Source organism: Polypterus senegalus, chromosome 3 (genome assembly GCF_016835505.1).
Source record: "Polypterus senegalus isolate Bchr_013 chromosome 3, ASM1683550v1, whole genome shotgun sequence".
NCBI lineage: Eukaryota > Metazoa > Chordata > Cladistia > Polypteriformes > Polypteridae > Polypterus > Polypterus senegalus.
Window position 1 is genome coordinate 273,349,519 of NC_053156.1, and position 72,089 is coordinate 273,421,607.

General features: G+C 40.3%; 1 protein-coding gene across 1 annotated transcript; it reads right to left on the minus strand.

Moving 5' to 3' along the window:
- Positions 1 to 3,070: 3,070 nt before the first annotated feature.
- LOC120526685 (olfactory receptor class A-like protein 1) lies at positions 3,071 to 4,027 on the minus strand. Its single transcript, XM_039749842.1, has one exon. The coding sequence runs from the start codon at positions 4,025 to 4,027 to the stop codon at positions 3,071 to 3,073; it is 957 nt and encodes a 318-aa protein (XP_039605776.1).
- Between the last annotated feature and the right edge of the window lie 68,062 nt (positions 4,028 to 72,089).

Here is a 72,089-nt window from a genome sequence, read left to right on the forward strand (position 1 = left end):
TTGCCTTAATTCTTTGATCACACAATACTCCTGATATCTTCTACTAATTGTTCCATCCACACTGCACTCTAAGGGTTATGTCTGAATCTAGTTTTCCATTTTGGGCTACCACTGACCCTAGATATTTAAATGTATTCACTCTTTTCAATAGCTCTCTCTGCAGGGTAACTTCTGAATCCCGATCACCATTAAACCTCATATATTCTGTCTTCTTCCTATTTATCTTCCCTCCTCTATCTTCCAACGCTCTTCTCAATTCTTCTAACTTCCTCTCCACTCCTCTTTTCTGCTTCTACACAACACAAGGTCATCAGCAAAAAGCCTGAAACGGGGGGATTGGTCTTTAATCCCATGACTCAACACATCCATAACCTGATCAAAGAAGAAGACCCCTTGTGCAGATCTTGTCTGTTCAGGCAAGTCAGAAACAAAACATTAAAAAGTAAAGCAGGCACATGATGGACATACCATGTGATCCCTGGAGTATAATATATGAGAAGACATTATTTTTTTTTTTTTTTGCTGTTGTCATTTTTTCCACATTTGGATCATTTGTAGTTTTGACTCACTCATGGCCAGACAATGAATATGAGGTGGGAGTTTGAACAAGAAATCCTTTACTTTATACTCCAGCACCTCAAGCGTTAGGCCATTCTATTTTCAAAATGAACATAATCTAGGAAAAAGTAAGAATGGAACAATCGTCTTAACATTTCTTATTATATACAAGTTATACTGTGAGTGATTGGTGGGAATTGCACAAACCTCCTTATGGGTCACAGCAGTGCTCCTCGAGTTCAGTTCAGGAGGTCCCAGCCAGCTCCAACCTTAATTAATGCAAGCTGTCACTTCCCAGTTTGTTTTTTGGTATCAGTCCAGAAATGACAAACTAGCTGTACTAAATATTTACAGAGAAAATCAAGAAGTTTTGTGTAAAAAATCATTCTTTCCGTGTTTTAATATTTTGTTCTTTTTAATTCCTCTGGTTATTTAAGCTATTGTTTAGTATAGCAGCCCCTTGGCATTCTGTGTTATTTGCATTTATGTCTGTTTTGCTTGTCATTAATATTTAGAATACAATACCAAAGAAAGTGACAAAACAGAATTAAACATTGAGAGGTACAGCAAAAAATACATTTTCTTATAAATGTAAATCTCACATAGCTATACATTTCAGAGTGCAAAATGAGAAGGACAAAGCAGAAAATTAAATAATGACATCATTTAAAGGTAAAAAAGACTCACTGATTGTGAAAATGGTTGGATCAAAAACCAGCATCCATATATTGGCACCAGGACTGAGTCTGGCAGCCACCGGTTTACAGTTTAACATCTTTGCCGCTAAGGGGCCACATTATGTAAAAAAAATCCTTTTATCCAATTTCTAAACCAGTTCAGGGTGTAGTGATGCACAACCAGACAGTATTGATGTGCCAAGGGAACCAATCTTGTACTGAGCACCAAGGCACACTCCTGTACCTGGTCATTTTACAGTCTGCAATCTGCTTTGGTTTTCAGATGTTAAGTTGCAGACAATTCCCTTTGTTTCTCAAAGTTCACCACCTGACCCCCTAACTCTGTCTCAGTAAGCCTGATAAGTGCAGAATCACCTGAGAATAACTGCAACTGGCATAACCTGGTGTTACATTTATAGTCCAAGGTATACAGGGTTAATAGAAAGAGGTCAGAGGACTGTGCCTTATGGTTCTCCAATGCTGCTTACATCCATATCAGAGATACAGACCTTAAGCCTCACAAGCTGCAGACTAGTAGACATATTGTCCATTACCCAGGATTCCATAGGCTCATCAACTTGCAGATTACCTCTCAACAGGAATGGCTGGATGGTATTGAATGCACTGGAGAAATGCCAAAATATAATCTTCAGCGCTGCCATCTTTGTCCAGATGGGAATAAGCCTTGTGGTGCAGAAAGATAATTGCATCCTCCACTCCAGTCTTTTTCTGATAGGTAGATAGATGTGGATCCAAGTGGTCTTTCATAAGGGGTCTTTTATAGTCCTGAACCAAACTTTTCAAAGTTTTCATGATGTGGAGTATAAGGACCAACAATACAGAATGTTTTTTGCAGCAGTGGCACTTTCTGGAGCCTCAGTGACAGACTGAACAGGTAGCAGAGGACACCACAAAGGTGGTCAGCAAAGCCTTAAGAACTTGAGAACTGACTCCATCTGGTCCTACGGCTTTTCCTGTATGTAGCCTCCTCAGTTGGCTACTTCTTGTCCAAACTCCTCCTTAGAGATGTCCTCAGTGGGCTACATACTTGCTTTGTGTCATTTTTCTTTGTCTACTGTTATAGGCCAAGATTTGGACATCAGCACTGGTAATATTTCATCACTGTGCTTTGTTTTAAGAACACACCATTCCTCATTCTTTTTCATTTTTTAATCAGCTGTATTGATTTCCGTTCTTTGGATTACACTGACTGTTACAAATTTATTTAATTATACATCCACTTTTAACATAATGGGGCAGTGAATCACATTGCCAGAGCAGCAGTTGTATTTGTGGTGCTAAAATGGCCTGAATTCTTCCTAGATGATTTAGTTTGTTAAATGCTTTGCAATAATGGCTGCTACAAAAGGTGCTCTATAAAATGAACACCACTGCTTTGATTTCCACCCTGCCGTTCCCATTTGTCTTTGATTTTTTTCCTTAGCATAGAGCAAGTTACAAATCCATTTTTCTATGACCCATTACCTTTAACAAGATCTAAACGTGAATAGGTGCACCAGTCCATTACAGAGCAACATTTGAAATAAGCACATCTTATTGTAAATTGAAATGTAGACTTCCTCTTATTTTATTTTTGTCAATTGTTGTAATGAAAATTGTCATTTTAAAGTTCTCTGGTTGCTCTACAAAGAATATTATCCTTGGATCAATATGTTCATTGTCCCAAATGTGTTGGGTTCCAGCAGTAAATTGTAACAGGACATGTTCAACAGCTCTACATACCTCTTTAAAGCGAGCATCTTCAGACATGAGGGGGCTTCATCACTACTGTATGCTTCCTACTTTGTTTAGTACAAGACAGTTAAGGATGTCGGCTATAAGCTAGAAGAGCTGGTATCTGTGGAAGGTGGGAGCTTCTTAAGCCTGCTTATTTTCAGCTTTGCCTTCACTTTGGGGTTGGTGACGATGACCACAACTGGACACACAGATGTGTAGAGAATGGAAAAGAAAACTCGGATGTCAGAAATAAGGGGTGCCACTCTAACAATGGTCAGGGAATAGAGCCAAATGGCATTGTCCACCCCAAAGAAGACAGTGTAAAGGATAACCAAAGTGACCACTGCACGGGAGGCCTTACTCTCTGCCCTTGATCCTGAGTTTCCGTGGTCTGAGCTTCGGAGGCTCTTCACTCTTTTACCATGCCGGTAGAGAAGAATCAGGATATAACCGCTCATGCCTGCCATTGTTGCTATGAAGGCAAAGTCCTTGAAAAAATGAGACAAGCCAATAGAAATGAAGGCAGTATAATCTGGATATATGACATAACAAAACTCATGATTGAAACTGAAGGGAGGAATTGTGTTATTAAAGGGTTTTGATGAGGAGTAAAGAATTGGATGGACGCTGGTTATGAAGCAAAACACATAGAGGCTAATAAAAATGTGCCACAGGTACTTCGGAATATAAAGTTTTAGTGAGTTAAGCTTGGATGTGGCAGGTGAGACGAGCACAGCTTGGTAGGTGCTCAGTAAACAAGTGAGCTTTATCGAAAGGCCGCGGAAAACACGGAAGCCGTAGACAAACAGTTTACAGCCGAAATCATCAAATAAGTTCTGGCAGCCAAACGCCGTCAGCATCTGCGGGAAACTGCGGGTAACAGCTGACATCAAGTTGGCAAAAGCCAGGTGGCACAGGATGATGTCTGCTGGCGTAAGCTTGGCCTCAGTGAGCCGAGTGTGCAGGAAAGCGCAGCAGATAAACAGATTGGATGGGATGCTGATGACCGTTAGCACAAGGAAACCTGTAGCCTTGACAATTGCCCTGGTGTCCATGAAGACTTCCTCTGCCAAGAATTGTCTGGAAATGAGAAGCTGTGTTCAGTTACAAAGAAAAAGACCTCATTAGTATCACATGGTCAGTTTTTGTTTTTATTTAATGAGCAAAATGTTAAGGAATAAACTGATCAGAAGAGTGTTTGCTTTGCATTTTTATTAAGCAAATATAATCAATATATCTAGCAATAAATGAAATTTTAATTGGCATATGGACATATGGCAGGTTTTTATAATGCTTAGTGATCATCTGGTATGGAACTGACATCTGTTCAAGCTTGTAGAAGCCATTTAAAATGAGGAGAAGCAGCTTTACCATTTTAATTTAGTAAGCAGACGTCTGAGTGTAGAAAGTGTATTTTTATGAGTCACGTCATGTCATTTTCTAACCCGCTTAATACAGACTAGGTCCGCAAGTGTGCGGGTTCCAGTGGTTTCTGCCAGTTCTGAACTGATAGCAGTTCTGGAAATTGCTCTGATTTTGAAGGGAAGCAAGCTTCATATACTCCTTGTCTGAGTAATCCCAGAGACTATTGCTTACACGGGACACGTCTATACAGTTGCCCGAATGATGCTTAGGACTAACACTTTTAGCACTGTTTTTACAGCCCAAGTAACGCTCGGGTCCAACTCAAAAGAGGTTAATGGAGGAAAACAGAGACTTGGTCATGGACAGGAAAAAAAGGTTGAATACCAGAGGTCAAAAATTCTAGTGAATAAAACCAAAAATATAATCTAAAAATCTAAAGTCAAGAAACAAAGTGCTAAGTCAGAGCCGACGGTGTAATCAGGGAGCCTTTTAAGAAAGCTAGTGGTCTAAGATACTGTATATCCAAAAGCTAGGATAGCATTGCTACTGTGTTGCCATCGTAAATAGAGTGCCCGTGATTATGTCATGTGACACCACATGGTTGATCATGTGACCAGAAACAGGCATTGTTATAAACAGTGCGGCCATGGTCAGACGAAACAAGTGGAAATTGGTGGTGCCCACAATCAAAGCCCACTGAAAAATCTTTTGGGATGACCTAATTTTAATATTGATAAAGATATTACAGTAGAAAAAGGCATGAATGTACAAGTTCACAAACCAAAATGTTGTTTCAACCTCATGACACTTTCAAGCAAGATGTCCATTGTAACATCACAAAACGGGTTCCTTGATCACACCCATCATGACAGATAGCTAGAGCCCCAAAGTGTCATGACGTTGTGAAAATTTTAGATCACAGAAGTTAATGGAAAGTCACATTTTAAAGCACATGAAAAACAAACAAACAAACAAACAAATATAATGATAATAATAGAATAAAGTATGCATTCAAAGAGTTAATTCATTTGAGGGGTGGCATGGTGTAGCAGTGGGTAGCGCTGCTGCCTTGCAGTTAGGAGACCCGGGTTCGCTTCCCTGCGTGGAGTTTGCATGTTCTCCCCGTGTCTGCGTGGGCTTCCTTCTGCAGTCCAAAGACATGCAGGTTAGGTGCATTGGCGATCCTAAAATTGTCCCTAGTGTGTGTGCCCTGTGGTGGGCTGGCGCCCTGCCCGGGGTTTGTTTCCTGCCTTGTGCTCTGTGTTGGCTGGGATTTGCTCCAGCAGACCCCCGTGACCCTGTAATTAGGATATAGCGGGATGGAAGGATGGAACTCATTTGAGAGTTCCACCATTACTTTTTCTTATTTTACATTTGCTAATTTGTTCATTATATTTAATTTATATTACTGTGTTCTTTAATATTGTGTGTTAGCTACATCACTGGACACTTTCTTCATCGAGTTCATTGCTGAAGACACAGCTGTAATTGTTCAGCTTGTTTGTCAATACGCCAGCGGGTGATGCCACGATCACCATCTTATTTAACTAGGCAGCTCCACATCAGGAGCTCATCTTAACTTTGTGTAAATAATTGGAAACTGTTCACAGGATACCTCAAACCTGCCTAACTCTGTCAGCTCCATCCCATTCATTTTGGAATGCCAGTACACACTAACAATAAAGCTAATGTTCTGTTCTATTAAAATGACATGACTCTATTGTATATGCCTGTTCAAATGTCAGCATCTCAGCTGACAGGCACTGTTTGTTTGTTTCCCATTCGATCTCCTGTTTTTATACCAACGGGACAGTCAGACGTCTCAAATCCTCAGCCTACCAACGTTTCAAAGAACCCTCACATGTAATTCTAACTTGTAATAGGTCACACATTCGTATGAATGACAGTAAGAATGGCTCATGCTACTGTGGTGGGATGTACTCTACCCTCTTCAGAACTACCATCTCTTCTTTTTTATCAGAAGATACATTTTATCCCAGAAAAAAGAGCAGAGGCTTAATTTTGTAATGCATACAGGATTATTGCTGGAATATGTGGCCATCTATTGACAGGAAACTCTCATTTTCAATGCCTGCCTGCCATCTTGTCAGTTTGAGAGTTTAAATTCATATAGAAGTGATAGCTGGTCTTCCCCCTATAACATCACCGAGATCCTCCACCTATCAGCCTTTTCTTGTTGCTCTGAAGGAAATCAATCACTTGTTATGCAGCCGAGAAACCTGTGTAGGCTGCCAGTCCACGCGGGACTGTAGTTGATTAAAGTGAATGACTTTGAACAAGTCAAATAACTTTTGATAAATAACTTGATATTTTCCCCTTAAAATGTCATTTTTTTAATTATTTAATTTTATTTCAAGAAAGTAATATTGTGTACAATCAAGCAAATTTGCAAAATCAGTCTTGAGAAATAAAAAATCCAGAACATTAAAAAAAGAGAAAACACAGAATAAACAAAACCTAACAGAACAAGAATTCAACCCCACCAAAAAAGCTGTACTTTAATTAATTCAGTTCCATGAAAATGCGATTGCTCTGTTGTATGAGACGGTTAAAATGTCAGCTGCACAGTCAACATGCATTATGTGCTTATTGTACTGTGCGAAGGAAAAGCATTTCCCCCTTATATAACAGACAGATAGATAGATAGGTAGATAGATAGATAGATAGATAGATAGATAGATAGATAGATAGATAATTATAGTATAGTAGGCAGGATAACAGATAGATAGATAGATAGATAGATAGATAGATAGATAGATAGATAGATAGATAGATAGATAGATAGATAGATAGATAGATAGATAGATAGATAGATAGATAGAAATGAAAGGCACTATATAACAGATAGATAGATAGATAGATAGATAGATAGATAGATAGATAGATAGATAGATAGATAGATAGATAGATAGATAGATAGATAGATAGATAGATAGATAGATAATATATTTGTCTCCAAGAGGAAAAATTTAAATTCAAGAAACATAAAATTATAACAAACTGTAACCCCCTAAAGAGCTGCTGTCTCACAGTTAGGGGACCAGGCTTCGCTTCCCAGGTCCTCCCTGCATGGAGTTAGCATGTTCTCCCCGTGTCTGCGTGGGTTTCCTCCTGGTGCTCTGATTTCCTACCACAGTCCAAAGACATGCAGGTTAAGTGCATTGGCGATTCTAAATTGTCCCTAGTGTTTGCTTGGTGTGTTGGTGGGTGTGTGTGTGCCCTGCGGTGGGCTGGCGCCCTGCCTGGGGTTTGTTACCTGCCTTGCACCCTGTGTTGGCTGGGTTTGGCTCCAGCAGACCTCCATGACCCTGTAGTTCGGATATAGCATGTTGGATAATGGATGGATAGATAAGCCCGTAAACACAGCTAAGATATTATAGCTTGGATAATAAAAGTAACATATTGTAATTAGAAAATAACACCAAGGAAAAAGAAATTCATGTTGCAGGCATTAGCAGTGTCTTAAACCTCACTGCATCACACAGGCGCGGAATCTAAACACATGCGTATGTAATAGTAATATTCATCATTGTTGTAGTATTGTCATGTATACAAAGTACAGTTAAATTTTCATTAGCATGCCTGGACAGCATGAAACAAGTCATCAGTCCATGCTGCCATGACAGTGATAGATCGACGTCTTAATTCAATAACAGTGGTCTGGTTTTATGGCTTTACCTCACTGAAATCCAAAGTTTGGTTTTATTTCTTTTTTTAACATCACACTTGATGAACTTTGGGACAGGTAATGATGAGTGAAACAGCATTTTGAAACAGTATTTTGTATTTGTGAAATTGCCCATAAAATTATCTTTACATGTGATTTCACAATTGCAAAATGTAAAATTCACTAATTCAAAATTTCATTTAAGGGCTATTCCCCACCCAAAACCGCTCTGTCTTTGCTTGTGCCTCATAAATGGCTACCCTTCAGTTATCACTCTGAAGTTTGACAGCTCCTTCAGTGTGGCTTCATGCAATGTCATCGCACTTCCTGCCTGTCTCATATAACCCATTCAGGGGCAGAGGTAACAACATGTGTTAACACCATCTGCCCTCATTTTCCCATGAGCCAACCGCTGGTAGCCACACCCCCAGGCAATGGAGTTTAGCAGCGGCTATATGCTTGCAGGTATTTGCTGTCCAGGTAGTCCCATAATAAACTGTGCCATGCTTCTGCATGCGGAGAAAGTGTTGCAGATCAGAAGAAAATCAATGTGCTATTGGTGCTGATTTTGCTTGTGACAAACGCATTTTGTTCTCCAAAATGTCTTGCAAAGCGAAACTCAAAGTTTCACTGCAAATTAAGCATTTGTTTTCACTAGTGTTCTTGAAAATGGGTAAATTCAGTGAACAGTTTTGAGCAAAGTATTGGGCACATCCAAAATAAAAGGATGTGATTCTTGAACAGTTTATATGACATACAGCTTTACCCAAAGACTCCTACATGTTTCGGTTGTTTGTGTATTTTTTCTATGACTGCATCAAGTGACTTACTCAGAGTAGGTTTGCAAGTGAAAAGGCATCCATGTAATTTATGGTTCAACACACTAAGTGAATGACCTTCCTGCTTTAAAAGCAAACAACAGCAACAGCTTTGTAACCTCCATTATTCCTGATTGAACTGAACAGGAAAAAAAAATGCTATAAAAATCTAAACTATGTGATTGAAAAGTAATTTCCCATCTGCTGCCAACCTGCTCCATAGCAGCTAATTATATATTTGAGTTCCAGTAGTGCAGCAATTCACAACCAGGATAACAACCATAATAGAAGAGAAAATAACTCAATGAAATAGCACAATGCGGCTTACCTTTGACTGCCAATTCTAAAATAAGGAATTCAATTCCAAAAAAAGCACCACAGTAGCTTGACGTTCCCAGTGCTTCTCCTATGTTGTGAACATCTTGAATGGTCCACTGCTGTTGTGTACCTCTACAGTAGTTATAGACTCATCGTCTCCAGAGGGGATTGTGTGAGCAAGGGTGGTATCATTGTTATACCCTAAGGAAGATGTGCACAGAGACAGCACGAGAGGCAGGTCAGACACCAATGCAGGTTCTCCCTGTTATCCTCTAGATTAACCACACTGTATTTCCTCTTAGTAGAAGCTTTTAGAGGGAATCCATTAGTCTGCATTAACTAAATGTTTCAATTTAAAATATTCATAATTATTATTATTATTTAAAAATTCTATCAATTTCTATATTCCTTTTAATCCTATATATAGGAATTTAGAAGGCTCAAGCCTATCCTGGCTACACTGGGCTCAAAGAAGTAACCAACCCAATGTACCAGTCCATCCTAGGGTACACTCACATACATACTGCATATGTATTACATTTGGGGAAGAAAAAAAAAAAAACCTTTCTTAGTTTAACTCAGGTAGGGTGCACAATGTTAACTTCAAGCTTTCAGTGTTTAAGTATTTGACCTTTTAATTGGCACAATGGTTAGGCAGCTGGGCTTGAATCCAGAATGTTGTGCCCATGGTGATTTTCTATTGCATACCATAAACATGCTCTTGGCATAAAGAAGCTTCTCTTTCACTGACTTCTGCTCTCTAGGTTAGCGTGGTCCAAATGGGTGGCAACTTCTAGCATCATTGTTGTTTAAATAGCTCCCAGGAAGGAAGAGATGGGTCCTCTGAAAACACACCAAAACTGATGTTACAGCCCATCCCAGGGCACGTCCTTTGTTCTGTGAAGAGGATAGAAGAGATAGTTAGTGATCACTTTTTGTGGTAGGTGTACTGAAAAATATGCATTTTGCAACTGATGTAGAAAGTGCTTTGGCCCACCTGTAGGCTGTGTAAAGAAGCCATTTTCTGTGGGGACTGTAGAAGCTCTTCTTAATTTAGGCTACCCTTCCATTCATTTTGTCATCCTCTTTACTTCAAAGTCATGATGAGCTAACCTGACATCATCTGGTGCAAGGCAAGAAACAAACCAAAATGGAATGTCAACTATGCTTAGGCACAAAGGGCACTGAAAACTTTCTTCAGAATATATAAGACTAGCCAATCCGCGGCGTACCATACACCGCATAATCAGGCCAGTTTTTTAATAATTTTTAAGCACAGGGAGAAAATTTAACATTTCCAAAATCGGTAATGTAATAAATCAGCAAGAAAAGCAACATTGTAACAATGCACGGAACGAACCAACACACAATCGTCTCAGCGGTGAGCGAGGTGGGAGGGGTGTGTACAAAGTGCAGGAGCATCTAAGAAGATGCATGTTTGTCGCGGATGCGAATTGCTGTATGTAGCGTGTACAACACTTTGCTATGCTGCACGCGGTCGTGTGTCGTAACCGAAAACTCGTTTTTTAAAGACTGCTCACTTCATTGTGTTTTAACCTCAGTTGTAAAGGAACGTTTTAATGATCCCATGGGATACCCCTCGCAAACAGTTTTACACGCTGCATATGGCGATTCACCTCCGCGAGAAACATGCCTCTATTAACAGTCAACGTGTGGGAGGGGGGTGTGTACAAAGGGTAGGGACGAAAACAGTGGGAGCGTATGAGTCGCACTTAGTGGCAATTCCACGGTTTGCAGCCGAATGGGGTTCAACGGCTTACCCACGCCTAGACACATGCTCAATCTCATGCATAATTATTTATTGAATGGTAAACACTTCTGGAAAGACACAGTTGTCTAAAACAGGTTAGTGTGAGAATACAACAGTAAGTGAATGAAAAGATGGAACTCTGGAGAGAGCAAAATACAACACAATAGTGAACCCGCGGCATAACAAACGGCGCATAATTATTTATTGATGGTTGAACACTTCTGGAAAGACACAGAGACACCCCTCGCAAACTGTTTTACATGCCGCATACAGCGATTCACATCTGCAACAAACAAACTGTTTTACACACTGCATACAGCGAATCACATCCGCGACATGATTTTTCCTAGATGGTCCTGTGGCGTCCACCCTCGCACTCGAAGCATACACACTGCCTGCTCATGTGCCCGGTCGCAAGAGAAACTCACGGAGAGCCGCCCACCAGCTGCCTGTGTGTGTGCCTCTGTCTGTCTCTGGTGCGGCTTTCTCTTGCGCTGCCTCTGTGTGAACCGGTCAGGCACAGAGAAGGTCAGCTGCTGACAGAGCGTCTCGACTGTTGCAGGGCCTGCATTGGTGAAGCAGTTGAGACAGTAATGAAACAGAGACAGAGGCACAGGGTTTTTAAAGACTGATTCCTTCATTGTGCTTTAACCTCAGTTTTAAAGGATTGTTTTAAGGATCCCATGGGATACCCCTCGCAAACCGTTTCACACACTGCATATGGCGATTCACCTCCGTGAGAAACATGCCTCTATGAACAGTCAACGTAGCTCGGAGGTACATGACATTAACCTGACCTGCACTGCATGCGGCCTCTACGACAGACGAACATAAATGACGCCATTTTTTCTGTGTCGTCGCGTCCGAGTTGGTGGGCGTGGCCCTGCGAGTTGTTGTCGTATCCAATGGTCTTGGAGTTGGTGGGCGTGGCTCCTTCCTGTGTGCGCCATAGGTGTCTCACTTGTCGGCGGCTTAGTGAATCCACACCCCTTCCGGCGTGCTTTTCATGGTTGTCTTGCCTTAGTGAATTATATATAGATAGATAGATAGATAGATAGATACTTTATTAATCCCAAGGGGAAATTCACATAATCCAGCAGCAGTATACTGATACAAAGAAACAATATTAAATTAAATACTAATAAAAATGAAAAGAATTAAAATAAAATTAATGTTAGCATTTACTCCCCCGGGTGGAATTGAAGAGTCGCATAGTGTGGGGGAGGAACGATCTCCTCAGTCTGTCAGTGGAACAGGACAGTGACAAAAGTCTGTCACTGAAGCTACTCCTCTGCCTGGAGATGACACTGTTAAGTGGATGCAGTGGATTCTTCATGATTGACAGGAGTTTGCTTAGTGCCCGTTGCTCTGCCACAGATGTTAAACTGTCCAACTTTAATCCTACAATGGAGCCTGCCTTCTTAACAAGTTTGTCCAGGCGTGAGGCGTCTTTCATCTTTATGCTGCCACCCCAGCACACCACCGCGTAGAAGAGGGTACTCGCCACAACCGTCTGGTAGAACATCTGCAGCATCTTACTGCAGATGTTGAAGGATGCCAACCTTCTCAGAAAGTATAGTCTGCTCTGAGCTTTCTTACATAGAGCATCAGTATTGCCAGTCCAGTCCAATTTGTCATCCAACTGCACTCCCAGATATTTAAAGGTCTGCACCCTCTGCACACAGTCACCTCTGATGATCACAGGGTCCATATATATAGATGATGTTTTGTATTTTTTTAATAGTTCTGCCATAGGCTATAAAGGCGTAACATAACATTTTCAAATCTTCTTTGTACAAAATGGGGATGTGGGGAAAGCAGCATTCTGTGAAAGGTAGGAACCAACTCTGGAAGGGCTGTCAATACAGTCACACACACGTGTCCATGGAAGGCAGTCAATGGGCTTAACTAAGAGTAAAACGTTGGATCAGGGGTTGACAAAGCACACAAATTTCTTTTTTTCCTCCTCTGCAGATCACCAGAAGGAAATACCTCTTAAACCCCAACTGAGTTCCACTTCCATCTCCAGACCACGCCATCCTGTTCCCCATTGGACCCTACTCTTCCTTCTCACCGCCTATAAAGGCAGCCACTTGCTTTCCCCAGTCGGTCCCATCTTGGACTCAGTCATTTCAGACTACTCAATGCTCCTCTTGTTTTTGAGACAGTGTTAATAATTTACAGGGTGGAACCCCAAACCTTTTCCTTTTCTGTTGTGCTCTTTTACAGTACATCAGGCTGCCTCTCACACACACCCTCCAGTGTGCCTGGATAGAATCTGCAGTTTATCTAAATTGCATGTATTTGTGACATGGCAATTAAACTCTATTTAGTGTTGTCTGCTATCTCCCATCATTGCATAGTATAATAAAAAATGGGCAGCAAACAGAAAAAAAGTTTGGGGATGGCCACCCCACATACTGCAAAATCAGCAAAATAAAGAAAACACAGCTCTACAATATGGAGTTCAAAACCAAACTAATAGGATGAATCTGGGCAATAAATATGTCTGATTAGAGGAAAAAGTAGAGTTAGCGTTGCCGGAACAGGAACTGATGTGGCAGGTAGATTGGGTCTAGGAACCGGAAGTGACATCATCAAATGATGCCGGAAGTGACGTCATCAGTGGTTGGAGCTGTGGTTATGTCACCGAGAGGCACAGTCTTCGGCTGGTCTGCAGAATGACAAGAGGAGAAAGGATCAGATGACAGCACCAATCCCCTGGTCTGGCTGAGAATTAAAACTATTTGAGCCTGTAAACCATTTCCCATGCACAAGTGTGTCACACGTCCCCACTGCCCCAGCCCAGATCTGTCGGGTCAGGCAGCCTGAACTGAGAGGTTGTGAACCTGAGAAAGAGCATCAGCGCTGGTCTGTAGAGAACCCCAAGAATAAAGGACAGAAAGCTTATAAGGTTGTAGGTCCAAAAACCAAAGAGTGATGTGCAGGTTGGACTCCTGAGAAATAACATTATTTGAGCCTGTAAGCTGTTTGCCATGCGCACGTCTGTGACAGTAGCAAGCATCACCAAACTACAATGACATTTCAGAGGGACTAAAACGACTAACACTGTTAGCATTATGGTGGTCCATATTGTCATGAATAGCTGGCTCATAAAAACAAAAATATTTATAAACATGGTGTCTGGTGTTGACAGGGAGACAACAGAAAATTGAATGAAGAGTGTGTGGTACCTCTCGCTGGTGCCATGATCAGCAACTACACTTCCCATAAAAAGTACTCACCACCTTGGAAGTTTTAACATTTTGTGCAATCTAAAACCAGATCACAGTGGATTTATTTTGGCATTTTTAACACTGATCAACAAAGACTCTTCAATGTCAAAGTGATAACAGATCTCTACAAAGTGTTATAAATGAATTATAAATTGTCACAAGAATGACAAAAAGACATTGCGAAGGTTTGGGACAGCCACCCGTATAATATTTCCTGGCTGCAAAAATGATTAGCATGAGCAGACATGTTCACATAACTGAGTCCAAAACAGAACTGATATACTGGAAGTAAGATGGCGGCTTTAAAGGCCAGTAAAGGAAGTGATGTCATCAGGTCCAGAACCTGAAGTGGCATCATTGGCTGCCCCAGAAACAGGCAGGATTTCCCGAGAATGGTCTGCAAGGGATTGAGAGAGAGAATTAGTACACTTTGCCACCCCATGGCCCGACATGGAATTACATCTATTCAAGCCCTTTAGTTGTCTCCCAAACACACGTGTGTGACAAAATATAACAGCCATGACAGCGTTGAGTCTGTGTGCCCATCTCTCTCTATCAGCTTTGCACAATTGGGCACTGACAGTTTGCCCAATCTTTTTGTAAAGCTGCTTGAGCTCTGTTATGCTGCATGGAGATTGTGAGTGAATAGCCTCTTTTCAAGTCCAGGGCACAATTCTCTATCCATCCATCCATCCTTCCTCTTCCGCTTATCCGAGGTCGAGTCGCGGGGGCAGCAGCTTGAGCAGAGATGCCCAGACTTCCCTCTCCCCGGCCACTTCTTCTAACTCTTCCGGCAGAATCCCAAGGCGTTCCCAGGCTAACTGGGAGACATAGTCCCTCCAGCGTGTCCTTGGTCTTCCCCGGGGCCTCCTCCCGGTTGGACTTGCCTGGAACACCTCGTCAGGGAGGCGTCCAGGAGGCATCCTGATCAGATGCCCAAGCCACATCATCTGCCTCCTCTCGATGCGAAGGAGCAGCGGCTCTACTCTGAGCCCCTCACAGATGACTGAGCTCCTCACCCTATCTTTAAGGGAAAGCCCAGGCACCCTGTGCAGGAAACTCATTTCAGCCGCTTGTATTCGTGATCTCGTTCTTTCGGTCACTACCCATAGCTCATGACCATAGGTAATGGTAGGAACGTAGATCGACTGGTAAATTGAGAGCTATGCCTTATGGCTCAGCTCCTTTTTCACCACGACAGACCCATGCAGAGCCCGCATCACTGCGGATACTGCACCGATCTTCCTGTCGATCTCACAGTCCATTCTTCCCTCACTCGTGAACAAGACCCCGAGATACTTGAACTCCTCCACTTGGGGCAGGATCTCTCCCACAATCCTGAGAGGGTACTCCACCCTTTTCGGGCTGAGGACCATGGCCTCAGATTTGGAGGTGCTGATTCTCATCCCAGCCGCTTCACACTCAGCTGCGAACCGATCCAGAGAGAGCTGAAGATCATGGCCTGATGAAGCAAAAAGGACAACATCATCTGCAAAAAGCAGTGACCCAATCCTGAGTCCACCAAACCGGACCCCTTCAACATGCTGGCTGCGGCTAGAAATTCTGTCCATAAAAGTTCTGAACAGAATTGGTGACAAAGGGCAGCCCTGGCAGAGTCCAACTATCACTGGAATTGGGCTTGACTTACTGCCAGCAATGCGGACCAAGCTCTGACACCGGTTGTACAGGGACCGAACAGCTCTTATCAGGGGGTCCGGTACCCCATACTCCCGGAGCACCCCCCACACGATTCCCCGAGGGACACGGTCAAACGCCTTTTCCAAGTCCATAAAACACATGTATACTGGTTGGGCAAATTCCCTTGCACTCTCCAGGATTCTGCTAAGGGTGTAGAGCTGGTCCACTGTTCCACGACCAGGACAAAAACCACACTGTTCCTCCTGAATCCGAAGTTCGACTATCTGACGGACCCTCCTCTCCAGAACCCCCGAATAGACACTTCCAGGGAGCCTGAGGAGTGTGATCCCTCTGTAGTTGGAACACACCCTCCGGTCCCCCTTTTTAAAGAGGGGGACCACCACCCCGGTCTGCCAATCCAGAGGCACTGTCCCGATGTCCATGCGATGTTGCAGAGGCGTGTCAACCAAGACAGTCCTACAACATCCAGAGCCTTGAGGAACTCGGGCGTATCTCATCCACCCCCGGGGCCCTGCCACCAAGGAGTTTTTTGACCACCTCGGTGACTTCAGTCCCAGAGATGGGAGAGACCACCTCAGAGTCCCCAGGCTCTGCTTCCTCATTGGAAGGCATGTTAGTGGGATTGAGGAGGTCTTCGAAGTACTCTCCCACCGACCACAGCGTCCGAGTCGAGGTCAGCAGCGCACCATCCCTACCATATACGGTGTTGACACTGCACTGCTTCCCCCTCCTGAGATGCCAGATGGTGGACCAGAATCTCCTCGAAGCCGTCCGAAAGTCGTTCTCCATGGCCTCCCCAAACTCCTCCCATGCCCGAGTTTTTGCCTCAGCAACCACCGAAGCTGTTATCTGTTTGGCCTGCCGGTACCTATCAGCTGCCTCCAGAGACCCACAGGACATAAAGGTCCTATAGGACTCCTTCTTCAGCTTGACGGCTTTCCTCACCACCGGTGTCCACCAATGGGTTCGGGGATTGCTGCCACGACAGGCACCGACCACCTTACAGCCACAGCTCCGGTCAGCCGCCTCAACAATAGAGGCACAGAACATAGCCCATTCGGACTCAATGTCCCCCACCTCCCACGTGGTTGAAGTTCTGCCGGAGGTGGGAGTTGAAGCTACTTCTGACAGGGGACTCTGCCAGCCGTTCCCAGCAGACCCTCACAACACGTTTGGGCCTACCAGGTCTGACCGGCATCTTCCCCCACCATCGAAGCCAACTCACCACCAGGTGGTGATCAGTTGACAGCTCCGCCCCTCTCTTCACCCGAGTGTCCAAGACATATGGCGAAAGTCCAGCGACCGACCACAAAGTCGATCATCGACCTGAGGCCTAGGGTGTCCTGGTGCCAAGTGCACATATGAACACCCCTATGCTTCAACATGGTGTTCGTTATGGACAATCCGTGAAGAGCACAGAAGTCCAATAACAAAACACTGCTTGGGTTCAGATTGGGGGGGGGGCATTCATCCCAATCACGCCCTTCTTGTTCTCACTGTCATTGCCGTGAGCATTGAAGTCTCCCAGCAAACAAGGGAATCCCAGAAGGTATGCCCTCTAGCACCCCCTCCAGAGACTCCAAAAAGGGTGGATACTCCAAACTGCTGTTCGGCACATACGCACAAACAACAGTCAGGACCCTTCCCCCCACCTGAAGGCGGAGGGAGGCCACCCTCTCGTCCACCGGGGTAAACCCCAATGCACAGGCTCCAAGTCGGGGGGCAATAAGTATGCCCACACCTGCTCGGCGCCTCTCACCGGGGGCAACTCCAGAGTGTTAAAGAGTCCAGCCCCTCTCAAGGAGATTGGTTCCAGAGTCCAAGCTGTGAGTCGAGGTGAGTCCGACTATATCTAGCCAGAACCTCTCGACATCATGCACTAGCTCAGGCTTCTTCCCCTTCAGAGAGGTGACATTCCACGTCCCAAGAGCCAGTTTCTGTAGCCGAGGATCAGACTGCCAAGGTCCCCGCCTTCAGCCACCACCCCACTCACACTGCACCCGACCTCCTTGGCCCCTCCCATACTGTAGGTGGTGTACCCACGGGAAGGATGACCCACGTTACCTCTTCGGGCTATGTCCAGCCGAGCCCCATGGGTGCAGGCCCGGCCACCAGGTGCTTGCCATCGAGCCCCACCTCCAGGCCTGGCTCCAGGGAAAACTTCGTCCAAAGTTTTTGTTCATCATTGGAAGTTTGTTGAACTGCTCTTTGTCTCATCCCTCACCTAGGACCAGTTTGCCTTGGGTGGCCCTACCAGGGGCATAAAGCCCCGGACAACAGAGCTCCTACGATCATTGAGACACGCAAACCCCTCCACCACGATAAGGCGACGGTTCAAGGGGGGTGGGGGATGGGAGTGGGTTTTGAGCACAATTCTAAATTGTTGATATCTGAACCCTGACTCGGTCACTCCAGGACATTCAGACTGTTGTTTTTAATCCATTACTATGTAGCTTTGGCTTTATGCTTGGGGCTGCTGTTTTCCTGAAAAACAAATCTGCTCCCAATGTAAAGGCTTTTTTTTTGCAGACTGCATCAGGTTTTCCTCCAGGATTTATTTCACCCTTGACTCTCAGTATCCTTCCAGGGCCTGCTACAGAGTAGAGGTTTACCACCACCATGCCTCATGGTGGGGATGGTGTGTTTTTCATAATATGCACTGGTCAAACATGCGATTTCAGGGTCTCTCTTGAGCCTTCTGGCAAACTTTAGTGGAGACGGGAAGAGCATTTTTTTTTTAACATTGACCTTCTCTTTGCCGTAGTTTTCTGTACAGTCTCTCCAGCCCAACTCACCGTAGAATGTAACTCCTTCAGTATTATCAGAGGTCTCTTGTGGCCTCCCTCACTTGTCTTCTTCTTGCCTGATCACTCAGTTTTTTAGACGGCCAGTCCTGGGCAGATTTACAGCTGTGCCATACTCTTTCCATTTCTTAATGATTGACTTAACTGGATTTAATGGGATATTCAGTGATTTGGATATTTTCTTGATTTGTTATTTTAACCTTTACATTGTAAAAAAAAAGTGTGATACAAGTGAGTAGCTCCCTTATAAAAATGATCTAATTAAGCCATTTTATAACTTGTCTTGCTTTCTAACCATATTTTTTCCATTCTTCTTCACCCATCTTTTTTATTATTCCAAACCAGTGAGTTTATTTGATTACTGTCTACCGAGACCAATTAGAGGCTCATGGGGACATCACGCCTTTTGTGAACCTAAACACTGAGCTGCCAGCCTAACGTTTTGTTTTTTTTTCAGTTAGGAGCTTCAGTTCTTATAAAGGGATGGCACATTACCTGAGCACTGAACTCATTTTGTGAAATAAGTATAAAGTGACACCAAAGAACATTTAAGTCAACTTCATTGCTAGCTGAAATGACCCCCCATGTTCAGCAAAATGGCTTTAATCCCATGAAATGTAATTGTACTTCATCTTACAACAAAGGGTTCATTTGTTAGCTTAATGGCCATCATGGTCATTTCAACTCTTCTGGATTGAACCCCTTTAAAAAGCAAATGGGAGAGTATATTTTTCTGTGTGTTCCAAAAAGCATGCTTTTCATTTTATTGTGGTTTTAAAAATAAAAGGAAATGTGAAATTAGTTATACACTGAGTTCTGTGATATCTCTGTCAAGTGGAATGTATTTAATACCTCTACACTTTAATGTAATCAGTGCACATATTGGGCAGTCCGGTGATGTGTGAAGAATCGGCGTGTCAAGAACCAGAGCCTAACATATCCAGGTTCATGTCAAGGGTCTCGTATATTCTGTTATAGAGAAATAAAGACATTCACCCTATAGCCAGCCTGAGAGGCCTTTTTGGTAACTCTGTTCCTTAGGTGTGTTCTCCCCAAGTGCATATTGGGTTGTGTAGACTTTCTCTCACACTTCAGCTCCTGCTTCTACAAATACAGAAAGTGGAAGGATCCCCAGATTATCAGTAGAGCATCCAAAAAATTGACATTTTTTAACTTCCTGCTAATTATTATTTAGAAGCAATGTGAGTTTTGACCATTTCAGTGCTAGATAAAATGTCTTTGTGGGTGGTATACTTGGTGACAGCAATAAAATTTATACACTATGACTGGTGGTCATTTATGTTCTTCCTGTCAGACGTAGTCTGGAACAAGATTGGGAAACACAAAATTATGTTTGCCCCACGTGCCAAGAAATTTGTAATTTTAACTAATTTCATTTGTAATACTAGAATTACCAGAACCTACAAAAAAACTCGTAGATCTGTCCCAATTTAAAACACTTCGCACCTCTCCATCAGCGTCTTTTGTCCTTTAAATGTGTTGATAAGCAGCAAACAGCCTACTATCACATCCCCCCACCCTGCACAGTTTTCTCAGCTCAAGTCTGTTTGCCTGCGTGTCAATTACTTAGAGTTGTATAGATTGAGAAGTCAAGCAAAATGACACCTTTTATAAATACTATATCTTTATTTGGAACACTTGCATTTTATGTGTGTTCCGTGTCTACAACGATTTATGTAAACACATCGTTAAAACAGAAACTTTTTCATGTTTTAGTAATAACTGACAAAATGTAGACATGAAGTTTATAATGTGTGAAGCCAGAATTCTTTCACAATGTACAAAAATAACAGAACAAATGCGGTTCCATTCAAAAATATAACTGCAGAAAAAGAAGCTGCGTTAGGGTGCGGAATTGACACACATTTGCTACGACAGCTTCGGTGGCGCAACTGTATCAACTGTTGACTGATAATCAAAGCTTCACGTGTTCGATCCCTGACGAGTCCTTTTTGAGAAGTGAGCTGCTCGTATTCTTACTATTTTAGAATAAAAACATACATTTGATTCCAGTCTGTAACAGCCGGTGTAATTTATGATCCTTGTAAAGGTTAGCTTTGTTTTTTTTTTTATTCAGTTTTATTCACTCAGCTGCATTCACGATCCCAACTCCAAACAACCCTGCCACATTTGACACTGCTGTTTTCACATAGACGCGCTATAACAGAGGTAAACTCAAATCATGACGACGTTTCTACATCGGATCAAAAATGCACCTTTGCCATTGCTGTACTTTGTATATGTACATGGGAAGCTCTGCACTCCACTTGTGACTGTAGGAAGTTAGTAAATAAATAAAGATAAGTGGGTAAACATCATTTGATCTGGTTCTTACATACAAAGGACGGTGCATGTGCCCAAAACATTAGCATTTATATGTTACTTACATAAAAGCTTTGATTACTAGTCAACAGTTGATACTGTTGCACCACTGAAGCTGTCATAGTAAATGTGTGTCAATGTCACACCCTAATGCGACTTCTTTTTCTGCAGTTATATTTTTGAATGGAAACGCATTTGTTGTGTTATATTTGTACCTTTTGTGAAAGTGTTTCTTTGATATTTGGAATTCAAGCTTCACACATTATACATTTCATGTCTCCATTTTGTCAATTATTACTAAAACATGAAAAACGTTTCTGTTTTAACGATGTGTTTACATAGATCATTGTAGACACGGAACACACATGAAATGTACGAAGCATTTTAAGGTGGGACGGATCTACGAGTTGTTTTGTAGGTCTGGTAATTCTAGTGTTAAACAGGGCCCTGTGGTTTAAAAAACATGGTTTAATGTTCTTTATACCCTATTAATTTTAAAAATGTTGTGATATGGTTACGCAGAGTGATTGCATCACAATTGAATATTTTCTGTTTTGTTTGACTAATAGAGCCCTAGGTAATATTTCCACATGAAAGGCCACATTTACAGAGATTTATTCAGACATCTTTGATGTTTGTCCTCATATATGGTGACTACAAAGGTTTGAGCTGACATAATCAAACCAGTAAATAATGCAGAAATTGAAGTAACTAAATGAGAAAAGCAGAAAGGACAAACACACAGTAGCACTACAGGCTGGAAATGCTACTGGAAGGAGATCACCAGACACCTGGAGCACTTCCAGATGTTCTGTAAAAGGAATCGAATGCCATTAATCCGGGAGCCAGAGTCGGGGGGAAGGGGGACGAAGCTTGTGGGGAGAAGTGGAGGTGGACTGAGAGATAGAGAAAAAAGAGAAAAAGCAAGATGAGGGACTGTGTTGTGCAGGTCGGAAATGAGGGAAAGCATTTCCCATGAGAAACAAATGAAAAAGTGTATGCTGAACTTGTGTCTTGCGTCTATCTGTGTTGGTTTTGGGTGGCTGGAGCGCCCCCCTGGGGGGACCACAATGTCTACATTATGAAGTAAATCATTACATTTCTTGTAAACACCCCCAGGTGGGATGGCTTAGACTAATTCAGACTTGTTCATTTTTTCAAAGCAAATGTCATTAAATCAGAACTTCACAATTGACTTGGTACCATTGCCTAAGCTAGGTTTTCTGTTCATGAACCATTTTTTAATTGTGATCAGTTTATTTCTGAATTTTGAAGCTGTTACATAGCATGTCTATGTTGTGAGTTATTTTCTTTCATAATGTATTATATAATTATTGTTATATTTCATCATTTTCTACAATTTACTTACTGCCATTGAAGTTTTGAATGGTCGAGAATTTCTTTACATTAGTAATTGTTTATGCTAACTAAATAGCCATCTGTTTGATTGTCATAAAATTATATTATACTACCTTTTCCATCATGTTCATTCTTCACAGACATCTCTGTTAGTTGGTTTGAAACTTTGGCTACAACCTGGTGATAATTAAGCGTGCCTAACATCTGTCACACACTTGCGATTGGGAGGCAGCTAAAGGGTCTGAATAATAGTAGTACCACGCTAGAAGAGGAGGTGACGAGCTGCACTGACTTTCTCTCTCAATCCTCTGCAGACCATCCATGGGAAATCCCGCTCACTTCTGGTGCCCATGATGATGTCACTTTCGGTAGTGGCGCCATTGATGATGTCACTTCCAGTTCCAACAACATCACTTCTGGTTTCGCATTGGTGATGCCGTCACTTCTGGTCCCAATGCCTTCACTTCTGTTTCAGTCACCATTGACGTCACTTCTTGTCTGGGCCTTTAAAGCCACCATATTCTCATCCTACAATCAGTTCTGTTTTGGACTCTGTTCTATAAACAGCTCAACCATTTACCCATTTACAACCAGGGCATAATATATGGGTGGCTGCCCTAAACTTTTTTTGATGTCTCTGGCTAGTTTGTATGACACGTCATTTATACGATGGAATAAAAGGGTTGACGTTTTGTCCTGTCACTACCCTTGATTGCAGATACTTTAAAGGACTTTGGTTTTTTGTTTATTTTCCTATACACTTTTCTGGTTAAAGAATATTTTTTGGCTACATTATTTTTGATTTGTGGTTTACATATTGGGATTAGACAATGGTTCTTTGAATTCCTGGTTATGACCTTGCTTTGTTTATTGACTATGTCTCCATTTCCATTCCTTTATGCTGGTCACTATTCAACATAACACTCCAGCCCTTTGCTTATTATTGTTGGTGGTGCCGAACTAGCAAGGTGTTGTGGCCACCAGACAAGAGCACCCATTGATCAGGTGAGGCCAGTTATCTGCAGTCTCTCCTAACTCTCTCTTGTAAAGTAGCTTCTCTTATCTCCCTAGCAGTCATCTTCATGCAGGCTGATCTCTGCTCACTTCCTGTTATAATTCTGTACAATGATATATTTTTGTATATTTGTTTAAGTCTTATTTTATTATTGTTTTATTATGGGTTTTTAGAAATACAGAATCTGATTTTTGCATTTATTTTCACCATATATTATTTTCAGTTATTAATAATTATTTTGTGGTGTTTTTCCAACCATTTTATGCTGTTGTCATCATCATCAACAACAACGATTTATTTCTTGTAAAGCCCCAAATCACACAAGGAATGTGTCAATGGGCTTTAACAGACCCTGTTTTTTGACTGCCCTCTAGCTTTGGCTTCCTAAGGATACCACAACTGTTTCTCTGGTAAAAGTCCCAGAAGTTCCATGATTGACCTCGACAATGTGCTGTTACTGGAGTCAGCTTGTTAAAGGCACCACTATCAAAGTTAGTTGTTCTATTAAAATTTCCAAATTTCTAACTTTTTTTTTGATTGTTCTTATAATTGATTCTTGGGTTTTGATTGGGAATTGTTCTTCAGTAAGACTCATCCTTGGTTTCAACTTTCTGCTTGTTTACACTTCCTCTTCTGGTCATCCCTTTAACTTGCTAACAATAAAAATGCCAGCCCTCTATGTTGTATTTAAATCACCAGTGCTATGTGAGTCTAAGCCAAAGAACACAATTATTTAGAAGGCTGTGGAGGAGATGGGATTCTTTCTAGAGAGTCCATTGTCAATTGGACAGCTGACTTCACTACATCTTTACGTGAATACTACAGGTAGGTGGTCCCCCATGATCAATAAATGCCCCTGTTTGCCAGCCGCTACAATATAGACACATAAATAAATCTCTATTATAAAAAATATCTTTGGGAGGGAGACTAGGAAGATGAGACGTGATATTCTCGGAAGACAATTTGAAGTCTCTTTAACTTGCTCTCATCTCTTAAAACAATGACAAGCAGCAAGCAAAACACGCAGTTCGCCAGCGCTGTACAGGCATTCAAATAATCAGGCAGTGCGACAAGCAGAACAGGCAGATCGCCAGCAGCAGAAAGTCAACAGATGATCCGACCATTTCTCCTTAGCGTGTGTTCGCCTCCCCTTAAAAACGCGAGTGGCAGAGACACAAGGTGGCAAAAGGACAGCTGCTGTACAGGCTTTAAAATGATCAACAGGTAGCGCGACAAACAGAACATGCAGCTCGCCAGCAGCAGCAGCAGAAAAACAGCAGATGATCCAACGGCATCTCCTTAGTGTGCATTCAGCTGCCCTCCTTCACAATGCGAGCAGCGTTATAAGTTCTGCGAGAAAGAGATTTAATCATGCCCGAGGCTGGAAATAAAGGATAAGTAATGTTTTTATTAAAGTTTTAAAGTAAAAGTGAAAATAATGCATATGTAACAATTCCTTTGAAAATAACAATCTCTTTAAATTGTATATCTGGTAAACCAAACCCGGGGTGGGCGAGCGAAGCGAGCAGGGGGCTGAACCCCCTAGTGTATATATTGTCACACATGAGCGCTTGGGGAACAGCGGATCAATCCGGTTTGCTTCGCAAAACGTCCTGCAGCGGGGTCGACGGCAGTGTACTAACCTGTCTTTCTTTCCTTTCTTAGAAAGACTGAGACGTCATATCCGTAAAGAACACCCGGACGGCTATAGGAAGCACACACTTCCGGGTCTATTTAGTCCCTCTGCTGACCCATGATGATGTCATACTCCCAGAATCCACCACATCTATCCCAGCATTCCTCACATCAATATCCGGTCTGCCTCCGTAAAATGTCCATCTTCCCTCCCGTCAATGTCTTTTGAGTTTTGTATGAAAATGATTGATCATTTTTTGTTGCAGTATACGTGGCTGAAAAGCCCAAATCTTGAACGGTTTTGTGTCTTTATTACTATATATATATATATATATATATATATATATATATATATAGGGAGGACTTTGGGCATGACTGAGGTACATGTTGGATACAAGTAGCATTTGAAATTCAAAGAAAACTTGGGGTGCCAACTCAATCACCCCCTTTAATAACAAAACAACAAAATTAGGTCTTGAAAGTGAAATAAATAAGTACTTAATGGTACAAACGTATAAAATAAAACACACAAATCATAGCCTCTGGATTTGTGTAACTCCATCCTGCAGTAGACTCAGGTCAATACCGAGATGCCTCCTTCCTAGAACAGCTGCCTTTATATGTTTCAGACTTGAAGGGGGTGGGGTGTTTTGGAGCAATGAGGGTACATTCACCCTCAAGGGGAATCTTCAAGAAGCTGTGGGGGGAGGAAACAAAACTGTTTGCGCCAGTGCCCCCTCTTGTCCCAAAATGGTATCACACATCAGATCTGGGCCAACAAGGTGACCCAGAGACGTGCATGTGCAACACCTAATTCAGTAAATACAGTGAGCTGAAAAATGTCAGTTGATGTGAATTCGGTAAAAATACACAATTCTTTATTAGTTATTTTACAGAAAAAAGATTTTTAATTTATCAATAATGGCAGTGAAGCACTATTATTGTACTGTACAAAAACAAACAATTTAAACTTTTAAACAAGACAACATTTAGTATGTCAATCTTATGCTTAAAAATCCTATAGTTTTTGGTAATTAGACGGTACCTTGTGGCATTAGAAAATGCGTAAAGGTGGCATGAATTTCTACCAGTAATTGAGGATTGTGAGACACATGCCTTCTGTTCCTATCCCCTCCAGCGGCTAGAGAGCACAAGTCAGACGCCTTCTCAGGGCAATAATAACTGCATTCAGTGAGTTCTACCACTCGGCTATAAAGGCAGCTGCTGATTAAGCAGTTTCTTTGCGATGGAGTTTATTACATGGCTGTGCATGTCACCCTCATTATTCAGAGACATTGATTAACAAAAGCACAAAAATGCTGAACATAATGACAAAGAATGGACTATGTCTCAGTCTGAGTGGCTACATATTAATTTGTGTCAAAACTAGTTTAATTTTGTTTTTAAGTAAAAAATGTAAGTCACTATGTAAAAATGTATTAAATTTAGTTTAAAATATAAATGTTGGGGTTTTATGTGCTTAATTTTATTTGCAGAAGTCAAAATTATCAAAACTTTAAGCCTGCTTCTATAATCACATAGTCATATTGTATGTAAGTTATTGAAACATATGGCATTTATTCCAATGTTTAGGATGCCTGTGAATTTGAGACACGTAACAGTGATTTTCCTGTTTTTGACTGTGGGAATACTCTTAACAGTTTTAATTCTTTTCTAGAAAGACGGAACATCACATGAATGAAAATAAAAATGTATTTTTTCTCCCAAAAAAAATTTAAGTCAAATATGCAGCCTCCCTTCTCTCTATCCATCTGTTCAGTGGCCAAGATAACTCTGAGGAGTGAGCTGTTCACTTTGCTACCATGAGGTGTGACACATGGAAGACGTATGAGAGTTTTTTTCAGCTACAAGACCAACCGGCCAATGGAACATTATCTTAAACATGCTGTTTATAACACAGTCCTTCTGTGTGGTGGCATCGGACACGTTTCTCTGTTTCTCATTTTAATGATTTTGTCCAGTAAAAACTGATTGGCAGTGCTTCTCGACTATACTCCCGAAGAGATTGTGTCTGTCGAGGATGATGACGATGATCTCTTTTGTTGGCCTGCTTTCAACTTAACTTTTACTCTTGGATTAGTTATGATGACGACAACAGGACACACCGATGTATAAAGGACAGAGAAGAAGACTCGTATGTCGGAAATGATGGGCAACACTCTGACATTGGACAGTGAATAAAGCCAGATAGCATTGTCTACCCCAAAAATAAGAAAATAGAGAATGACTAAAGTAACGACTGCTCGTGAGGCTTTTGTTTCTGCTCGATTTCCTGAGTGCCTCTGGTCTGAACACCGCAGGCTTTTCACTTTTTTGCTGTGTTGGTAGAGTAGCAGAAGGATGTAGCAGCTCATGAATACCATCATGACAATGAAGGCAAAATCTTTAAAGAAAAGAGATAAACCTATTGAAATAAAAGTCGTTGAATCAGGGTATGTGACAAAGCAATACTCATAATTAAATGTGTATGGGGGAACAGTGTTATTAATAAGTCTGGATGAGCAGAAGATAATGGGATGAACACTGGTTAGCATGGAAAAGACACAAAGACTCACAAAAATGAACTGCAGATACTTTGGAATTCTCATCTTGAGTGAGTCAAGCCTGGAGGTGGCAGGAGACAGCAGGACGGCTTGGTAGGTGCTCAGCAGGCAAGTGAGATTTATGGAGAGACTTCTGGAAACACGGAAAAAGAAGATGACCAACTTGCAGCCAATATCATCAAAAAGATTTTTGCAGCCAAATGCAGTCAGCATCTGTGGGAAGCTGCGAGAAAAGGCTAGCATCAGATTAGCCAGGCTCAACTGGCACAAGATGATATCGGCTGGCATGAGCTTGCCTTCAGTCAGCCTAACGTGCAGAAAGGTGAAGAAGATGAGGAGGTTGGATGGGATGCTGATGACTGTCAACACAAGGAAACCAGTAGCCTTGACGATAGCTCGGGTGTCCATTGGGGCTCTTCTGACTAAATGATCTAGAAGTGAGCAGACATTTATCATTACTCAGAAACATTTTCTATAATTCTGTGAAATATACTTAAAGGAACTGAAGTGTGGCATAAGAGGTTGCTGCTTCATAACAGCTCTAGAGACATGTGATCAAATTTTAGCCTTGCCACAGTGTATGGGATTACAAGTTAGGTTGAATGAAGAATGTAAATTAGTCCTGCAGAGTTTACTGAGTGCATAAGTGCCCCTTATACTGGGCAATGAATTTCCTTACAGTTTACAAGGGGTGGCATATTGGCAAAGCAAATTAGCGCACACAAAAGACTTAGTCCCAAGCTTAATTGCTGCCTAAATATTCTCCCTGATTTAACAAGTATGTTTGGCTTCTTCCTGACTTGTTCTCAATATGTTCCCCAAAAATGATCTATATTTGGGTAAGTGTGTGTGTGCTTGTTTACATGTGTATATGCATGAGTGTTCCCCATGATGGACATCAGGTTGATCTTCATCTCCCCAAGAATAAACTGGTTGAGAAAACTGAAGAATGAAGTCAAAAGACCCTTTAACATCACAATTAGGAAAAGTAATTGTGAAACAAAAAATCTATTGGATCCATCCATCCATTGTCCAACCTGCTATATTCTAACTACAAGGTCACGGGGGTCTGCTGGAGCCAATCCCAGCCAACACAGGCTGTGCATGTCACCCTCAGAGACACTGATGAACAAAAGCACAAAAATGCTGAACATAGTGACAAAGAATGGACTATGTAGCAGTGTCAAAACTAGTTTCATTTTGTTTGTAAGTAAAAAATGTAAGTCACTATGTAAAGATGAATTAAAATTTAGTTGAAAATATAAATGTTGGGGTTTTATGTGCTTAGTTTAATTTGCAGAATTACCAAGTCAAAATTATCAAAATTTAGGCCTGCTTCTATAGTCACATAGTCTTATTGTATGTAAGTTAGTGAAAAATATGGCATTTATTCCAATGTTTAAGATGCCTGTGAATTTGAGACATGTAACAGTGATTTTCCTTTTTTTGATTGTGGGAATACTCTTAACAGTTTTTATTCTTCTCTAAGACTGAACATCACATGCATGAAAATAAAAATGTATATTTATTTCCCAAAAAAACTTTATGTCAAATATGCAGCCTCCCTTCTGTCTATCCATACATTCAGTGGCCCGGATAACTCTGAGGTGTGAGCTGCTCACTTTGCTACCATGAGGTGTGACACATGGAAGACGTGTGAGACCAGTTTATTCTTGGGGAGATGAAGATCAACCTGATGTCCATCATGGGGAACACTCACGCACATCCATCCATTGTCCAACCTGCTATATCCTAACTACACGGTCACAGGGGTCTGCTGGAGCCAATCCCAGCCAACACAGGGCGCAAGGCAGGAAACAAATCCCGGGCAGGGTGCCAGCCCACCGCAGAATCTATTGGATTTACTTCATTAAATTGTTGATATTGGTCCCACATGAACTGTTAGCTTTTACAATGTCCTGCACTTCTGTATTGTTTCAAAACATAAATATTATGCCACTTCAGTATAATTTATTCAAGCAAATTGTACACATTTTTGTGAAGTTACTACTTTATGAATTTGAAATATTACTGTAACATCATGACTATATGATCTAATTTAATTTTATATCACTCTCTTTGTATTTTGCCTAACGCTTTTCTGTCAGTTTTAATGGATTGTAGGACTAGGATGTTTGACACCAAAGCTCATATGACTTTTGTGAAGCACAATGAATTGACACAGTGCTTCAAATTACGATGTGACTGATGATGGCTGAAGCTCTGAATGTCACTGAAACATTGGGAATGGTCTGACCATTTTGAAGTTTTGTGCTGTCCTGCACCACACAATGTACTGTATATATGCTGTGAGGTTTCTGAATTCTTTTGGGCCCAAACCCCCCGCTTCCCCCAATGGGACGACACACTGAAGAGTGATTGCCACGTCTGTGGAGGGCTGCGTGTCCATCACAGAGGCGACCCCAGGTTCTTAGCACCACAGCGTAGCGCCGCGGAGACAACAACTAGCCGATCGCAGTCACGCTATAAATAACTGTCGGCAATCGGTAATGCAAGGAACATTATAAATGCAGGGAACAGTATTTCTTGGTCTCTAACCTGGCCCTGACTTTGCCTGTTTGCTAAGTCTAAATAACCCTGCTGTTCCTGTTTCAAGTTTAATAAAGCTGGTTTTGCTAAAGGACTGAGACTCAGCCTACTTTTTAGGGTACAAGACGGAGACTCACTCGTCAGAAAGCAAATAGAAAACTACTGCTTATATTTCATGCAGGGATAATATTGAATTAAATATGGATTCCAGAAGTGGAAAAAGAAATCAAGAGTGTTTAAATATTTTAATATGGATAATGGATTGATGGGTTATCTGACAGTGTGGTAAATAATGTCCTGCGCCATTCTTCTGTAGTGGAACTTCTAACTTGTCATTAATATTGTAGGCTACTGCAGGCATATTCCTTAACACTCCAATGGGCCCCTGTTCCACAAGCACATTCCCTAAGCTTCATTACGCCACTTACTAATATTACTCCTCAAACACCGATGGGAAAATACTAATCTTTTGCATTACCTCAGAGCAAAAATCCTCTCACATGAAAAAAAAAGTCATATAATTATGAATCAGTGATGCCTCACGATGTGCTAAAAATGGTTGCAAATTACAGTTTTAGGACAATGTGTTTAAACATTATTTTATTATAGTAAATTGTCACACATACTAACATATATATTTATTGTAGAATTTATATAACAACACGATTCCCATGATCATCCTTAGGCCTTTAATTTACCTTCTAACTATGCAGTCAGCAAGGACTGGTGCATGTGTATCCTCCGCAGTCTTGAGCTCATGGCTGCTGATATTTCTGTAAACCATCAGATGTCACTATTTTATTAAAGCACTGAAACTTCTGGTCTTTTTCTGATATAATCAAGAAGGTTTAAAAGCTTCACAAGGCTTTAAACAACATTACTAATGGACTGTATTACTGGTAAGTAGTTACAATGCTTATAACTTTATGAAATTGTAAAATTTACTCATATTTAACAAAATTATAGTCATTAAACTATACATTTTAATACAAGAAGGAAACCAAATAGCTAAGGAACTTCAGCCATGTTGTCTTAAGGAGAAGGAAAGGTTGCAGGGCGTGTGACAGTTCCTCCACACAATCAAAAGCAACCCAACTTCCTCACCCGTACAAAACCTGCAGGCACTTGTGAAAAAATGTTTGTTAACTATTTTTAACTTTCTTTTCCACTGTACAAAAGTTTGGGAATCACCAGGAACAATTTACAGCACGGACCCTCCAAAGGTAAGTTTATACAAATATTGAATTCTCTTCCAAGAAATTGAAAAACAATTCAGAAAAGAAAAGTTTCATTCTGTGTATAGCAACCCATATGCACTTATTTTTCTTTAGGTGCACACTACTCAAAGTTAATATTGTTAGCAAGAGCTACTTACACAAAGCAAATATGATCAATTTGAGTTAAATTCTTTATATAGCTACTTTACATTGAAACAGTGTTATTTAGTAATTTAGTCACAGTATTCTAATTCAACATCCTTGTGAGTTTATGGCAATGCAGCCTTATTCATAAAATACTCTTGCATATTGTTTCAACTGTTAACTATATTAAAATTTTTTACTTTCAAAATATACTGAGAATATACTGTTAATTTAGTGTATTTGTACATAAATGTTTGTAAGCATTGTAGGCTTTTTTAAGTTAAGGCCTCAGGTTCCTCTGCCCTTACCAAACACACCTGATCCAGCTAATCAGCTAACCACCCAGACAGGATCTGCTGTGTCTGGCCTGGCGATATCCAAAACACCCTGCTCTCTTCGTCGAAGTGTCCTCCATTTGTTTCTTTATTCCACCTCATTGGCCTGGTAATACCCCATGACCCCCTGTTATCTTCGTCCAAGCACCTTCTAGTTGTTCTTTCATTCTATTTGAATATTTCATCACAACATGATCAATTTACTTTCTTCTGACCAGGTTGTGTTTCATTTTGACTTAATGCAATATAATCACATTTTAATTTCAAACATTAAAGTATTACATTGCATCCATTTAATATGCTCTAGTACATTCAATTGAGGCTCATTTCTCATTTTCAGTGATGGCTACTCAAGAACATCTATCATTTGTTTCTCTAGATGCTCCATCATTGATCTAAGGAAGTGTGTCTTTTTTTCAAGAATTTTGACCGTATAGCAGTGATACCAATAAATGTACAAGCTTACATCCTTCTGCAACTTTACTGTCAGCATAAAAGACAAGAGCTGCCATGGATTGAAACATAAATGCTCAAAAATAAACTATGTAAAGCTAAAACTTTAGAATAGGATAAAATAAAGAATGATTTTTAAAATTTAATTAGAAGGACCTTTTCAGACTTGTATATTAAAGGTACATAACCATTGCCATCCATGGTCACTTCCTGCCTTATTGGTTGAATAGACTTAATCATTCTGATACTGTGGACTGGACAAAGCTATCAATATGCAAATTTGAAACATTAGACATTTTATACTTTCAGAAAAAAATAAAGGATGGTTTTTCAAATCTAATTAGAAGTTCATTTTCAAACGAATATTATGAGGTAATGTAGGACCCTATGATAGAGTTTGGGTTGATGGACAGTTCCTAACCTTTTGGTTGAATATGCTTAATCATTCTGAATCTGTTCACTGGTTAGAGGTGGCTTTGAAAATGGATACAATTAAACAGAGCAATTATGAACTAGATAACTTTTTAGACTAGTTCAAGTTATCAAATTAAAATACATTAACGTGTAAAGTACGCTGTATGTCCAGTAAGTGCTAGTACTTGCTAGACTAGGTGTGTCTCATCATGGCTCTCTGCTGGAATGAATAGCTAAATGAATGGATGGATAGATGGATGGATGGATGTTAACTATATGAAGCAGCTAAACAAAAGCTTTAAAAATATATCAATTATTAATCAGAAAACAATTAGATACACATGATACACACTACCTCTTTGAAGTTCCTGATGTTAACTTTGTATTTTTCTTATATTATTGCATTATTCTCTTTGTTTTATTATTATAGTGTAACTACTCATATACCTTACAACTATAATTGACTGAGTCTTACTAAATCAAATGAAGTTCCTATCTTGTCCTTCATTAGCAATTTTAATATCTAACTTAACAGTCCTACAGTACATATTCGTTCCACCTGAATGCCCATCTGGCACATAACTGGCATCCAGTCTGAAGTGTATTTGAGAGCTGATTGTGGCGGGCATCAAGTAAGTCTGCCACAGCTGTCAAACACAAGCTGCTGCTTTCTCTCTCAGGCCTCTTTAGATTTTGTGGTGAACAGATTATTTCTTCGTTATGAAATGTTCTCTAAATTTCAAATAAATGAACCTTCATATTCCATACACAAGAAACAAGCCTCACCTTTCTCTATGTTTATGCTGAGTGCCTCCTCACAAGTAGTATTCTGTAGTGCTTTCTGATGTCTGTGTGCCTTTTTTATAACCCTACTTGTCTCTCTCTCTATCCCTCTGCCTCTGTCTCTGGAGGTGATTATTTACATGACCGTATCTTATACACTCAGGAATGGCACACGGAGAGGGGATTATGAAAAACAAAAACAAAGCATACCAGTCTCAGACTGGCACACAGCATGTCCTTATTAACATTATTTTCCACTCCAGATCTAGCACTCAATTTTGATTAAAATGGGGTTTTGCTTAATTAATACATTTGTGAATTTAAGTGACTAATTTAAACCAAAGACCATCAGACCATCATCACCTGGACACCACAAGATTGCAGAGCACTACAAAGGGTGGTGAAGTGAGGTCAAGATATCACTGGAATAAAACACCATATACAACACACAGTTTATTATTAAAGACCTCACACTGAGATAACTTTTTCTACTATGTTTATGTTGCTATTTTCATATTTACAGTACATAATAACATTTTTGCTTGCTGAAAAAAAAAAAATTAAATCTTCTCATCCTTAAAGATCCTTAAAGATCACTGGAAACAGTCACATGCACACAGTACAGTCTGCCATCGGCAGCATTGGCATCTGTGGACCCTGCATACCGTAAGGTTGGAGCACCCAAGTCAACTATTACTGGCATACAAAATCAATAAATAACAAGCACTGTCTTATAATTAAAGAAAATAGCTATCCTGCACCGTCACTTTTATACATTCAACATTCCTGACCATTAGCACTTGCACCACTAGATTCATGGCCATGTTTTCACTTCAGGTCATAAGGCTACTCAACAGCCACACATACTGACAACCACATGAGCAGATCTGGTGTGTGTTCTTGTATCTGTAAGTGATGAAACAAGCAAGTTATGGTTTGCATATCATTTCGGAAAACTGACAATAAAACATATCTTGCTGACAAAGTTTGCAACTGCCCAATTCACTGAAAGCTTCTTCAGTGTTTACTTGTTTTCTTTTCTACAGCCACTTAATTGGATGCACAACAGTCATATTCATTCTGTTTATGCCTCTTATTCACATCACTGAGTGTAGTGTGATTTTTAAAAATATAATGTGCTGAATATTTTCCACACAAAAGCACACCAAAACACACCAGTGTGCATATTGCTCTGTTTTCCCTGTGGAAAAACTAACAACCTGGGGAGTTGCTCAGCTCCCAACTTCATTAAGTATCAATGTTTCTTTGTTCCTGCAAAAGAGTTTGAGGATATTGTCAAGCTTATGTCACAAAGTTGCACAGCAGAGTACAACAGGTTTTCCAAAAAGTAGAAACTTTATTGCTGTTCTGCCAGATACAAACAAAAGTCTCTTTCAGAGGCGATCCAGCCACAAACGGAACAGCTATGAAACTTGACGCATTGGTCCCAACTCCTGCTCAAAAGAACACAAAGTCTTTTTCATCAAGGGGGTACAGAGGCTCAGTGGCAGCGGCTGGAGCAGAGGGAGTCTGGGGAAGAGAGACAGGAGAGTGAGTGAGCACAGGATGGTCTTTTAAATGATTGTAGCCCCACACGAGCAGCATGTCACATGGCAAGCCAGCAGCTGATTCCGCTAAGAGCTGTAAGAGTGTGTTTGTTTCCCAGTTGAAAAACTGCTTTCTGAAGGATTACCGATTCCCCCTTCAGTAGCGGTCACAATATGAAGCTTTGAATTTCTTTTCTGTCTCTGATGCATTTTAGGGGTGTAATTACCAAAATTGGCAACGTGGGAATCGAAGTACCAGAACACATCTGGCAGTTCAACAAAATGTCTTCAAGCAATAGACAATGATTCCGGTGATTTTTATTTTTGTAGAGATCTTCATTTAATTACAAAAAGACAGGCAGGCACATGTGGAATTAAAATATCTAAATATTTCCAGACAGGAAATATTTGCCTTTCTTCTTGAATCATTGGTACAAATTTCACCATTTATTTTGTGATTTTTTTTTGCAAAGCAAAAACTAACATCTGCCCTGATGTTATATTTAATGTATGATGTTTGTATTCATTGGGGGTTTTTGGTTTTGTATTACTGGCACTAGTCTGTTGAATACATAACTGTATACACATGACCCGGAATGACTCCAGGTGTCCAACAACCTTCTTCCGGTAGCACATCCTGGTGTGGCAGAAGTGCTGCCAAACAGGTACCAACAAACGTCCGGGCACCCTCTGGCGGTGGCTAAGGGCCCCAGTCGGGCTGAGCTTCCATGCTCCAAACCCGTGGCCCCACTGCAAGCCAAGGGGGCTAGCCTGTATCGGTCTGGGGAAGAGAATGTCCTGAAAAAGCTCTCTTTCCCAGTCCCTCCATTGTCAGGGCTTTCTGGCCGAGTAAGGGCCCTGGCCATCTGCCACAATTTATACAGTATATATGTATGTATGTGTATATATACAAACGCACACAATAAACAGTATATGAATCACAGTAAATTCATCACTTTTTTGTTATTTTTATAAACTGTAGCAATCAATGTCAATTATTCCTGGATGCCTAATGCTATTTAACCACAGGCAGTTTGCATTTTCACTGCATGTCAGTAGATGCTACTCTCTAAATGGCTCCATTATACTAAAGAGTTCTAGCAGGGCTTCTATTTATCTAATGATATATTGTAACATGGGAGATGGGGAGGTTTATTATCACCAGTTTTTTTTTTACTCATCTGTTTCTGATTAGATAAATATGTTTTGTTTCTGCATGTTAAAAATAAAGTGCAATCTAATGTTTATATGTAAAAATAATATTTTAACCAGTTTATATAATGTTCAAGTGTAATATTAATCTGGATGACCCTTGTTTATACATGCTATGATTATCCATTCATTTTCCAACCCCTCTTTTTGCCTAACATGTTGACATTGAGCCAAAGCTCATCCCAGTATTGCTGACCTCTATGCAGGAATCAGCCCTGGATAATGACCCAGTCCAACGCAAGGCCAATTTGCATGTGCCCAATACTCAACCCATATAAGACCAATCTAGACTTAAAAAATGACAGAGAAATCTTAGAAAATGAAGACACACAGAAGTTACATTTAATCAATTTCAGTTAATTTTTGGATTGCTCTTTTCACTGAGTAAAGGCTCAAAATACTAGCAGAAGCTTCCAACTCTATTGTAAAGGCAGGCATAATTAAATTATGCACTATATATACAAGAACAAAAAAAGGCTGAACACAGAGCAAACTTCAATATGATTAATATAAAATCTTGACAATATAATTCTAGCACTAGACCATCCTGTTTCACCCAGTAAATGGTGTATGATGCTGTTGGGCCAGGTAGTCATGGAACCCTGTATAGCAATACAGAAAATAATGATAAAAATAAGCTACTGCATAACTTAAGTTTTATTTCAGGCAAAGCCTATAGATTCTTTTGTTACTGTGGTAGATGTGTGCTTATATTTATCCCTGTTGTATGGTTATCAATGTTTCTGCAAAAAAGTAAATAAAATCAGGAAAGAGACAGATATATCAACTATTTGATTTAAAATTTATTGTGAATTCCAGCATATCAGTATATATACCTACATACAATTTTTAGATATTGGGCATTGCCCCGATTAATGAGAAAATGAATTACTGTATATAGTCATGGATAAGTTCTCCCGCAGATAAGTTGGGACTTAATTTTATAATATAAATTTTGGTATTTTATAATATTGGTCGTATAAGTTGAACGCAGAAAACTCACACTATTGTTCCAAGAAATTATGATATGCTAATGCCCACCTGTAAGAGTAACCACGGAGCACACTGCCTTTTTTTTCTATGTATTGTGCCTACGTGACCACACGGTGATACCCAAACTATTCCGAAGTCACGTTTGCACTGTTTTGTGTTTTTTGTATTTCACACCCTCATATACCTTTATCATAAGAGCATCCCTTATCTATGATGGAGCAATCGATCAGAAGAAAATATGAAGCGGGTTTTAAATTAAAAGTTGTTGAAGCAGCGAAAGAAATTGGTAACTGTGCTGCTGCAACAAAATTCGATTGGAGGAGGCAAGATGTAAAAAGAAATGTTTAAATCACATTTTTGAAAGGGTGTATAAGTCGGGGTCTGGTTTTATGATCAATTTTTTGGGTTTCAAGACCTGACTTATTCGTCAGTATATACGGTATGTCAGTACTCAAGATGGAATGGTATTGCCATCTCACTTCCAGGGCTTTTTTGACTAATTCATCTGAACCGAATTAGCCAGGAGGAAGCATAGTAGCTCAGTAGTTTGCTCCACCGCTTCAGGGATCCAGTATCTTGAGTCTGATTCTCTGGACTAGTAGGTGTCTGTGTGATGACTGCATGCTCTTCTTGTGTAGTTTTCCCCCCCATTTCCCAAAATCTACTGGACAGACTTCATATTGGCCCTGTGTCAGTTGTAGATATGTGAGAGTGAACCCTGCAGTAAACTGGCACCGTGCCTGGCTTCTTTGGAAAAGACTTTGCCCTGTGACCCTGAATTGGACCAAGAAGGTTATGCTATGCTATCAATAAAGTATATAGGAGTTTGGCTTGAATTCTTTAATGTTATAATCTGAATATTTTATTTTTCCTTGGGTTATTTTGCATTTCTGTTCCATTTTGTTTTATTTTTTTTTAAAGTTGTGGAATTCTGTTTAGCTATTTGTTTTCAGTTAGCAAATTTATTTAAAATAGTTAAAATATTTTTGCATTTTTTTCAACGCCATTTTGTTTTTATATAGGTTCCACCATTTTCTGGTGTGGTTGCTACAACACTGCCATGGAATATTGGCAGTAATAGCATTGTATATGATATCACTGGTGTGACAATATAAAGGTCACAGCAGTGCAATTCCTAAGCATTACAAATTAAGAATATATACTTCAATTGTTGATACTTTTTCTTTTTAGGCTAACATTTAACTGTCTGATCATTGTTTAATGGAAAAATTGTTGTCTGGTTTGGAATCGTGGCTTGCTTTCTCGACCCCGTCTCATCTTCAGGTCCCTACATTTACAAAATTCTCTTCTGTAGACAGAACATTGAGTGTGCTGCAGCTGTTTATACAGTGACATCTCCTGATGTGCAGTGGAACTGCAAACTGTCTATGGTAAAATAACATGGGACCTCCACGAATAAAGACAATCAAATGACATAGCTTAAATAAAAAATGAAATAAAACAAAGATTTATCTTTTTGTAGTTACAAATGTGTATGTTGCTGTGATTTTGAAACAGAATTGTTGTCTGTGCTCCACGTGTTGCTGAGATTGGCTGTGGCCCAGTAACCTATAACTTGTCTAAGCAAGTTAGGCAATGTTGCATCTGTTGCATATTGTCATATTCTCTTCATATCTTTTTTATGTAACCACAAAGTTTTACCACCAAAGGGTACAGTTTTGAAATGTGCATTTATTACCCCTGTGATGCTGACCAGGGCAAAGTTAAGAAAATGGATGAAAACAACAACGAAAATCCTCTTGTTATGATACTGAGGTGACTGTCTCTGCCGTATGATTCGATCTTCCTGGTTTAACTACTTTTAGTTTGTTTTTAACCTTAGGATTGGTGAAGGTGACCACAATGGGGCACACCGAGGTATAGAGAGTGGCAAAAAAAACACGGATGTCAGATAAAAGTGGCACCACTCGCACAACAGTCAGAGAATAAACCCAGATGGCATTGTCAATTCCATAGAAGATGTTATAGAGGATGACCAAGGTGACAACAGCTCGGGAGGCTTTTGTTTCCGGTGTCTGTCCTGATTTATGATCTGAGCTCCGGATGCACTTGACCTTTTTGCTATGGAAATAAAGAAGTATCAAAATGTATACACTCATCACGGTCATTAATAGTATAAAGGTAAGGTCACTAAAGAGACTTATCAGTCCCTGAATAAAAAATATAATGTAATCAGGGTAGATGACAAAACAGTATTGTAAATTGAAAGTATATGGAGGAACTGTATTGTTGACAATGGTGGACACTGAATACAAGACGGTGTCAGCATTTAAAGCATACCAAAGCACATAGAGGAATGTTATAATGTGAATTAGGTATTGGGGGATCCTGAGCTTTAGCAGGGCCAGCCTGGAGGACGCCGGGGAAACTGATATAGCCTGGTAGGCACTGAGCAGACAGGTCAGGCTGATGGAGAGACCTCGGAAAATGCGAAAGCACACGAGACTCAGTTTGCAGCCAATATCATCAAAGAGATTTCTATATCCGAAGGCGGTCAATGTCTGCGGGATGCCACGTGTAAATGTCACCATCAGGTTTGCAAAGGCCAGGTGGCACAAGATGATGTCAGTGGTAAGGAGTTTGCCGTCCATCAGTAAGGAGTGCAGGAAGGCGCTACAGACAAGCAGATTGGCGGGAATGGCAATGGATGTCAAGATGACGAATCCAGCAGCTTTGAAGACTTGTCTGGAATCCATTCTGTGGACAATCTGGAAAACAGAAAACATCTTCAATTAGTCAGAGACAGATCCTCCTTGGTTTAAATTTTCAGAAAGAGCTAAAAACAAAGGTGTAATCGATTGGACACTTCTAGCATTTAAGGAAACTGAAAAAGAGTCAGTGAATTATCTGTTATTTAACTCACTGTGATCGTAATGCCTTACAAACTAAGCTAAGAGGGCCCATTAGGCTCCAACCCAAAAAAACAAAAATAAAAAATGTAATTTATCTGATTTCTTTATTTATCACTTTGATTTTTGAATGCATTTTTTTTCTTTGTCTGTCAATGAGACCTTCTGTTCATATCCAGGATAAAAACCCTCCTAACCCCCATTATCCTCCAAGACTGATTTTTCTGTGTTCTTCAATCACTGCAGCTTCACGTCAAATTCCAGTTCTATGTATGGTATGCTGTATTAGTTATTGAGCGCAGAAATCGAATTACTTTGTCTTGCGTGTAAATGTGAATTGTTCTGTTTATTGTGAGGACATTAAAACAAAATGACATTCTGGATAGATGCAAAGTAAATGATTTTGCCTAGGATATATGACCCATCCTGCCTGTGTCAGTGTGGCATTCCTCTGCTACTGCAGTTTCCACATCTACTTGTGGCCACATCTCAAAGATACAAGTGCCAGATTAACTGGTATCTCCCTATTGACTGGAATGAACACAAGTAAATGTATGCTACTTCTGGAATGTGACCATTAAAGGTCTGGCTCCTTTCTTGGACTGCTTCTTGCCTGCTACTTGATGATTCCAGAATAGGTTCTGACTTCTTAAACCTCGAAATGGAAACAGTAGGTTGAAAAATGGATAGAAGAATGGACTTTGGCATTGAAGATAAACAAAAACGAGTAAAGTTTACATTTCATAAAATAATTACAGTGGTACCTCGGTATACGTCCTTAATCCTTTCCAGATCCTTGGACTTGTACTAAACAGGATGTATACCAAACAAATTTTTCCCATAAGAAACAAAGGGAAAATGATTAATCTGTTCCCATGAAAAAAATCGTATTGTTATTGGCATATTATACATTGATGGGGTTGTATAAAATAATTTAAACACTGCTTAATACTAAAATACATAAATACAAAATCAATTAGGTGAAATAAATGAAAATTTAACCTCACTTTACTTTTTAACAACATCTTTGTTTTTCATAATCGTAGATACCATCGTTCTTGGCATATGGTATACAGCAGCCAAGTCCCAGATACACATGCCACCTTCATACTTTTCAACAATCAATTCAAATTTACGTGAAAAAACACAAAATTACAGAGTTATAGCGCGGGTTGTTTACTGAATGCTAGCAACTCGCGTACTGATGCTCGTGGGCAGTTGTGGCTTTATCTCAAAAGGGGTAAACAAGGGTAGCACACGGTGTTCTAGCACACGAGTCGTATACCAAACAAAGGTCGTATACCAAGCAAAATTTTTTGCGTCCAAACAGGACATATACCAAGTTGGACTTATTCCAAAGCAGACGTATACTGAGGTACCACTGTATTAGTTTATGGAAGGAACCTAACAGCTAACTGTGTTATATACCGTATAGTAGGAACATAAATGGGTGGGCAGATAGATGTTATTAGGTTTGTGATGGACGGCACAAATGGGCTGGCATTCCTGTCAGGATTTTCTGATCCCTTACTTGGCCTGGGAGGCCATGATAGTAAGTGAGCAGTAAGAAGCCCTTGCCAGAAGACTGACAAAAAACCCCATATGCAATTGGGTATGCTGGTATCCTGGCAGGGATGGATTGAAGATCCTTACCCAGCTGAGTTGGCAATATAAAAATGAGACTCGGGAGAAAACCTGCTTGGGCAGTTTACTCTCCAAACATGATATATGGCAGCATCCCATCCCAGTTGGATACCCACACTGATACCTGCAGGCCATGCTGGGAGCTGTAATCCCATGGGGCAGCTCTGTAGGGTTCCATGGGTGCCAAAAGGGAGTGCTGCAGGGATTAGCAAAGCCTACTTTGTCAGACTTTTGCAAGTCCTGGAAGTGCTTCCTACAGACCACATCCTAGCAATGGAAGTACTCCTGGGTCTAAGATAAAAGGAGCCGTTCTGCCTCACCCGGGCAGATTGGAATCAGATTGAGGAGGACAAAGCACACCTGGGAAGAGTGGAAGAAAAGAGAAGGAGAGAAGAAGTTTGATTGTGCTTATGCTTATTACAAAGTAGTCTTTATCAAGGTCATTAATTTTAATAAACATTTCATTTGAATCTGGAACATGTGTCTGTGCTGTGTCTGGAATTTGGGGGTGCTGCACTGGCCCCTACAGGTTACAGGTTGCATAGATGTATTTCTTTTTTCTCCTATTCTATCTACATCAAATAATGGCAATAAGCTGGTATAAATATATTTAAGACATATTATAAAAGGGTGGTAACATGAAATAATAATAATAATAATAATAATAATAATAATAATAATAATCTTGTGAGGTAGGCTGTGATAAGGAAAGGCTCAAGTCTGCAACTGGTTTTCAATATGAGAACAACAGAAAACATTACCTATAGTCTAGCTGACAAAAACTCTCGTTTTACATATGTTATTGTTCCTAAACATATTGCCATACTGTAAAAATAGCAACCAATGTATTTATAATAGTAATGGAATCTATTTTGTTACATTACTTGTTAAAAAAATTGCATTATACCTAAATAAAGATAATAGAAATTCCTAGTTTCTCCTCTTGCATGCACTAGTGTAGCATCACCACAATTATAAGAAGACAAATATTTTATTTCTTTCTTTGAGGGGTTTCTCTGTTGATGTTGTGCCCAATTAGTGTTAAATATACAGAAGACGTGCTAATTGTGAAAAAATAATGTGCAAATGTTTTATAAAGTAGATTAAATGAGCAGTGCATGTTCTCATTAAAAGTGTCTAGGAATATTTAATATTTTATGATTGCTGTTATGTCTATTTCAAATGATCAGATTCAACTAAAACAAATATCATAAACTTTTTTTTTTTACTTCTTTGTATTTATAATAAAGTGCACATTTTTATCATTTGTAAATGTTCTTGTGTAAACTATGTAATTGGATTAACAACCTGCACCAGTACATATTCTCAGTACCTATTAACCAGCTAGAAGTACAATAGCTCTTGTAGGGTCTCATACCTCCTTCTCTCTGGGGGGCTGTCTCCTGATCATTAGTTTTGTTCTTTAAAATCAGTTCTCTCATCTAAATGTATATTGAATAATCAGAATTAAGCCTTTAACTCTGTTTCTCTGATATTTTTTAGTTTAAATTACTTTTGTCTGGATTACTGCTGTTTTTACCTCAGTAACGCTATGACAAATGTTTAATTCTCTCCTTGCAACTATTTATAATGACACCTACACTATCAAATACAAGGAATATAAACCACATCCTCTAGTCTGACCAAAATGGGTTTCTGTAAATTCTAAACTGAAGATAGGGTCAGCCATGGGACATGATCTGGACCCTCTGGAGATGGTAGGTAGCAAAGGAGAGAATTAAAACAAAACTAAGTGGCATTATAAACAATGCTGCACATCCTCTCTGTGACACACCAACACTGAGGACTTTCAGCCAATGAACCATTCAGCAGAATTGTGTCAAGAAACGCTACTGAGGCTCCTTTATACCAACAGCAATACGCCTGTTCTCTTATCTCTACCAAAGTCTGATGTTACAATAACTTTCTTGTTATGTACTGTAATTCTGTTGTGAATTTTAGGGGTGGGGTTCGTTGTTGTTTGTTATATTATTTTTTATTGATTAATTGATTCTGCTCTTGTAAAAGGCTAAATTCACCCCATGAAGCAAATAAAGTGCCATCTACCCATCTATCTAATACACTATGGTCAATCATTTGAAACTTTCCTAAAATATATATCAGGATGGGTTTAAATTTGATTACAGCACAACAACTATGCCAGGACTATCAGCAGTACCACAGTGCACACATTTGACAGGATGGTATCCAACATTTTCAGAGCCTGACTGGTGAGTATCTCATTAGTTTGGATTTTATACATCTCATACCTGGCCAGTGAACTCCTTCGGTCTCCTTACTCAGTCAGCAAATGCTTTAATCTACTATTCTTTTTACATTTTTAACATTAAGCTGATACAGTATTTTTTGATTTTGCCCACAGGATTTTCTCCTTTCCCACTTTTTTGCTGACTCTACCACCTGAATTCATTTCTTTATGTTTTTCAAATCATTTTCAGCTGCTGTCTTATATATTTCAAGCTTGGTTTTCCATCCAGAATCTCACCTGACTTTCATTATTACATAGTTGGCTGAGAAACAAAGTTGGAGTCTCGTGGCTAAGACGTTAAGAGTGTTAGGAAAACTATTGGCTGTGGGCATTATAACTGTATAGTAGATACTTTGTCTGTTTGTTTAGATAATTCGGATGAGGTCTTTATCATTAAAAAGCTTGATTGAATTTTTTTAAAATATTGTGAACTGTGCAGGGATTTTCTACTAGATTCGGCTTTTAATACTATGGTATTGTGTTATTTTAATAGTAGTAGCAATACTGATTTTTTTTTTACAATAGTTATTCTAACTGTTAAATAGGAACATTATTTTATCATTATTGCAATGCCACTTTTATTCATTGTTATTTTTGCAAATTTTACCATTTTGTGAAGTTTTTTGTGGCCTCAGCCATCTTGTAATGTCTGTTTTCCTGCTTAAAATACCTGGACATTGCATGATGGGATAGTCATGAGCAGACTCCATGGAGTTCAATTTGGCATGAGTTTGGCGAAATCACAAAAATGTTTACTCTGCAGGGCAATACGTGTTTCAGTTATCACAACATTCATCATCTTACAACTCTGTTCTTTTCAGTTTCATAACTGCTCTCCCCAAGGCAGTACTATTGCAACAAGTGACTGTGAAATGTATTAAGTAATTGCAGTTATGGACAGATGGATAAATGGCTTCCCAGACTATCACCTCTCTGTCTGTTTTCTTTTTATGATTTTTAGTCATCAGCTGGGTGGCATGGTGGCACAGTGGTAGCGCTGCTGCCTCGCAGTTAGGAGACCCGGGTTTGCTTCCCGGGTCCTCCCTGCGTGGAGTTTGCATGTTCTCCCTGCGTCTGCGTGGGTTTCCTCCTCGTACTCTGTTTTCCTCCCACAGTCCAAAGACTTGCAGGTTAGGTGGACTGGAGATTCTAAATTGGCCCTAGTGTGTGCTTGGTGTGTTTGTGTGTGTCCTGCAGTGGGTTGGCACCCTGCCCAGGATTGGTTCCTGCCTTGTGCCCTGTGTTGGCTGGGATTGGCTCCAGCAGACCCCCGTGACACTGTGTTCGGATTCAGCGGGTTGGAAAATGGATGGATAGTCATCAGCTACTTTTCTCATTCCCATAAATGCAATGCCATACACTGTTCAGAGCTATACTTAACAGTGTTGCTATCCATAATTTACTTTTTTGAATTTTATTTTTATAGCAACTGTTTTTTTTTAAATAGTTCCCTTATACTATAAAGGACTAAGTTCAGTCTCCATCTCAAAACTGAATGTTGAGCTCTGTCAATGCAGTTGCTGGCCCTGCTATCACTCAGATCCAATGTCATGTGTGAATCTTGTGCTCGGCCCTTGTCCATATGCAGGTTTACCTATTTTCCCTATGTCTGTGTGAATTTTCCTCTCATATTCTCAAAAGATGTGCATATATATGAAAAATTTGTAATTCCATATTGATCATCTGTTATTTGTGCATGAGGGAATCCTGTAATGGACTGGTGTCCTGTCCTGCCCTATGTTGCCATAATAGAACCTGACCTACTCGTAATCCCAAATTGTATTGAATGGGTTTGAGAATGTTAAATGTAGTTATTTTAGGCTACATTGGTTAGTACATCTGTCTAACAGCTCCAGGGCCTGGACTGCAATTCCAAGCCTGGTCACAGACTGTATGCAGTTTTTATGGCCTCTCCATGTTTGCCTGTTGTTAGATTAGATTACAGCTACAGGGAGCAGTGAGTGTACCTGGATGGGTTCTTGTCTTACCCCTGCCACTACTGAGATGGGCTCTGACTCCCTCTGGTCTTGAAGTGAGTATAGAAGGGAAGGAACACAAACAGATATTTCATTATGTATGTCAATTTGAATAAAACAAATCAAGGTAATAATTAAATACATTTTTTGGGTGGCACACTTTAATTTAGGTATCCATTAAAAGCAGATATTCGTAGTTTCCATGTTATAAAACTTATTATTAACCTTTTTAACATGATATAAAACAATGGAAATGACAGTAGCATATTTTGAGTCTTTTCTTTTTAATGATAATTCATTTTTCTTAATATCAAAATTAATAAACTGAAGTTACTGTAGCAATGTGTGAATCTGCCAAGAAAAAAAAAACTTTAAGTTGTTATTTCCATCCATCCATTTTCTAACCCGCTGAATCCGAATAGGGTCACGGGGGTCTGCTGGAGCCAATCCCAGCCAACACAGGGCACAAGGCAGGAACCAATCCTGGGCAGGGTGCCAACCCACCGCAGGACACACAAACACACCCACACACCAAGCACACACTAGGGCCAATTTAGAATCACCAATCCACCTAACCTGCATGTCTTTGGATTGTGGGAGGAAACCAGAGCGCCCAGAGGAAACCCACGCAGACACGGGGAGAACATGCAAACTCCACGCAGGGAGGACCCGGGAAGCGAACCCGGGTCTCCTAACTGCGAGGCAGCAGCGCTACCACTGCACCACCGTGCCGCCCAGTTAAGTTGTTATTTTCACGCTGAAAATGAAATAAAGGTTAAAGACACAACATCTCGACTGTATAGCTTTCCTTCAACATGAACATTCAGCTTTTTTTTACTGCTTATTAAAATCTTAATAGCTGCTTTATAATGGATACCTAAAGTAAAGTGTGACCATTTTTTGAAACTATTTTTTAACAAGTGATGTTGACATATAAGGTAAGTTTATTTTTTTGTTTTGTTAATTAACAAAATTACAAATGCTGTTTCTCAGACAGCACCTCACTTTACACTCATTCTGCTATTGAATCTTTCCGCTAGCAGAGAAGTTAAAGCAGCTTCCTATCTGTACCTGGGACAATTCTGCGTTTACATGTTCTCACTTTGCACGTGTTACTGATATCTTTACAATGGCCCAATGAAAGTGAACTGTGATGTACTGGTATCTAATTCAGGGTTAGCCTGGATGATTGGCCACCTAGTCTCCAGATTCCTGTAACCCAGTGCTGTAAAACGCCATCCTAGAATCTATATAAAAATTGATTAATCGTATTTAAAATGGTAGCATTTAACATTTTTACATATTGCCTTACATTTATTATTTTTATGTATAATGATTCACTTTACTGCGGTGGGCTGGCACCCTGCCCGGGGATTTGTTCCTTCCTTGCGCCCTGTGTTGGCTGGGATTGGCTCCAGCAGACCCCCGTGACCCTGTGTTGAGATATAGCGGGCTGGATAATGACTGACTGACTGACTGGTTCATTTTATTGAACATTTTTTTTTTGATTTGTGTCGCCAAACCTTTGTGGTTTTCTTTCACTTTCCTTTAAACAGATGTCTGTTTTCTGTTTCGAGCCAGAAAGTGTCTAAGTGAGCGTACAGTACTATCAGTATGTTATCAATTTTTAATTGTTTGCTGATTTTTAAATAATCTATTGACTAAATGTTCATGCTAAATATGGTTAGTAGCACACACTTTCAAGATGTATTAACATGACCTAATTTAATTATAAATAATGCCTTTTCCAAAGTAAATTTTTGAAGAACACCATTTGGGTGTTTTGTTAGGCACTTTGAATTATACTATTCAAGGTACAAATGTCACCAGCTCAGATTACTAGTTTAATCACAAAGAATTTACACTTTACCCAAGAAGACCAGATGAAAGCTGCAGTAAATGTTAATTTAATAAATGACTTGAATGGTGCTGACAATATTCTCAAAAAGCTTAACAAGCAAATAACATTACAGTAACAAAAACAATAAACATGAGATAAATTGTGGACAGGTAGAGTGCATGTAGACAATCCACAAAACAGTAAATCAAAGCCGCAGAGACTACAAACAGGAAAGAACAGGGACAGCGGCTTTTAAACTACACAAAGAAAAAGGTCGATATGTATCCTTGATCTCAGTTTTAGACACTGGCATTGTTGTACTGCCAGAGGGAGTGAGAAACTGCACACATTGTAAGTGATGCAGTGCCAGGCGTAATTCCACACAGCATATTGAACAATCTGAAAGGCTCACGCTTTGTTTCCCCTTTTCATTTATCAGCCTCCCACAACCACAACACAAAACCTTACCTTGGAATGAATGGACCTAAATGGAACAGAGTGCCTTGCGAAGTTCTGCATGGCTTCATTTATACTCGCTCTCACTGAGCGAGCTGGTAATGTAGGTTTTTGTTGGTCCTCCTTAGCATATGGAAGCGATTGGTGAAGGAGAGAGGTGATCCTTGGGGAAAATATATGGAGATGTGAACTTATTTTTAATTGGTAGCTGTGGACAGGCAAAACTCTCTCTGGTGTTATCTGAAAGTATTTTACATAATTTATAAGTGCTTATAAGTGTCTGTATGAGAATAAATTGAATTGAATAATTACAATTTTTATGTGCACTATTATTCTTAAGCACTGCAATGGACTGGTACAGTTTCTAGGGAATGTTCCTTCCTTGCACCCTATGAATGCTGGGATAGGCTGCTGCCCCCCGCGACCCTACTCAAGATTAAGTGAGCTTAGAAAATGGTATGGTATTATTCTTAAGCAAGTAACATTAAAGGAGGCCTATTAGAGTACTTCTAAAGTGCAATTGTTATTTTTTACTATTTTCTCTTGCAATTTGCTTTTTATTAACATATTGGATTTTCAACAGAGACCCCTATTAGGAAAAAAATGAACAATAGTAAAAATGATGGTATTTGAAGACTGATCGTCACCTGTGTCTACACTATTTTCCTTTGGGTAGTCTGGCTTTCCCCCCAGTCTGTGACAGACTGTTGACTTGCCCAAGGCCATTTTCAGTTTGTGACAACATGGGTCCAGGATGCCAACATAAAGCAATTAACTAAGTTCTCACAAACAACTACAGGTGCACAGAGGAGTCCATCCTCACCGACTGCCTCACAACTTGGTATGGTACCTGCTTGGTTCAAGAATATAAAACCCTGCCGAGGGTGGTGAAGGTGGCATAGAGTATTATTGACATCCAGATGTCTTTTTTTAGGACATTTCTAACACATACTGTCTTAGAAGGGCAAATAGTTTAATTATTATAACTTCAGCCATCCTGCACAATTGTTTTTCTTTTTCCCTCTTTTTTGAAATGGGGCAGTTTCTACCTACAAGTTGTAAAATTACAGCCAATCAAAACAAAAATTATTATAACATAACAAACACTGCATGTGTATATATATATATATATATATATATATATATATATATATATATATATATATATATAAATATATATAAATATATGTATATATTGTGGCATCCGGCTGGGGTGGAGCCCAGCCGGGACACCCGGGAGGACCGGAGGAGGGCTTGTACCTCCTCCAGACCGCGAGGGGGCGATCGCCCTGGTTGTATTGGGGGCCACGGGTAGCGGGCTTGGAAGCCCTGCCCTGTAGGTGGCCGTGGCCACCGCGAGGCGGCGCCCCAGTGCCTGAAGGAACCTGGAGCTCAGCATTTCCGCCACACCAGGAAGTGCTGGGGGGAAGAAGACAGGGGACACCCGGAGGGCTTCCGGGTGCGCAGCCGGCATTTCCGCCACACTGGGGCGTGTCTTCGGAGGAATGCCAGGAAGCAGCTGGAGCCCATCCGGGTTCCTATATAAGGGGCCGCCTCCCTTCATTCAGTAGCGTAAGTCGGGTGGAAGAGGACAGAGCTGGAGAGGGGACTGGAGGTGGCCAGAAGACAGGCATTTGGGACTGTGAAAGGCCTGGACTTTGGGGGATCGGTGCAAGAAGCACTGGGATGTGCACTGAACTGGTGTTGTAAATAGTGTAAATAAACGTGTGTGTGGTGGAGCAAACGATGTCCGTCTGTCTGTGTCCGGGCCATCTATCACAATATATATTTATATATATAAATATATGTAGAGAGCATATAAAAAGTGTTCACCCCTTCTAAGTTTTTCTATTTTATTTATATAAAATAATGAACCTTAGTGGATTTAATATGGCTTTGTTGATACCGATCAACACAAAAAGACTCTTTAATATGAAAGTGAAAACAGGTCTCTGCAAAGTTGTTTAAATGAATTACACATGCAAAACACAAAAAAGCTGATTGCATAGGTATTCACCAGTCAGTATTTAGTAGATGCAACTTGGCAGCTATGACATCCCTGGGTCTATGTGCTCTGGTCTCTCTTTCTCTATTAGCTTTGCACATCTGGACCCTGACATTTTTCCCCATTTTTCTTTGTAAAACTGTTCAAGCTCTATTTGCATGGAGATCATGAGCCAACAGCCTTTTTGGACTCTCAATTAGCCCCTCAAGAACGTTAATTTTGTTGATTTGAAGCCATTCCTATCTAGGTTTGGCTTTGCTTATTGTTTGCTGGAAAACAGATCTTTTCAAAAAATGCAGGTTTTGTGCAAACTGCCTCAGGTTTCCCTTAATGATTTCCTTGTATTTCGCTGCATTCATTTTACTTTTTACCCTCACAAACCTTTCAGGACCTACTACGGAGAAGCCTCTCCAAGGCATGGTGCTGCTACCATTATGCCTCATGGTGGAGGTTGATAGTGTTTTTTTTATATCATGCAATCTCCAGACATGGTGTTAATCTGATGGCCAAAAAAGCTTGATTCTCATCTGACCATAAAACCTTCTTCAAGCTGAGTTTTCCTTGTGCCTTCTGGCAAATGCCACTCTCCAATGAAGCTGCAACTGGTGAAGCACCTGGGCATCAACAGTTGTCTGCTCAGTTGCTCCAATCTAAGCCACTGTAGCTTGTAACTTCTCCAATTCCCCAAGGTCTCCTAAAGTTCTACCTCTACTTGTCTTCTTCTTGTATGATCACACCATTTTTGAATATGGCCAGGCCTAGGCAGGATTTACAGCTGCGCCATACTCTTTCCATTTCTTAATGGTTGATTTAACTGGACTCCAAGGGATACTTGTGACTTGGATATGTTCTTGAATCCATCCCCTGACTATCTTGAAAAGTTCTTTTGTCTTCATTGTGTAGGTTAGCCTACCATAAAGTCTTGCTCCAAGTTGTCCCTTCCATTCACAGGGCTATGTATACTACGATCACCTGAAGCCCCAGACAGGTGACCTCCATTTAACTAATTCTGTGACTTCTAAAGCAAATTGGCTGCACTGGTGATGATTTAGGGATGTCATATAGTTGAACTTATGCACTTATGCAATCAATTATAGTGGGGTTTATATTTCTAATTAATTTAGACTACTTTGTAGAGATCTTTTTTCACTTTGATATTAAAGCATTTACATTGATTATTGTTAAAAAAAGCCTAATTAAATCTACTGTGATTCAGTGTTATACAAAAATAAAATGTGAAAAATTTTTATTGGCACCATATTGCTAATTGAAGCCTCTGGATTCTTCCTTTCCTAAATAACATTTTGCCACCTGTGCCCTAAGACCCAAAAGTGTTGAAACAGGCATTAGACCCACTGCAGTAAATCTGGGCTGTTCATTGTGTGTTGTGGTTTGTCTTGTCTCAGATATTTCTAGACATTTTTTTCTTACGATTTTCTTTTTTTTTTATCTTTTTCAGTCCCTAAGAATCACAAGAGAGAATGAACAGGTTGTGAATCTTGTACACAAATCAACAAAAGAAAGCTCCTAAAAACAGGTAAGTCAAAAGAGATACAAGGGAGGCTCCTTTATTTAAAAAACATTTGATTAAACCATCTTATAATTTATCATGTAGTCTGACTACTATCCATCTTATATTTTTGTCCAGTCCTCTTCCTCTTTTTCTTGATACTCCAAACCAGTGAGTATATTTGATTAGCACCTACAGGGACCACTTAAAGGCTCATGGGAACCTGAGTGCTTGGCTGCCAGCCTTTCGCTTTGTGTTCCTTTCAGTTAGCAGTTTCAGTTCTTATAAAGAGATGCACACAAGCGAACAGTTTCCACTTCCAGAGCACTGAACTCTTTTAGTATAATAAGTGCAAAGTGACACAAAAGAACATGGATGTGAGGTTTATTGCTAGCTGAAGTGACTTCCATGTTCAGCAGGATGGATTTAATTCCATCAACATTAATTGTACTTCACTTTATAATGAGGGGTTTATTTGTTAGCTTTATGGTCATCGTAGTCATCTCAACAATTTTGTGGTTGAACCGTTTTAGAGAAGCAGATGGAAGAGTATATTGTACCTTGAGTTCTGGAAGGGGGCTTTTTCAATTTATTTTGTGGTTCTAAAAATCAAAAGAAAAGTTGTGAAATGTGTTACATACTTTGTTCTGTGAAATCTCAATCAAGCAGAATGTACAAAATGCCTCTGCACTTTAATGTATTCATTGCTCATGTTGGTCATTCCAGTCATGTGTTGTACCAGGAGGAACCAGAGTGTCAAGAGCTGGAGCCTGACATATATCAGCATGTCAAGAGCCTCATATGTTTTTTATTGTTTATTTCATTATAGAAAAATACAGATATTAACCCAACAGCCAGTCCGAGAGGCCTTCTTGGTATCTCAGTTACTTAAACGTGTTCTCTGCAAGAGATATGCAGCTTGACTGACTGTGTGCCTAGTTGTTATGAAGGTCAAACACCTTCTTCTACCAATTTAAATTACAAATAAGATTTACCAGCTTCTGTCTTTAACTTTAATCTCTGTTTCTATTTGATATTTGGGTTTAGATTTGGTATTGACGTTCACTGGCACTTATGTTTGGCTTCAACTTTCTGTTCGTCTATATTTCCTGTCTTGGCCATGCCTTTAAACTTGGTAGCTTTTCCTGCTCAAGGCTGACAACTTCCTGCCATGAAAACACCAGACCCCTATGTAATCACTGTGGTGGTATTTAAATCATCTATTCTTAGTGATGCTAAGCCAGCCAACTCTTTAGAAGGTTGTGGAAGAGACAGGATACTTCTAAAGAGTTCACTATCAATCAGGCAGTTGACGCTACTACAGATGCTGGCTGCTACAATAAGGTCAAATGTAGAGTCTATACAATATGAATATAGGCAAGTGTGATCAGATGAGTCCAAGGGTGTTTTATTGGATTCATTTAGTTAATGGTTTTAATGGATTTTTAGCACTGCCCGACAGTTTAAACTGTATTTCATTAATGTGCACACATGAACATATGTCATAGCTGCATTGTGTTGTTTACAAGGCAAGTAATTAATGGGTGCCATCTGAAAGTAAGCAAGAATAACAGTAAGGCCTGTCTTAAGTTTACCAGTGAACATCTAATTGATTCAGAGAAGGTTTGGGAGAAAGTGCTGTGGTTAGATGAAACCAAAATCAAGCTCTTTGGCATCAACTCGACCCGAAGTTGAGGAAGAGAAATTCTGAGTATGACCCAAAGAACACCATACCTACAGTCAAGCACACTGAGGTAGAAACATTATGCTTTGGGGCTGTTTTTCTGCTATGGGTACAGGATGACTTCATCGCATTGAGTGGCCAATGGATGGGGTCATGTACCATACAATCTTGGATGAGAACCCCCTTCCCTCAGCCAAAACACTGAAGATGGGTCGTGGATGGGTCTTCCAGCATGACAATAACCCAAAACATATCGCCAAGGCAACAAAGGAGTGGCTAAAGAAAAAGCATATTAAGGCAATGGAGCGGCCTAGCCAATCTGGAAAGGAAGCCGCCAATTAAACAGCTTTCTTGTGATGGAATTAATTACATGGCTGGGCATCCATCAATTACATTCAGGGATATGTATGAGCAAAAGCACAAAAGAGTGGAAAATAGTGACAAAAGAATGAACTATGTCTCAGCTTTAGTGATAACTATTACATGTTCATCTGGGTCAAACCTAGTTCACTTTGTTTATAAGAATGTAAAAAAATATAAGTAAAGCTTAATTAAAGTTTAGTTGAAAAGGAAATTATTGTGTTTGTATGTGCTTGATTGTATTTCCGAAATCGTCATATGGTCATATAATAAGTTTTTGAAAATGGCCTGCTGGCCAGTATGAATGTCACAAATGCTGTAAATGAAGTAAGCAAGATGTGAGTAAGAGGTGGGAAAAAAATTACATTGTTTGACCATGACCTTTATGGATCTGTGTTTTGAGAAACTGTATATGTAAAATTAATAAAAAAAACAATATTACCACAGAGAATGTTGAACTTAGAATTTTATTATATACTAGCAACTTGGCGCAGCTACGCTGCGCGTTGGATGACCACAGTTGAAATCATAAGGACCTTTCGTCGGGTGTCTCATTGGCACGCTTTTGCCTCTTTCTTTCGTGATCACGGCGTAATCTGTCTTCTCTCTCTGTAGGGATTTCAGTTGCCTTTCGTTGTGTGGCAGAGACGCGTCGTTGAGCTAATCTGTGTGAATGCTGAGTGTCCGTTTCTTGCGAGCGACTGTCACGCCTTTGCCTCTTTGCTTCGTGATCACGCTGTAATGTGTCCTCTCTCGCAGGAGCAGGTTTAGTTGCGTTTCGTTTTGGCATTGTTCCGTAAGGTCTCCTCCGTACAAGTGCACATGGGTAGCTGAAGACGGAAAGGCATAGTGGGCATCGTGAAACACACAAATTGGTGACCAGGGGAACCATCTGACTCAGACGTGGGGCTCGAAATATTCAAGTGCACATGTTATTTATAATTTCATTTTTGTTTTTTTGTTATGAACTTCCCAAAAAGAGTTGATCCTTGTAAATAGTTAATAGTATATGAACAATATAATCTGTTGTAGTACGGGCGTTAATTAGCGTCACACCTCATAACCTGCATACATCACGTGTTTGGCTGTAACGCCAGAAGTGCGGTGGACGCCGTAAGGGTAGGTTGGGGTTTCTGTTTCTTTCGTGATTTTTTTATTTCATTTTATTGATTATTTAATAGGCAGAGGGGAGAAGATGTTAATGTGATTCTCTGTCTATTTGTTTACTTTTGTTTTGAAAAGATTTTCGGGAACAGGAAAAATAAAAGCAAAGGGGAAAGAACGGAGGGGGGTAAGGAGGAATTCTGAGAGGGGATGGACTGGGGCTTTTCTACGGGGCAGCTATATAGCCAAAAGGAACGTGGACCCGGACATGGACACCACGCTGGGCTTTTATTATATAGATAACAACATGCCTTTTCAACCCCATCTTATACATTGTACTTTTCCTACTCCATTCTAAGCTCACATTCTGGATCCTGTGTTAGTCTGACAGCGGTGTTCTCCCTTACAGACCATTGCTCTTGCCTCCAAGTGCACAGTTTTCCATAAATAGCATTCACACAAATAGAGCCTTCACATGGCCGATCCTGAGCTACGCAGAGAGCTAGTGATTTTTATATGCCTTTTCCCCAGTCTTATACACACATGGAACATTACCCTAAACACTTTTCTAGCTGGGGCAGGCTCCAGCCTCCCTGCGACCATGGTCTGGACTAAGCAGATTAGAAAATGACATGACTTTGTTTTTAACACAGTCCTTCTATGTGGAGATATTGGACATGTTTCTCTGTTTCTGATTTTCATGATTTTGTCGAGTAAAAACTGACTGCAGTGCTTCTCGACTATACTCATGAAGAGGTGGTGTCTGTCAAGGATGATGATGATCTCTTGGGTTGGCCTGCTTCCAACTTAACTTTTACAACAGGACACACCGAAGTGTAAAGGACAGAGAAGAAGACTCATACATCTGAAATGATGGGCAACACTCTGACAGTGGACAGTGAATAAGGCCAGATGGCATTGTCTACCCCAAAAATAAGAAAATAGAGAATGAACAAAGTATCCACTGCTTGTGAGGCTTTTGTTTCTGCTTGATTTATTGAGTGCCTCTGGTCTGAACACCACAGGCGCTTCACTTTTTTGCCATCATGACAATAATGATTAAATCCCCAAAAAACCTACTGAAATAAAACTTGTGAAATCAGAACATGTGACATAGCAGTAATCATAATTAAATAAGTATGGGGGGACAGTGTTATTAATAAGTCTGGATGAGCAGAAAAGAATGGGATGAACACTGGTTAGCATAGAAATAACACAAAGACACACAGAAATGAGCTGCTGATACTTTAGAAGTCTCAACTTCAGTGAGTTAAGCCTGGAGATGACAGGAGACAGCAGGACGTCCTGGTAGGTGCTCAGCAGACAGGTGAGATTTATGGATAGACTTCAGGAAACACAGAGCAAGAAGATTATCAATTGCAGCCAATATCATCCAACAGATTTTTACAACCAAACTCAGTGAGTATCTGTGGGAAGCTGCAAGAAAAGGCTAGCATCAGATTAGCCAGGCTCAACTGGCACAAGATGATATTGGCTGGCATGAGCTTGCCTTCAGTCAACCTAATATAGAGTAAGGTGGAGAAGATGAGAAGGTTGGATGAGATGCTGATGACTGTCAACACAAGGAAACCAGTAGCCTTGACGATAGCTTGGGTGTCTATCTGTGCTCTTCAGAATAAGCAATCTGGAAGTGAGCAAACATTTATCATTACTCAGAGATATTTTTAATAATTCTGCAAAATATACTTCAGTGAACTATATAATAGTACAAGAGGTAGCTGCTTCATCATCACTCTAGAGACATGTGTTCAGATTCTAATCTGGTCACTGTATACTGGAAGATGGCACATGCATTGAGTACCTTCATAGATTCCAGGTTAGGTTAATTGAAGACCGTAAACTAGCCCTGTTGAGGTAACTTGGTGTGTGAGTGTCCATTTTTCTATCTTGTTTCAGATTATCAAGTTTGACGATGGCGGTTCACGATGTTGTACTGAGTAATGAGTGTCCTTACAGTATACAAGAGATACTTGGTGGTACAACTGGTAGCATCTTCGCCACATAAAACTTGAACCTGTTCCACCTTATTTAACGATTATCTTTGGCTTATTATTGACTCTAAACCTCCACTTTACTAAGTGTGTGTATTTGTGTGTGAATGTTCTCTGTGATTGACTGGCACCCCATGATATGCTGGTTTCTGCTCTCCTCCCAATACTATCCAGCTCCTGCCACCCTATACAGGAATAGCTTGGTTGAGAAAATTTAAGGATGAAGCAAAAAGACCCTTCGCCATCACGATTAGGCCCAGAGTTCTGAATTACTGAAAAAAAAGATCATTGTGAACGTTGGTTCCAGATGAACGGTTAGCTTTTACTGTACCCCGCACTTCTGCCTTGTTTTAACTTATAAATATTTGGTTACTTCATTGTCATTTACTTGACTAAATGATATACACTTTGATAAAGTTAGCTTCTATATGAATTTAATATTTTATTGTAACATTATAGTATTGTTTACAGTTATGTGATCTGATTCTATTAATTTTACACAAGTCTTTTATTATTTTGCATAACGTTTTCACTTGTTTTTAATAGAGTTTAGAGATGAGACATTTGACACCAAAAAGTTGAAGCTCGTAGCATTTTTGTGAAGCGTACCGAGTGGACAGAGTGTTTCGAAGCTTGTGTCAAATTCACATAACAGTGTGACTGATGAAGCTGGAAGTTTTTGAAGTCGTTGAAGCACCATGAATTGTCTGACCGTTTTGAAGGTTTTCGCTAACCCACACCCCACAAGCTATACAGTAAAAGAGAATATGAAACAATTGGTTGTATTTCATTCGCAGACTAAATTTAATTAAATTTAGAGTGGACAAAAGTGATCAAGAGTGTGGGAACATTTCAACCTGCTATCCGACAATAAAGTCAATACTGTATGTAGTATTCCATTCGTCTGTTGTGGAACTTTCTCAACCTTTAAGTATTTGCAACCTGAGTTTTCATAACAGTTTTAATTGTGCCCCCCTAACATTTTTTGAAAGGAGTCCACTAATACCAATTTGTCCTTTTTCAAATAATGATATATCATAGATGCATATTTTATTATACCTACTTAATGTTTATTGACATTTATCTAACTCTATATTTATTTTTCTAGTATCAGAATGTAGTTTAAGTTAATTTGCTTTGGTTTCAGTAGATGTATTCTTCATATTTTTGATTCTTGTTTTCTTTTTTTCACATCTGCGCGCCCCCCTTTTTATTACTTTGCGCCCTCCTAAGGGGGCCCATCCCAGAGTTTGAGAACCACTGCTGTAGGCTGTTGTGGACACGTTACTTCGACACTGTTATCTACAAGCACATTCTCTAAACCTCCATTATACACTGTTCCTTTCACTTTGCTTTTTCCCACAAGCACATTCCTGAATACCTGCTATGATTCTATTGGCCCCTTGGTATTATTATCCTCAAACAATAATGGAAAAATATTAATCTTTTCACATTGCCTCACAACAAAAGTCCCATAACATGAAAGAGTTGCAACATATATTTTAAATTGGTTTAGGGTTATTAAACAAAAGTAAATAAATAAATGCATCATGAAATGTGAAAGTAAATAAATAAATAAAACATAATGATATATGAGCATGGAAAATTAAATGTTTCTTGAAGTGTGTTTTTTGTTGCTTATTTCTTCATTCATTTATTGCAGTGACACAGTACACAAGTTGAAATACGACTTGAAATTTAAAGCTGTGTTTTCATTGGTGATTCATCAGTAGCGGGGACAGTCGTATATTTAATTTACACTTTACAAATGATACTAAGCTGCTTTGTGACAAATATTCCTAGAATCTATACTCATGATATGTTTGAATAATTGTAACATTGAGGCCTTAAAGTACCCCGAAGCCTAATTGTTTGGCCATGTTTCAAGTTAGACTGGTGACAAGTTATGTTAACAGGCCCATTATTAATCTAAAAATATAATTTTCAACTGTTTTGTGACTTAAATATTTTACTGATAACAGTGTTGTGTTGTTTGTCATCTTTCCAGAGTTATTTTCATTGTGCTTTTTCATATCCTAATGTTTGCAAATTCTATATGTTAAATTATTTAATATTTGAATTATTAGGACAAAATAAGTAGTAAGATTAAATTATTATTCAGTAAAATAGGCAATAGATAAAATATGCACAAAATAATTATTTGTCCTAACTATAGATCTCTGCCAAGAAATATACATGAGAACGTTTTGAAAAAATTCTGAAAAAATGCATCATACTGTACATGTCAACCGACATTAACTTGGTTTTTCTCGTGCTCACCTTATACAAAAGTACAGGGAGATTCACTCAAAAGAGGTCCCAAATATTCTGTAATAACTCTTGCTAGGACAAAGCAATCTGAATGAAACAACGTGCAATGTGTTCCTCAGTATATAGAGCTTCAAACAAGCTGAGATGCCTGCACGTCAGCAGTGATGAGGTAGGTGCCAGACAGCCGTCGCAATGTGTAACCTCCATTTGCAATATCTGGGTGCATACTGCCCATACCCCTTCATTCAGTCACTTGACTTCTCATCAGGATGGTGGTGTACAGTATTGAGTAGTGTGAACCAATTGGGTCACTGATTCATTTAGGCGATGTCAGAATCAACTTGATGATCGTGAGTTAACGGAAGGTTACTTCCAGCATGATGGACCAACATGTCACACGTTAGCAAGGAGCATGGCAGAAATTGAGTCCTTCTTCGACAACAGGTTCATTTCAAAGGGGCTTTGGCCACCATGGCCGCCGGATCTGACACCACTCGACTTCTTCCTTTGGGGTATGCTCAAAGGAAAAGTTTATTGGAATAAGCCTCGCACTGTGGAAGATTTGAAGGAAAACATCCAACGTAAAATTGCTGCTATTGCCCCCAAGACAGTTGCCAATACATTCAGGAACATGGAACGCCACGTCGAAATGTGTCTGGCAGGGAATTGAAACCACTTCCAGCATCACACGTAATGCAATCGATTACACAGACGTCAAGGTATAGAGCGTATTTTTTTTTGGTTCAGATTGATTCATCCTAATGGGAGTTACAACAGAATATTCTGGGCCTCTTTCGAGTGACTCTCCTTGCAGTTTTTATAGAAAGAGCTACTTATGGCTGGTAAGTTTGATTATTTTAAGTTTAATTCTTTATAATGCTGCCTTCATTAAAATAATCTGTGATTTCAGTTTTAAGTGAATAAGTTGTATTGATCAATAAGTTAGTCAGGATTTTAATTTAACATTCTTGTGAGTTTATGCAATGCAACCTCATCCATAAAATACACATTGCACATTGGCTCAACTATTAATTGAAAAGAAGGCGTTTTTTACTGTGACAGGATACAGTTACTTTAATGTATTTTTACAGCGCTTGTTTTATATACTGCAGGGTTTCTTATTCTCACACATTGGGGTCCACTTCCCTGACAAAACCATCAAGACTGGATCTTCTGTTTTTGGCCCAGCAATACCTCAAACCATCTGATCTCTTTGTCCAAGCAACTTCCATTTGTTGCTTTATTCCACCTCGTTAGATAATCATACAGATTGGATTGGGTTTGCTCATGCTAGTAATACCCCGTGATTCCCTGCCATCTTTGTCCTTCCAGTTGTTTCATTCCTTTTGAACACTTAATCTCAACCTTATTAAATCACTTTCTTCTGTCCAGGTTGTGTTCTATTTTCACTTGACACAATATAATCACATTTTAAGCTCAAACATTAAAGTATTAACATGAATCCATGTAATCTGGTTTAGTATATTCATTTGAGGCTCAGTGAAGACCTGTCAAGAACATTTATGATTTGTTTCTCTAGATGCTCCATCTTTGCTCTAAAGATGTGATTACATCCTCCCTCAATTTTAAAAGAATGAGAGCTCTTCAAACTATAAACACTTGCAAAACAAATGTGCAATGTTGAAACTTTACACAGTTTTATACTTTCAGAGTAAAATAAAGGTTGCTTTTTAAAAAGTATTGTGGCAGACAACAAGGGTCCTTGCCCCATCAGGACACCTGGAGAAGGGCAATATCTTCCCTGGGGCACTAGAGGGCAGCACCCCGGGTAGCATCATTGCCACGGATACGGAGCTGGGATGCTCAATCCTGTGGGGGTCAGTGGCCACCGCCAGGGCAAGCATGGACAGCTCTGGAGCCTTGGCATACAGCACTTCTGCCACACCCGAAAGTGCTGCCGGATGTTAATTTTGAAGAACCGGGAAGCCAGAGTCAGGAGGCAGAGGACGGAGCTTGCGACGGGAGGATTGTACGTGGCAAAAGAGAAAGAAAAGAGCCAAAGAAAGAACTGTGAATATTATTGTTGGTTTGGGGACTGTTTGGTGTTGTATGCAGGAAAAGAAAATTAAAGTGTGTGCTTTAAGGACATTGTGAGTCGGTGTCTGTCTGGGTTGAAGCTGCTCTTTTCACAGTATTTAGAAGTTTATTTTCAAACTGGTATATTAAAAGTTGATGTAGGTCTCTACGATGGATTTGAGTCGATGGTCAGCCCCTGCCTTTTCATTTGAATGGACTTAATCATTCTGGACAAAAGGGGGCTTTAGAAATGGAAAAAAAATTATAATTCTTCAGAATAAAAGCAGAATTTTTAGATTAGGTTAAGTTTTCACTTGTAAAGTATTTTAATTAAAGTGTAATTGGTAAAGCAAAAATGTTTGTCCAGTAAGTGCTTGGTGTGGCTCATCATGGTGAAACAAGCCACTAAATAAAGTGGATGAAATATATCTTGAAAATATGCAGTGGCAGAACAAAAGCTACAAATAATCAGAAAAAACAATCCATGCACATGATACATACCACTTTTGAAGTTCATATTACTTTGCAGTGATAATGACTTTGTTTCTTATGTCATTGCATGACTCTCTTCATAATCCTTATTATTGTATAACAGCCTATGTGCCTTACAACTATAATTAACTGAGTCTTACTAAGTGCAATTAATTTTCCATCATGTCCTGCATTAGCAATTTTAATATCTAACTTAACAGTCCTACAGTACATATTGGTTCCACCTGAGTACCCATCTGGCACATGACTGGCATCCAGTCTGAAGTGTATTTGAGAGCTGATTGTGGCGGGCATCAAGTAAGTCTGCCACAGCTGTCAAACACAAGCTGCTACTTTCTCTCACTCAGGCCCCTTTAGATTTTGTGGAGAACAGATTACTGCATGTTTGTTCATTATGAAATGTTCTCTGAATTTCAAATAAAAGAAAACAAGCCTCACCTTTCTCTGTGTTTATGCTGAGTGCCTCCACACAAGTGTTATTCTACAGCGTGTCTTACATCTGTGTGCCTTTTTAACAGCCCCACTTCTTTTTCTCTCAGCGATTATTTACATGACTGTAATTTATACACTCAGGAATGACACAGAAAGGGCGAATTATTTAAAATAAAAACATAGCACACTAACCTCAGACAGGCACACAGCACTTCCTAATCAATATTGTTTTCCATTCCAGATCCAGCAGTGAATACAATTTTGATAAAACCTACTTTCGGACATTTCAATAGGTACGTGAATTAAACTCCTTGACATTAACCATGAATGTGATTGGGCTCAGAATTCGATGCAATTACGGTTAAACCCGAGTCACGCTTTATAGTGTAAAGACCAAATGACTCTTGGGACAGTATTTTGCTGCCATCTAGTGGATGAAATACCATCAAGCTGCAAAAAAATATCTATGCATTCTGCCAATTTATGGTAACTCTAAGGTAACTCATTATTATTCATAAGTGGGGCGGAGTCTCCAATGTAAAACACAGTTGCAATTCAAAAGCTGTAAAGGCAGTTTTAGAACAAACTGATTGAATCAAGTGATAGTGATGACAATTGCCTGATGCATGACATGACACTGTACAACCAAACCACTGTGACATACCCAGTGAAGTTGGTCGAATAAAACTTTGGTGTGGCAGCAGCTGCATGAGAAAAAAGCAAAATAAAAAAAGTGTAAGGACAAGCAAGACAGTAGACCCTGTCACACATGTGCAGCTTAGGGACAGCTTAAATACTCTGGTAATGGTCATTTCCATGTCAATCCACAGGGTGGCTCTGTATTTTAATGCCTCTTCTCTTGTTACCGCTGCAGACTGGATGATTGGCAAACTCAGCATTTCTGATGTCACTTCTGGTGTCCATGCACCTGGACTTGTCTCTTCCTGCCTGGCCTGTATTTAACCGGAAGTGTTGCCATCTTGCATAATCTAGTCTCAGACTGATGTGTACAGAGACTGAAAAGCGTTTTTTATTTTGCCTTTACAATATACAGGGTTGCGGTGTGGCCCCAAACCTTTATCTTCTGTTTGTCAATGTGGAAACTGTCAATGTTCATGTCATATCTGGCAGGCAGTGTGGCACTGAGGTTAAGGTTTTGGACTTCAGAGGTTGTGGGTTCAAATCCCACCACTGACACTATGTGACCCTGTGCAAGCCACTTCACCTGCCTGTGCTCCAATTGGAAAAAGAAAAGAGATGTAACCTTGTATCTCAAATGTTTTCAGCCAAATAAATAAATGTAAATGTCAAGGGAAATATAGAAGTCACTAAGACTTGTGCTGTGGCAGCCTGCAATAATACAAGGAGACATCAATCATGTGAAAAAGGGAATGTCATTCTACCCTCATGAGTGCAAGAAACAGAAAAAAAAACAAGAAAAGTGTGCAAAGAAGGACATTTCCACTGTCAGAAATGCAACATCAGGCTCTCCATTGGCGACCCATCCCACAACCAGTGTGTACTCAATCTGCAGCAATACAGCAGTGGACACATTGAGATACCTTTTGCTACTGTGTTTATGTTGACATTTTCATATTTACAGGTTTCTGTTACACATAATGACAGTTTGTTCTTGTTGAAAAAAAATTCAAAATGTTTAACTCATTCTCCCACCCTTAAATACCCTTAAACATCACTGGAAACACTCAAAAGCTCCTACATGTGCACAGTACAGTCTGCCATCGGCAGCATCAGCACCCCTGCATACCATGAGGTTAGAGCACCAAAGTCAGCTCAGAAATACAAAAAAATACAAGAATAAACAACAAGATATATAAAAAAAATACAAGAAATACTAGAATACAAAAATCAATAAATAACAAACACTATCTTATAATTAAAGAAAACAGCCATCCTGCACAGCCACTGCTCCTACTCAACCGTTAAGGACCATTAACCATTAGCACCACTAGCTTCATGGCCAGTTTTTAGCTTCAGTTTATTAATGTACTCACCGCCACACATACTGACGACCACATGAGCGGAACTGGTGTGTGTTCTTACATCTCCTAGAGATGAGTGAAGCGGAAGAGTTTTGATTTGCATACAGTATTGCAAAACTGAGACTAAAATTCATCTTCCTGGCAATTTTGCAATTATAAAACTCCAAACTTACTAAAAAAGAGTTTTTTAGGGTGGAAGTCAAAGACTATTGTTCTCTAAAGCCTTGTACACACTTCAGGGTTGACCTGGGGTCTTTACTGCAGTGACCTAAGTGGTCACAGAGCAGTCAAATCAGTTCTGTTTATGCCTCTTATTTACATCACCAGGTGTAGTGCATTCTTTACAAATGTGACATGCTGCATATGTTTCACACACACACACACACACACACACACATATCAAAACACACCAGAGTACACATTGCTCTGTTTTCTCTGCCGAAAATCTTACAACATGGGAAGCCACTTAACCTCCATTCTTGATGCATACATACCCCGAGCGCTGTGAAGCTTGGAATTCCTTTTCTGCCTTAGACGCATTTTTAAAGTTGCGAATAACAACACTGGCAAAGTGAGAATTATAGAGATATTTTTTTCACTACAGACCTTTCTTTAAATACTAAATGAGAAGCAGGCACATGTTGAATTAATGAATGTGAATGTTTCCAGACAGAATGTCTTCCTTCTTCTGTCAATGGCATGAATTTTCCTGAAGATGAAACACCATTTGTTTTGTGAATTATTTTGCAGAGCAAAAACTAACATCTGTATGTATATTACGATATATTAAATAGACAGCAAAGCTTAAGAAAAGGTGTCTGTTCTTTATGTTTATGTTGTATTTCTGTTTCCATGCTGTATTTTGAATTATTGTATAATGTGCTCACCTTATCAGTTCAAGTGCACATTGAATGGAATTGTATGGTGAAGCTGCTCAGGTCCTTAAAATAACAGATGGTGAGATGTTTTCTAATGGAAGTGTCAGGTGGCAAGCACTTCTGCTGAAGTCTTGATGTCGATTTTCTAGAGTGAAAAAGATAGATAGATAGATAGATAGATAGATAGATAGATAGATAGATAGATAGATAGATAGATAGATAGATAGATATGAGAAAGGCACTGCAAGGCAGGAAACAAACCCTGGGCCGGGCGCTAGCCCACTGCAGGGCACACACACACACCAAGCACACACTAGGGACAATTTAGAATCATCAATGCATCTAACCTGCATGTCTTTGGACTGTGGGAGGAAACCCACGCAGACACGGGAAGAACATGCAAACTCCACGCAGGGGAGACCCAGGAATCAAACCTGGGTCTCCTAACTGCAAGGCAGCAGCGCTACCCACTGTGCCACCGTGCCACCCCTAACATTTTAACAATTCTTTTAAATTAAATTTAGGGTCAAGAATAGCAAATAGTGCGAGAGTTTTCAATATTTAATAGGATTGACTGGGATTTCTAGTTTTTATTTTGATTTTGTGACCTGTGTGTTTTGACTCACTGCAGTTTGTTCTCATCCTTTAGAATTAAACTAATCTCCTGGCTATTATTTAGCTTTTACTTAAACAATATAGCCACCAGAAACTACCTGGGTGATCACAATAGTAACTGGTGGCTCATCTATTTGTTTTTAAATGTTCTCGGTTTCAACAAGAATTATTTTTTAAATGTTGATTATTGGTTTGAAAGATGAATGGAAGAATGTATGGATTATTCATAGATTCAGGTAAGTACAGATTTGCATTATAATTCCTTAATTGCGTAATCTTTTCGCATGTTGCATGTTGGTGAATAATTTATAATCCATCAGGGCTAATGATTTAATTAAAAAAATAGAATAATTTCTTGTATATAATTTTCTAATGGGCTTTAAAAATTACTTGATTTGATTATATTTTTTGGATAGAGACTAAAAAGGTTCAAAATTTGGTCTAAGTGATTCATAATGTTCTTTTAAGGTGGCTGAACAAACAGGATTTAGGTTAACTTTAAGAACATTCATTAAGCAATTTATTAAACAAACTGGTTTTCACAATAGATCCATCTTGTAGCCCTGAGGCCCAGAAACACCCATCTTCATCCATCCATCCATCCATCCTCTTCCGCTTTACCGAGGTTGGGCCGCAGGGCAGCAGCTTGAGCAGAGAGGCCCAGACTACCCTCTCCCCGGCCACTTCTTCTAGCTCTTCCGGGGGAATCCCAAGGCGTTCCCAGGCCAGCTGGGAGACATAGTCCCTCCAGCGTGTCTTGGGTCTTTCCCGGGGCCTCCTCCCGGTTGGACGTGCCCGGAACACCTCACCAGGGAGGCGCTCAGGAGGCCTCCTGATCAGATGCCCGAGCCACCTCATCTGACTCCTCTCGATGTGGAGGAGCAGCGGCTGTACTCTGAGCCCCTCCCGGATGACTGAGCTTCTCACCCTATCGTTAAGGGAAAGCCCAGACACCCTGCGGAGGAAACGCATTTCAGCCGCTTGTATTCACGATCTCGTTCTTTCGGTCACTACCCATAGCTCATGACCATAGGTGAGGGTAGGAACGTAGATCGACTGGTAAATTGAGAGCTTTACCGTACGGCTCAGCTCCTTTTTTACTACGACAGACCTATCCCGAGCCTGCATCACTGCAGACGCCGCATCGATCCGCCTGTCGATCTCACGCTCCATTCATCCCTCACTCGTGAACAAGACCTCGAGATACTTGAACTCCTCCACTTGGGGCAGGATCTTGCTCCCAACCGTGAGAGGGCACTCCACCCTTTTCCGGCTGAGGACCATGGTCTCGGATTTGGAGGTGCTGATTCCCAACCTGCCTAGAAATTCTGTCCATAAAAGTTCTGAACCGAATCGGTGACAATGGGCAGCCCTGGCAGAGTCCAACTCTCACTGGAAACTGGTTCGAGTTACTGCCGTCAATGCGGACGAAGCTCTGACACCAGTTGTACAGGGACCAAACAGTCCTTATCAGGGGGTCCGGTACCCCATACTCTCGGAGCACCCCCCACAGGATTCCTCGAGGGACATGGTCGAACGCCTTTTCCAAGTCCACAAAACACATGTAGACTGGTTGGGCAAACTCCCATGAAACCTCCACGACCCTGCTAAGGGTGTAGAGCTGGTCCACTGTTCCGCGACCAGGACGAAAACCACACTGTTCCTCCTGAATCAGAGGTTCGATTATCAGACGGACTCTCCTATCCAGAACCCCCGAATAGACTTTTCCAGGGAGGCTGAGGAGTGTCATCCCTCTGTAGTTGGAACACACCCTCCGGTCCCCCTTTTTAAAGAGGGGGACCACCACCCCGGTCTGCCAATCCAGCGGCACTATCCCCGATGTCTATGCGATGTTGCAGAGACGTGTCAACCAAGACAGTCCTACAACATCTAGAGCTTTGAGGAACTCCGGGCTTATCTCATCTACCCCTGGGGCCCTGCCACCAAGGAGTTTTTTGACAACCTTGGTGACCTCAGTCCCAGAGATGGGGGAGCCCATCTCCGAGTCCCCAGGCTCTGCTTCCTCATTGGAAGGCATGTTAGTGGGATTGAGGAGGTCTTCGAAGTACTCCCCCCACAACATCCTGAGTCAAGGCCAGCAGCGCACCATCCCCAGCATATACAGATTTGACACTGCACTGCTTCCCCTCCGGAGATGATAGATGGTGGACCAGAATCTCCTCGAAGCCATCCGAAAGTTGTTCTCCATGGCCTCTCCAAACTCCTCCAACGCCTGTGTTTTTGCCTCAGCAACCACCGAAGCCGCATTCCGCTTGGCCTGTCGGTACCTATTAGCTACCTCCAGAGTCCCACAGGACAAAAGGGTCTGGTAGGACTCCTTCTTCAGCTTGACGGCATCCTTCACCGTGGGTGTCCACCAACGGGCTCGGGGATTGCCACCACGACAGGCACCGACCACCTTACAGCCACAGCTCCGATCAGCTGCCTCAACAATAGAGGCACGGAACATGGCCCATTCAGACTCGATGTCCCCCACCTCCCTTGGGATGTGGTCGAAGTTCGGCCGGAGGTGGGAGTTGAAGCTACTTCTGACAGGGGACTCTGCCAGACGTTCCCAGCAGTCCATCACAACACGTTTGGGCCTACCAGGCCTGACCGGCATCCTCCCCCATCATCGAAGCCTACTCACCACCAGGTGGTGATCAGTTGACAGCTCTGCCCCTCTCTTCACCCGAGTGTCCAAGACATGTGGCCGCAAGTCCGACGACACAACCACAAAGTCGATCATCGAACTGAGGCCTAGGTGTAACGAACATGATGTTCGTTATGGACAATCTGTGACGAGCACAGAAGTCCAATAACAAAACACCGCTCGGGTTCAGATTCCTCCCAATCACGTCCTTCCAGGTCTCACTGTCATTACCCACATGAGCAGTCTCCCAACAGTACGAGAAAGTATCCAGAAGGTATGCCCTCTAGCACCCCCTCCAGGGACTCCAAAAAGGGTGAAGTACCTATTTTAATTGGAAAGGTATATTAAAATCACAAACAAATCTGAAAAAACTTTGATGTTTAGCATTTATCTGTCAGAAACATCCATCTTACTTGTACTCTACACCAAATGTGGAATAGTACAGCTGTTAGTATGCTGAGGACATGTATTACACACTTTTACTTTTAAGGGTAAATAGTATTGTGAAAGACCTCCTCCATCCTGCAATCATTTTTCTTTTTTTTTTCCTTTTGAACAGTTTTGAACAGTTTCTGAGCACAGGTCATATGGTTGCTGAACAGCCAATCATAACAACAAATATTGTAACATAACAAACATATATATGCACTGGAGTTTGCTTGTTCTCCCCGTGTATGCGTGTGTTTCCTCCCACGGCCCAAAGACATGCAAGTTAGGTGCATTGGCGATCCTAAATTGTCCCTAGTGTGTGCATGATGTGTTTGTGTGTGTGTGCCCTGCGGTGGGCTGGCACCCTACCCAGGATTTGTTCATGCCTTGCACCCTGTGTTGGCTGGTATTGGCTCCAGCAGACCCCCGTGACTCTGTGTTAGGATATAGCGGATTGGACAATGACTGACTGACATGACTGACCTTAATAAAAGAATAAGTGTCTGTGTGTCCATCCAGTTACTATGTCTCTGTCATTCTAACAGATGGCATATCACCAACATTTGTAGAAATAAAATGCATTGCATTTGTCATTCCAACCAGATGGTGCTTTAAAATCATTAGCAGTGCTTTTACAAATCCTATACTAAATGGCAAATACCAGAGACGTATGTATTGCATTTGTCATCCCCACAGATGGCGCATCATAGACATTTGCAGTAATGCATTTTATTACTGTAATTACTTTTGTGATATGCCATCTGTTGGACCTATAAGTGCAATGCATTGTATTACTGCATGCATTACAAAACACAATAGAATTTTTACTAATTCATAACATGTATAGTTTTATGGGGCCAATCCTAGAATTCTAATATGTACTGTTGTTGTTATGTTAACAGAGACAAGTGCTCCCTGCTCAGTGCTGAGAAGCTCCTGATTTGGTATTGAAGAATCTACTGTCTGAAACATTAACATTTTCTCAGATAAGCAGTAGTGGTGACATTTTTGTTTGTACATTTAATTTATAAATTTCACTGCTTGCTATCCACAGTTGCTCCTGAATTTAATCCTACTCATTATCTGGAGAAGTTTTCACTGTCATCACTATAGATGGGCTGGAATGAAAATTTGACATCTTATTTATAGTGAACAAAACTATCTTGATTTTAGGTATTTTCTTGGTTTTATTAAAATGTGCTGAAGATCTTTAAAAAGTACTAATAAACACTGACAATATTTACACCATGTTTTAAATTGAAACCGACATTTTCATTAAATCACAGGAAATGTAAACAAATGTGACTCAAAAAATGTTTTAGCCGATTCCTTTATCATACTATAATGTGTAAAGCTTTAATGTGTGTGCGTGCGTGTGTGTGTATGTCGGTAAGCAAATCCCCACTATACTACACAGATGGCACAGGTTCCCCATTTGTACATATAATGTCTGTAGACTAGATTTTATTCTGAATTTAGTCAGTGCCTCCAACTGAGGATGTGCCAGGGACCTGTCCTTGTAAACAATAAAAAGCCACAAATAGAAATAGTTCAGCACTAAATACTTTTGCAATTTCAACTCCCTTTCCATTAACACTAAAATAACAACATTATCTACAACTATAACTGTAACCAAACATCTCCACTACATGTTAACATTAAAAGGACACAAAATACACAAAAAATGGATGTGAGCTGCAATATGTCCATTCTCTTGCTCATAAAGAAGTAAGGTACTGCTGGCCTAACATTTCATATGTCTGCCTCTTCCTTTACCCGAGTTTGAGATATAGAAATGTGTACCGTTTTCTGTACTACTGAACAGACTGCCTGCTGTTGGCTGAGAAAACTGCTGTGCCAGGTCGTTGCAGGATTCATTCACACAAACAAACCCAAAAATTTAATTAACGTACATATCTTTATGGATGTGGGTGGAAAACCCAAAGAAACATGGGAGAAGACGAACATAGACAAAGATTGGGTTTGAGATTTGAACGAAAAAATGCCGTATCCATGTGAAAGCAGTGCTAGCCATGGTGTCCCTCAAAGAGAAGTCACGGTAACCAAAAATCCAAATAATAGAAGATTTGGTCACTTGATAACGTTGAAGAGGACAATAAAAACTGTCATAAATTGATAGGGTCAATATTGCCATGTGTGCAGAGTACTGTGCAATTCTTTTTTTGCATGTACTAATTAACATGCAACACATCACCACTCTCCAGCGCCATGATCAGTGCGTATTGCTACTTTACCTCGAAATATCTGTCTTCCTCAATCTTGAAACATCTATCTTCCTTATCTAGAATAACTACTTTACCTCAAAATTAGAATTATAACAGAACAAGAAATACATGGATACGTAACAGCAGTTCAGGAGCATTGGGATAAAAGGCGTAAGTAAGAGTTTGGGGGACCCAGACCAGGCCAAGACTATCTGAAAAATCATAAGGGCATTCGAGCTGCCCTGGATGGCAGCCATCACACCAATGTTCCAACCTCATTATTTAGGATTTTGGTTGTTGGGGTGCATTTGTGCTTGTGTCCTTCCCTCCATATTTTATCTCCCTTTTTCTATTACGAGGCCAGAGTGAGCCAGAGCCTCTGCCAGCAGCCAATAGCACAAGGCTGGAACGGATATTGGACAGACGGCTTCTCAGTGTGCCACACACCCACGCTGGACCTGTTTAGACTTTACTAGAGAACTTATCGGGTATGACTTGGACTGTGAGAGGAAGTTGGATAGATCACAGAAAATCCATGCCGCAGTGCTTTCAAGACTGGGGCTATTCTGCAGCAATACCACGCATTAAGCCGTCCTTTGTATTATGTTTTGTGCACAAAATAGAGCTGTGTCAGTGTCCTGTTTCATGCTTCACACTTAATTTGAATAATTACCTTCAAAATGTGGACTTTGTTAAGAAAAATGAACAGCAACTTGTTATGTCAATCTCAATCTCTATAGTCTTATCTCCACAAGATGCTTACTGTTAATGTTGAGCACCACACATTATACACATAATGCTGCGTACTATAGTCGCTCCTAGGCGCCATAATTATCTTAGTCTCTTGATCGCCTGCCTGCTTTATTATCTCGCCATAATGTACTTCCCTTCATTTACTGTACACCTGATGCTCCTCTTCCACAAAGTACCTTTTACGCTCATAAAATAATTCATTCCCTCCTAGGGTGAATCATTATCTTATTCCTCAATTACTAGCGTTTGGTTTGTAGCCCATGTGCATGTGTCTTTTCTGATTAAAAACTTTTGGGGTAGTGGAATATGTTGTGATAACAAGTCCCAGTTACTCAGTTAAGCACAGCTCACCATGCAGCTTCATCACTCTGCTGGG

Coding starts and splice junctions, on each gene's coding strand:
- LOC120526685 (XM_039749842.1), bottom strand. CDS start 4,027: ATGGACACCAGGGCAATTGTCAAGGCTACAGGTTTCCTTGTGCTAACG.